The 60,915-nt window shown below is 35.9% G+C and overlaps 4 protein-coding genes across 6 annotated transcripts; 3 read left to right on the plus strand and 1 right to left on the minus strand.

Annotated features, from left to right (window-relative positions):
• Positions 1-1,701: 1,701 nt before the first annotated feature.
• On the minus strand, positions 1,702-34,228 carry LOC577780 (SH3 and PX domain-containing protein 2A). Of its 3 annotated transcripts, none has more exons than XM_011684867.2 (15): positions 34,041-34,228; positions 28,733-28,828; positions 28,201-28,281; positions 25,828-25,903; positions 19,499-19,575; positions 18,186-18,280; positions 16,767-16,795; positions 15,189-15,323; positions 14,452-14,562; positions 12,257-12,374; positions 11,220-11,440; positions 10,653-10,699; positions 6,189-6,263; positions 3,632-3,766; positions 1,702-2,432 (listed from the first exon to the last, which is right to left on the minus strand). In XM_011684867.2, exons 2-15 carry the CDS (start codon positions 28,802-28,804, stop codon positions 1,773-1,775), a joined length of 1,932 nt encoding a protein of 643 aa, XP_011683169.2. In that variant the 5' UTR covers positions 28,805-28,828; positions 34,041-34,228; the 3' UTR covers positions 1,702-1,772. The 3 variants fall into 3 exon arrangements, with proteins under 3 accessions (XP_011683169.2, XP_030842213.1, XP_030842214.1); XM_030986353.1 differs by lacking the exon at positions 6,189-6,263 and adding an exon at positions 9,485-9,517; XM_030986354.1 differs by lacking the exon at positions 6,189-6,263 and having other exon boundaries at positions 34,041-34,227.
• LOC592696 lies at positions 33,436-37,592 on the plus strand. Its single transcript, XM_030986355.1, has 4 exons — positions 33,436-33,476; positions 35,360-35,524; positions 36,285-36,417; positions 37,116-37,592. Exons 2-4 carry the CDS (start codon positions 35,375-35,377, stop codon positions 37,259-37,261), a joined length of 429 nt encoding a protein of 142 aa, XP_030842215.1. The 5' UTR covers positions 33,436-33,476; positions 35,360-35,374; the 3' UTR covers positions 37,262-37,592.
• A 5,397-nt stretch (positions 37,593-42,989) lies between these two features.
• LOC100890518 lies at positions 42,990-44,650 on the plus strand. Its single transcript, XM_030986097.1, has 3 exons — positions 42,990-43,185; positions 43,739-43,928; positions 44,415-44,650. Exons 1-3 carry the CDS (start codon positions 43,036-43,038, stop codon positions 44,648-44,650), a joined length of 576 nt encoding a protein of 191 aa, XP_030841957.1. The 5' UTR covers positions 42,990-43,035.
• A 4,273-nt stretch (positions 44,651-48,923) lies between these two features.
• On the plus strand, positions 48,924-60,107 carry LOC592659 (PIH1 domain-containing protein 1). The gene is made up of 8 exons (XM_030986356.1): positions 48,924-49,055; positions 52,300-52,452; positions 52,889-53,006; positions 54,332-54,475; positions 56,085-56,248; positions 58,161-58,307; positions 59,011-59,154; positions 59,712-60,107. Exons 1-8 carry the CDS (start codon positions 48,966-48,968, stop codon positions 59,748-59,750), a joined length of 999 nt encoding a protein of 332 aa, XP_030842216.1. The 5' UTR covers positions 48,924-48,965; the 3' UTR covers positions 59,751-60,107.
• Positions 60,108-60,915: the final 808 nt, after the last annotated feature.

Consider the following 60,915-nt stretch of genomic DNA (forward strand, 5'->3'; position numbering starts at 1 on the left):
TTATAATACAGCTAAATGAATGAATGTCTAAGGGGGTTTTATGTCATAATGTACAAGATGCAACGCTTCATGAAAATAACTTAATATATATAAATGATTTAAATGTACATATCCATACAACTATGTGACAACATTTTAAAAGTGATAACCCTCATAAATCTAACAATCTTGAAATAACTTCTTCTTTTTTATTCAGTCACAGTGATCTTAAATTACAATTATTTGAGAAAATGATTAAAGAACTCTGTGTTAGTACGAAGTACCTTTGGATGTGAGTTGAGTACTACAAATTACATTAATGAGTTACAGGTAATATTTAACTCTTACAAAAAAAAAAGTACATTATTTAGATTTTTCTCCTTTACTTCTTCACCCATCATGCATAGTGATACACATAAATCTTTATGAAGGAAACATTCATGCTAAATGTTATAACTGCTTAGTGTATCAAACATAACTTCGCATAATTTTTCTTCCTTTCAAAACTGAATGTGTAACATGATATATATAATCCATATCTACTTTTTGTATGACAATATGAAAACAAAACATTATTTACTTTTATCTTAACGACTGATTTTCCATCAGTTAAATCAATCCTATTTCTGACGCATATACACAAATTACACGAAAATGTTTAAACACTTCGGGATCTGTACAGTAGCAAATAACAATCCTCTCCCTAACAATAAAGCTTTTATTTTGAAAGACAGTTACATTAAATTCTCAAAATATCTGTGCATGTGATAGTTCAATATCCGGGACAGGATTATATGTACAAAGAATATGAAAGATTTACAAACTAGTATTTATACAGACTTCAGCTACACGGGTAACGCATGTACAGTGTATCAAAATTTCAATGACATACATGTAGAACAGTAAGCACATACAAAACAAACAAGTCCATCTGAAATGATGAGCAAAAAATTGCAATATAATATGAGATGCGCAGTGTAACAAAAACCAAAAAAATGCTTCCAACTATGAGCTTAAATTAAAGAAAAATGCAAAGTATTCAATTTTTAGTGAAAAAAGAAAGATTATATAAAACTAAATAAAATCCTACATTACATCGTAGAATATCAAAAGTGAGAAGGGATTAATTGAAGTGGTATTGGATACCGAGCACGATTGCAGAGACTTTCAAGAAATAAACTCACAGGTAGGCCCATTGTATATCCCATAGAAACCATGTTTGTATTATGTAATACCTCAATGTAACCTTTGTACATTCCTATAGATGCTGGACAGGCCTATTGAAGTTTCCTTTAATAGGTTGATTGGTCGAAGCATTGTATTACTTAAAATTTGAATTACACTAAGGTGGTATATTTACTATAACATTCACATGTACCTACATATCAGGATCTCCCATCGATCAGCTTGACTCGTAAGGAGCCACAGACTATTTTGGATGTCATGGGGAAAACAGTTTGTAAAATACTGCTCAAGATTTTTTAACAAAAATATAGATTTGAGAAAGCACCTTTTGGTATAGAATGTACAATAATAAATTGAAAAAGTACTGTTTCCGATGATGCATAAATTCTATAATTGTATAATAATTGTTTTCCATGAATTAAAACAATTGAGTGAATCACAAAACATAAACATGATGGCAAACAAAATATTTCAATATCTCATCTGAAACCACGGTGAAGAAATGAATCTATCTTTAGAATCTCGTATCATTGTTCATCACGCTTCTACTACACAACAAGACTGTGTATTATGTGTATATCTACAAAAGTTTCTAGTGTCTATTGATCTCATATTTTTTCTAAGAAAGTATTTGGTACCCATCCTTCCGTGTTTCCTATCCTGACCGACCACCATCCGCTATCATCTTTCTTGATCACCTCTACCCTCTGCCCTTCCTTGAAACTAAGTCCATCATTCTCATCGTTCACGTAACTACTGGTAGTGATGTAAGCCGCGTCTCTGTTGCAGTACGGTTGGGCCGTTGGCTTGGAGAGTTTGGGCGCGACGCCCGGCCTTGCTGGAATGGCAGGAGACGATGATTCTCCAACGGAAGACTTCTCAAGTTGTTTCTTCAAGGCAGCCATCATATTACCACCAGCACCCACACCTCCACTCCCTCTTCTCACCCCATCTCCTCCTCCTCGGCCATTGTTTGTGACTGCTTTGCGATTAGTAAACGAGGGGCTGTTGGAGCGGTCGACAGGTGGTGGTGTTGATTTCTTAGCGACAGGTTTGAAAGCACCGCTACCACCGCTACCAAAGGCCGGTCTCGCAGGGAGCACGGGAGGTACCTTATCCTCCCCTGTCTCTTCATCAAGGTTACCTAATGATGGCTTTCCATTGATCCTGCTGCTCACTTCACGCTTCTCAATGTAGTTAGAGGGCGCCCAGCCTTCCTGTCCATTCATCTTTACATACCACCATCCTCCATCATTCTCTTCCAGCACCTAGAAACATGAGAGAGACACAAAACAGATCAAGTCAGTGACACAAAGACGTAAATGATAGTCCCTTGCATCAGCTATGCCAGGATGATGATGTTGAGGGTTCAGTGACACAAAGACGTAACTCCATATTTTGCCACAATTAGTATTTCATATCAAAATGTTCAGAAAAATGTGGGCTTTCCAGGAAACACAAAGTCTTAACTCCACCCAACACCCCATTGAATTAAATGGCTAGTGAAACATAGCCTTAATAATAATAACAATATTTAGCTTTATATAGCGCTTTTATAATACAAATGTCTCTAAGCGCTTTACAAATATACTATTACCTCCCTATTACCTATATACTACTTAACTCCCTAAGGCCCAAGTGCTCAGTGACACATTAACCACTTTTTCTCAAAATGGCCAAAATGGAGTTACTTCTGTCACTGACCCCTCAAAGTGATGGTTAAACATTTGCACCAGCAACGTGTGCTCGGGGATACACTTTGTCAAAGCTTGCAGGTTAGTGTCACTATTTGGCTTTTCCGTTTTGTCTGGGATTAGAGTTAGGTAACGTTTTGTCAAGGGTTGAAGATAGGAATAAAATTTTGTTAAAACTATGATGATGAAACAATTATTGACAGAGGAAGGGTGGGAGAAAGATGGAGAGAGAGAAAGAAACAGGTGGAAAAGATAAACAAGAACAAAATTAAAGAAAGAATTAAATAGATAGAAATGGGAGATGAACAGAATGGGAATGTCAGATTTTCAAAGATGACCTTTATTTTATCTGGAGCACATGCACATCATTAGAAATAATTATGGATTAGTATAAAGCATATTATAAAGTATAAAGTATTTTATGGTGATACTCAATGATTTTTATTCATACTTTTAAAGCAAAGGAAGATCAGGCTTCTGTTATGCTTATTTTCATGTTTTCAATTAGCAAAAAGTATTTAATAACTTAATATATGTCTGAGAGGTATGCAATTTAAAAAAAAAAAGGGGGGGGGGGGGGGTTATCAAAAGAATTGCCTCTATCTTTTGCCTCTTTGTTACGATAAGCTTTCCTTTCCTGCGACACCTTAGAAGCTTGAGGTGGTCTAGTATATTCCATCAACTGCTCCAATAAGCAATCATTATTTACTAATCTGAAGTATGTCTGGGCATTATCAAAATTGGAAAAAGGAGAGTTCATCTCAAAGAATTACCTCTACTTTTTGTCCTGATTCAAACGATATGCTCCCCTCTCCTGCAGCACCTTGGAAGCTATCTGTGGTGTAGTGTTCCATCACCTTCTTGAGTTTGGGCTTCGTCTGGCGAACCCCACCCCTCCGAACTGATTTCTGAAAGAGAATAAAATGAAGATAACTGTAAATAAGGATAACTACTTCATACAGACTTGTATTTTACTTCAGTATCATACAGACAAGAGGTCACAAAATGCATGAAAGAAGTGACGATGAAAGATGACAAGTGAATGTGTCTAGATGAACACAGTGGGATCTGAAAACTCACGATGCAGCCTCATGCAAACAGGATGAAACAAACCAACAACAAAAAACAGGCACAGGATATGAGGTACCGGTATTAGGATAATGCACATCTCAAATCTGTACCGGTATATACTATTAACACACTGAGCAAACTATGGGTCTTACTGTCATGGAACTTTATCTTATTCATATCATACTAGTAACTCATTTACAGTTTTACACCATAGAATGTTTTTTATTTCGCAGCAGAATTTTTAAAAGGCATTTTACGAAGTTTGAACATGGCTTTACCACACAGATCTGTCATGAAATGGCTTTTTTATGACGATACCTCGGCTAATGTGAAGTCATTATTAGGCAGAACAATGTAAAAGTTTCCACACAATGTGGAAGTATGGAAAACATGCACACATACAATGTAACATACATACAGCTGTAGAGTATTGAGTAATAATTAAGTTCATTGAAAGAATATGTCTTCATATTGGTTCACAGGATCAAACCTTTCAAATCTTGTACAGGGCACATTTGTTTCACTACAAGGCTCTCTGGACATCATATGTTTCCGTCATTGTAACAAACTCGTCATTAACGAAGCAGAAGTACACGAGGCTAATAAACATTTCTCCTTTTAACTCTCTTTAAAATGCATCCATGTAAATAAACAAAATTTATATTTCTTATAGCCAGCACAGAGTGCTTTCTTCATTCAGTCTGGTCTTCTGGTGATACAATCTTTCATGAATAATCAAGCCCTAATTCCCAAAGAGTTGGGAGTAACATTTGTGAAATATGCCCATCATATCGTCAAAGCATCAGGTCTAGTTTACACGTTAATTTCTGAAAACCTACAGCATATCTACACAAACTTGTGTCTCGAGTGTCGACCTGACACTTTTAATATGAGATCAATAATCACAAGAGTTCATCAATAGGCCAGTGATTAACACTGCTTCATTTTCTGATTGTATGGACTGTTTTCATAAATGTACATGTAAAAAGATGAGCCTTATCTCAAAGACCATCAATGAAAAAATTGTGATTATTTGCATTCAGTTTACCCAACCTTTCATGTATGTGGAAGCGCATTTTCATGAAAATGGATGTAACCCAAGCTAAAACAAAGTGGTGATGGAATGAAGTAAGTTGTACAGAGGAAGCATTCATTTGGACTTTACAATTAGGTTTATCGCCGGGGTGGAATATCTTGAGCTCATAAATATGGACAAAATTGTAAATGCCTCTTTATAAAGCTAACTTACAATAATTACATTCAGCAGACTTGCAGATATGAAGGTACTCTATGACACGTAGTGAGGTATTGCGCCTCTGGCAATTACTTTTATACTCTTAATTATATTCATTATTTACAAAGATGATTAGTCTGTATATACTAAGGGCAAGGGCGATCAGCTGGCTTACTGCTTTGCTGGACCCTCCTATAGTTTTTTTCTTCATTTTTTCTTTAACTCATAAGCTATAGGAGGTTGGTGGATCGTGTATTAAACCTATGAGAGAGAAAGAATTCAGTAGTCAATGGTTTTACATTCATCCTCCTTCCATTCTAACCTCAATTTTGCTCAACTTGCCTCTTACAGTAATTGTATGTTTTATGCAAGGGTTGCGTAAGGGTTGCCTGTAGGTTGTTAGCAGGTTCTCAAGGTGCCAGAACCTTTTACTGGACTTAAAGGGGTATATCAAGTCAAAACCCTTTCTAATCTTTTTATACCCCATAAATGCACACTAAAATGGAATGCTTTGTGGAGTTTAAAAGGAATACAATTTTATTAATTTCAAAGTTTGGGATAGCACAATGGGGGTTAGACACAACCCCTACAGTGTTTGCTTTAATAGGAGCATTTTCGATGAATAACCTGTTTAGTTTTAAGATTCATTTGTTACTGATAAATTTTTAAGTCCCAGAGGATTTGATCAGTTGTGAAGATCTTAAGATTGAAATTGTTTCTGAAATGAAAACTCAGAGACACGTTGATTTGTCTGTTGATAAAGATTAAGAACAAACAAAACAAGAACAAAAATGAATTACTAAAGAATGAAGTGCCTCAAAATGGGAATAGCAAATTACCACTTTTAGAAGCTGCTATGCAACAAACTTGGCTACACGGAGGAGTGACTTCCATGCAATGAAGACATGCATGCTCCAAGAATGATAAAAACGATCCAGGTAAACAAACAAACAAACATGGAGACAAACAAACAAACAAGAAGACAAACAGGCCAACAAGCAAAAAGAGAAGGCATGCTGGTCTACCTCACTACCACAGCTTTTGGTTCTCCTGAGTCTCCTCAGAACGGACCTGATGGAGACTCCTTCTCTCTCATTATCCTGGAGAGAAAATGGTATCTTATCATCACCAAACCAACAACAAACATCAATGCAAAAAAAGAGGGATGCAACACAGTGGTCTACAAATCAGTGTGTCTGCTTACACCATTCATCGGTAAGGCATTAAAGCTCAATTATATGGGGTGTTATTCAACTAACAACTTATGGAAGAAGTAGAAGTATTTACTTGGTCTTGGGTTTACCAAAAATTTAAGTGCTCTTTCCTACTTTGTTGTTGTTTTTTTTATTAACTTTTTACAGTGAATTTTGATGATATCACTTTTCGAAATATGTTTGCAATAAAAAGATTTCTCGCTGTCTTTACTTCTTACAGTTAGAACTTGTCATTGCTGCAACTATCTTTCAATTATTCATGTAAGGAGGTCAACTTTATCAGCCCACAAATCATGTTTTGTAGATTTCAAATATTGACATCCCAAAGCTCTAAACTGATCTCTTTCAATTTGGCAATTAATAACTAAAGAACTCTCCCCAAAAGAGTGAGATTAGTTCAATTTCTAAACCCCTCTGGAATTAGAACAATGAATTAATCATTGTTTCTTCCAACCAGACATATCTGCCCTTTGAAAGAAAGGAGGACACTTCATCAAAAAATAATGTACAATAATTCCAGCTGAATAGCTCATGCGTCATAGAAAGTTTGAGTTTTGTATTAGAATTCATACCCTGTGTGATACCTTTATCTCCATTTTAAAACCACTCCTACCAATTAAAGATAAAGTTGAGTTCTGGTCATGCAATTGCATTGTGAAAGAAACGTTGTGGAATCGATCAGAAAAGGTTTAATATCTAGCATATAAGTATTAGTGTGTACAGCAAGTTTCTAGAATCATCAAAATGATAAGAAATTTGGCCCAGTCTTGGTAAAGTTACAAGCACTGTACACAGAAAGATGTACATGGGACTACGCGACACGTGCGTGATATCTATCTGGTCCAAATAGATATAATAATTTACCAAATATATCAATTAGTAGGCGGTTTCTCAGCAAAATTTGTATCATCACATATTATTCAAAACATATTCTTTCACATGATAGGTAATAAGAGCTTCTATTTCATTTTTTGAGAGGGGGGCGTTTCCAAAACTGGTCTTTACCTTTAAGTGCAGATCTTTCTCTTTCTTTTTTTTCTTCATTCTGTACATCTTTCAGAACTAGAAGCATACCTGACAAATAATTATTCATAGATATTGAATGCAAATCAGACACCTACTCTTCGCTCAAGGAACTGATCCTATCAAAGATGCCAGATTAGTGAACTGGCAGGTTCATTTCCACGGATATTGATTTGTCTTACTTTTCTTTTTAGTCACTATAAATCTCTCAAATCGGATATGCAAAAAGGCAATGCTTAGAGGAAATCTGGGATCAAGGAACTATCAAGGAGCTATTAAGTCCGATCTAATTAAATTTCTACAGAGCACCTGTGAAATCCCATTTCAGTACCATTCTAGCTTGCATGCATGCAGGTGACATGAACCGATTAAGGATAGGGCAGATAAATTAGAACTACGCTCACTTTTCAAAAGTTTATGTCACATATTAGACAGTATTGATTAATGGTAAATCAAAAGACTTTGCACATTTACACTTATTCAAATGTATAGGAAGTCAATCAACATTCCATTCGCAAGCAGAAACTTTGAGATTTTATAATGCGTCTTTCAACCTAGTCTCATGAATTATAAGGTAGAAATATTGAGCTCCAAAAAGCACTTTGATCTGAAGAATCGTCATTCTATGATTGTACCGTTACTTTGTTTGCTTGTTTGTCTTCTTTTTTTTTGACCGGGGTAAAAAAACTGAAGCAGCATCTTATATAGAAATATCCTTGATATTTTTTTCTCCATTTGTATTACCTCCCATGAATGATGTCCCTGTCATGTTTTGTCATGTATGTTTCTTTTTTAATTTTGTTTGTACATGTATAAAATCTCTTAACTACTGTTCGGGAACTATGCCTCCAAATAATTCCCCATTTTTATCTTCTTATATATTGCAAATGCTTATCATTGTATATATCTTTGTATTGTTTTTATTGAAAATGGAAATGAATAAAACAAATCAAATTGAATAGTATATCTGTAAAGCACTTAGAGACATCGTAGATGTATTAAGCGCTATATATTATTATTTTTTGGTCACACTTTCTGGTTAGTTGTATCACAGCAAAAGAAATTTGAAGATTATTCTACAGCAACGGAAAACAAAAAGAAGGGAAAGTAGCTTGACAAAACTTACATACATGTATATCGGGATTCACGTACAGACAAAGGAATGGGCAAATGGACAATCAAAGACTATTTTAAGACCATATGACCTGCACGCATGTCCATTGTTTAGATGCACAACCAAATATGGAAAAATATATGCTTTTTCTGAAACTGCATGGTGTGGTCAACTTTTACGAAAGCACAATCAACACAAATACAATGCAAATTCAAATAAAGGTTCTAAACCTCATCAAATTCTAATTCTGCTATAGTTGGAAACAAGGGAATACAAAAATGGTGTTTTGTTGTTGATGATGATGATGATGATGATGATGATGATGATGATGATGATGATGATGATGATAATGATAATGATAATAATTATGAAATTGATATTACATTGCATTTAGATGTTGCTATGGTTCACTAAAAACAATTTCAAAGGTGCAGATTTGTTAGAGTTATGGAAAGCAGACTTGAGACTTTTCATTTTTTATGATGATTTCTTTTACAGAAACTGGAAATTACATAATTAGATTCGACTTTGACATTAGCAGTAAGCCACAAAGTAAGAGAAAGTCATAGGGATAAACAATAAAAAAAAAAAAAAAACTATTCTCTACATCTTGAATATACCCACACAAACATGTTTAGTTTAAAGGTTGAACATATCCCCAAAGTATGCCCTAGAATGTCTACATTTTTAAAGAACTCAACGTCAGAGTGTTAAATTTTTATCACCAACTGCCATAATTGCAAAATTCTTGTATCATGGCTTCTAATATGTACACCATTGATAAAACTGCTTCATCATACAGAATTTGTAAATGTGAGGTATATTGATGCATCTAAGAAACTCGGAACGAAAAAAAAAAGACAATGGATGGTGGAGAGCGGGATAATCACAGGGCAAACTTGATCTAAAGAGACTTTCACAAACACTATGGATTACCTGACATTCACACATGTTAGTACATATTTTATACCTGCTGATGACTTGGGTTAGTTTTATCCGTAAGCTGGGTGTTAGGCATGTGGAAAAAGAATATTTGAAAGAATGTTTGAAAGAATTTAAAGCAATCTACAGAGGATATTCACAAAAAATATATCTTTTCTAATGCATGTGCAGCCTCAATTTTAAGGAATAGCCTTTCTGACCCTCTTAGAAACAATAACACTATAGATAAGTTTAAGTCTGATCTTAAAACACACTTATTTCAAATGTATAACAGATAAAAGGAACTCAGTGACCCGTTATCTCTTTGCTTCTCTTTACTTTTACTTCCAAACGCATCTATAGGGTCATACTTATGCACTGTGTTAAGGGTTATACACAGATAGTTTATTATAATTTTATAATTATTTATATTATTATTATATTTGCACCTTATCCTTATGAAAATCCTTCAACTTCCTCCCGTCATCTTCATCCAGTTGCTCTAATTTCTTTCCTTTATATCTCCCTCTTCATGATTTTTATCCTTCCCCCTGATTTTCCTCATTCTTCTTCTACTTCCTATTCTTTCCCTTCTTCAACTTAATACAAAAATTGAATCCACTATCTGAATCTATATCATTTCACAGCTTAGCTTCACTTTTCCTTTTACAATATGCAAAAGTCTATAAATTATGAAAGCTACTCATCATTGAACATAAGATGGCAGCAGATGTAAAATCTGTGCTAGCAACAAATTACATCTCTCTATTCATTTGCACCTACAGAATTATGCCATCTAACAGTAGCATGGAAATTTGCAAATAAAATGTGAAGTGAATAGATTTTACTTGAAAAAAGAAAAGTAGAATATTCAAAAAGTTAGAATAAGTGATTGAGTTATGTTAATTGAAGCATGGGTTACATTTATGAAAAAATATATATGACCTAATTTCTCAAATCTTATGTAATACTGCTATGTGATGTTAGCATTGTTATATTGCTATATTGCTTTTGTATTTTTATGTTTGCATTATAATATAACTATCTGATTACTTTTAAAAACAGAAAAAAGAAAACAGGGGAAAAAAATATATAACCATAGCTAACTGAGAGAAAATCGATTCACCAAAACTGGCTCGTGATTGGTCAGTCATTTTAATGGGAGTAATCGTGGGATCCCATTAAAAATGAAATAAAGTGATCATTCTGGTACTAACCTTGACTGTAGCTCTCCTTGGGGGTGTTGGCTTTACTTCTGCATCATCTGGTAAAAAAGAAAAACAAGAATGTTTTACAGGAAACAAAACTCGTTTTAAGAAATGACATAATGTTGACGGCAAAATATTTCCCAACACTAATCAAATTTCTACCTTCAACCCCGAACACATTGTGGTGGTGGTGGTGGTTATTTTACGTGCTAGCTAAGAAAGCATATATGCTTGTAAGTAAGCAACCAGACGGCTGACGGCTTTAGGTCCTCTCCAAGGGACCTGGTAATGAGGATTAATGCCTTACCAAAGGGAACTAGTGCATCGACTTGGTTTCGAACCCGGGTCACCGGGTTACGAGACCACTGCTCTACCAACTGAGCTATCGCGCCTCCTCACCCTAAGCCAAACCAGCTATCTTTGGTGAAATAAGGACTGGAGCAAAGGTCACATCATTACCTCACCAAAATATTCTTTGATGATTTTATGTGATAAGCACCAAATTGGTGTTAACTTTGATGAAATAATGCAGTGTTAAACGCCCCTCTGCATCTCAGCCGAGGCTAATATACTCACAATTTGAATAGAGTTGTCCTGGCTCATCTCTGGGTTGCACAGGAGGTTGAGGTCTACCGGAAGATCCTGGTCCTGGACCTGGTTTGGGTTTACTATCACTCCCACTCTTGAGCAGCATCACATTACCGATGCTCTGCGTAGGATGCTTGGGAGTGACCCCCGATGGTCCTTTGTAGATCTGTAGGAAGGTGGCTGGTGCCCACCCTTGCTTTCCCTGGTAGCTATCAAATAAAGCAAAGAATGCAAACAATTCGCATAATAATAATAAATAAATAATAATAACAAACAAAATACAATGATAAACAATTACATATTAAACAAACAAAAAAATTACCAATAAACCTACAAATTACAATACATATGAAATGTACATCAATGTGAACAGAGAAAGTTAATTATCAAAAGCAAATTTGAATAAATGTGTCTTAAGACAAGTTCTGAATTGGTTGACAGTCTGACAGTTTCTGACATGTGAAGGTAGTTTGTTCCAAAGTTCAGCAGAAGTTTTGCAAAAAGAGCGATGACCATTACAGAAAGAGTTGACACTGAAGTATAGCTAAGTTTAGCTCATGCTGCAATCATAATTATAAACCTTTTGGTCAGTCAGGAATCCCATGACTTTTACAAGCCGATCGCATGTCTGATTATCAAGATATTTATGTTCGGAATTAGAAATTACAAAAACCACTTTTACCAAAGGTTTTTACAACACTACAGTCTATTGAGGAAAATGAGTATGATAAAACCAGTCACTCAAAGGTTTTTACTTTTTTGAAGCACTTCATGATTCTTTTGAAGCGCAAGTTTTGTTGGCTTCAATATTACATTATATCACAGACACTGATAACACGTAGGGCCATGCATATCAGATTTTTAAAAGTGGAAACATTGTTAAACAATGCCTTTAATGACTTGTTGAAGGATGTACAAGTACTCATATGTGCTGTAGCAGGGGATTGAACCTCGACGCTTCACTCTTCTTATCGAGGTGAGGTCTTCCTTTTAGAAAAGAGAAAGTGAATCTTACGATGACATACCTGACTTTCCACCATCCATCCAAGCTTTTCTGGATAACGGTAACGACCACGCCCGTCTCAAACGATATTTCATCTTCAGCCTGTCCCTGGTAGGCGTTGTTCGTGATGTAACTCTCATCTGCTCAAGAAAAATAAACCAGGGGGGTATTTCATAAAGCTGTTCATAAAGTTATGCATGACTTTACGAACGACTTATATATGAAAAGCCAAATGGGATGCTAATCACATTCAACTGCACCAACACGTTTACCTGTTCAGATGTAGATTAACATTCTTATTATAACAAACCTTTCTTAATGCAAAGTATATTTTTGCCATAATTTAATTGAGGTTATTGGAAATAAAGTCACACTTTGTTAAAACATAAGGAAAACTTTGGGCATCCTATCTGGCACTTCATTTTCAAGTCGTTCGTAAAGTCATGCATAACTTTACGAACGGCTTCATGAAACACCCCCCAGATCAAATCAAATGAAGATACAGCACGTTTATTCACCAAAAGAAAAGGTGAAGTTGTGGTGAAGATGTACATACTTTTGTGAGCTTACTCATTCTTTGTACATTCAAACCTGTCTATAAAGGTCACCCAAGGGAAACAGAATAATGGCCACTGTAGAAAGGTGGTCTTTATAGAGAGGGGGTCGCTAAGACAGCTTTGACTGGATATCAGTTTGGAAGAATAACATAGCAGACATGTTCCCTGAGAAGGATTGGTCTTCAAATTCCATCATATTCAACATGTAATGCCACATATGTGTGTATGTGGCCCCATATACCTAATTCTGTGTGCAGTGCATGTCATTTTAGCACAATTTGATTCAATTGTGCCATACTGATCAATATGAAATAATGACCATCAATTAAGGAGCACTTCAAATACAGGTTTAATCTCTCACATAAGTCCTTGAAGGTATAGATCAGTTCTGGTCATGTGATTGCATTGAGAAAGAAACGGTGTGGGATCGATCAGAAAAGGTTGATCATAAAGCAAATAAGTACTGGTGTGGACTGCAAGATTCTGGAATCATCAAAATGATAAGAAATTTTGGCCCAGTCTTGGTAAAGTTACAAGCACTGTACACAGAAAGATGTATATGGGAATACGCGATTATCTATCCAGGCCGGATAGATATGATAATTTACCAAATATATTAATTAGTAGGCGGTTTCCCGGCAAAATTTGTATCATCACGTATTAGTCAAAACATATTCTTCCACATGATTGGTAATAAGAGCTTCCATTTCATTCTTTGAGAAGGGGCGTTTCCAAAACTGGTCTATACCTTTAAGACTTGAATACCATTTGAATATTAAGTATTAAATGGGTACATATTGATGACAGCATTTTACTCATAAAAGCCACTTGAAACTAGATTGAAACTGATTTAATAGATCGATCCACTAGGATTTGAGTGCTTTCCAAAATTTGATTGAAAGTAATAGGTTTGTTTCTTTATGATTGACAAGGGTAGATATATGACCAGGCATTTAATCTTCTTAATGCATAAAACAGTAATTAGTACTTTCTAATGACCAGTCAACCATTTTTTTGCATGGTCTGCTAGATATTTGTCTAGATCGAAATAAAACACTTTGAAAGCCAACTCTAGTTTCTAATGAAATTCAGGATGAGGGTAACTTCTCAAATAACAAGGATCGACACTACCACTTGATTATTCATACCACAAAATGATACCCTTCCTACATTCAGGCACTAGTACAATATCCATCCTTGGTACATACAAAACAGCCATAAAACAATTGGCTATAATTGCCTCGGTGTCCATCTGTTCAAAACGTACAGCTCGTGAGAATAGTTTGTACTACTGCCCTGACTGATGTTAAAGGGAGTCACTCGTCAGTTTCCATGTGCAGAAGCCATAATTCGCTGACACCAGACTTGGTGGACACAAATTATTAATGTGTGTGCAGGTATTAGGTCCGCACATAGCGAACCCGTAGGCCAATCGAGAAATACCCCCTCGTCTCTCGGAGATCCCCGGGTGTAGGAAAAGTCAGATAATGACTTTACCATGTGGGGGAATGGATGGAAAACGCAGTACGTTACATAAGGCCTGATGGTCATAAAACTGAAGGCTAATTCTGGTGATTGACAGCACTTCTTATTGGGCAAACATCTGAATGGTGTTGAATTCCCCATGAGAGCTAACTACTGAGTGTCTTTAAGGTCCTACCGTTTCCTGGTATGAGTGTCTCTTCATCCTCCTCCTCCTGCCCATCAGGATTCTGCAGGAAGGTCCCTGGAGCCCAGCCATGCTGATCATGAACAGTCACAAACCACCAACCTACACAAAATACAATGGAAACACAGAGATGGGAAATGAGATTCAGAAAGGAAGCCATCTCCAAAGAGGAGTAGGTATTTCATAAATAGATCATCTGGATCCTGTATATTTCTTCCCAATAGACAGAAAATCTTGTTCCTCAATCCTCTTCCAATAAGAGAGAAAATTTAGATAATTAATTCAGTATCCTAAGAAGAAAAAAATTTCTGTACCCTGTAGCACTTTTTTTCTCTCTCTGTATAATTATATCATTTAACGAATGCCTGTAACAAATACATAATGCATCGTTTCCTGATTCCCATGTTTAGTCTTTACCGGTATTTGAAATAAACTATTTGATTTGAGTCACATCATTCACAAGAAAGGGTATATATTTAATAAAATTATTTGTAATGAAAAAGTAACAAACATACCGGTACATGAATGCATTATTTACTGTTTTCTAATTAATTCTCAATCTTACATCTTTTGATTGAAACATGAATATTTATCACACTAGAAAGAGTGATAGATAAATGAATGAATCCTCATCAAGTTGGGTTTTAGGTTAGGGTCAGATTTCGGTCCCGGGTCGAAGTTAGAAATCCACCATTTGTCGCTAGAGCATGTATCATACAATAAATTACCATTATCATTCTTCTCAAAGACTTCTACCAGATCTCCTGCTGTCAATTCCACTTCATTCTTCTGTTGTTTCTTGTAGTCTGCTACCACTATATACTGCTCTGCTTGAATGGGCTCGGAGATGTTTCCAATGTCGGCTGAATGGAAAGGAAATGGTAATATTTCAATCAATTTCGATGCAGTCCTTATTTTGTGTAATGTCACATTCTTTTTTGCAGTTTACTTGTAATTCAATGTTTTTAACATGTTTCTTTATTATTTCTCACTTTTCCTTCCTTATCCTTTCTTCTTTCTCTTGTGCTTAGAAACATTGTATGAAGCGCATTATAAATGTAATGTATTATCATTTATTATTAATATATCACAATCATCATGGTCATCATCATCATCATAACAGCATTACCATAACAATAACAACATTGCGCAACAACTAAAACAACCACAAGCACCACCACCACCACCACCACCACCACCACCACCACCACCACAAAAATGGCCTCCTATTCAGTGTTCATATCTGTGATGTCTTGCTGTGATGCTCATGGCATTTCAACACAATTATAGTTATTACAGACAAAGCACAGCTTCTAAAGTTACAAGTAAATAAAGATATACAGTGAAACTTGATTTAGCGACCACCTGTTTAGAAAGACTACTGTCTAATAAAAATGATATGTTCCACCTTGACAATCGTTTTTCATAGAAACAAGTACTAAATGTACCTGTACATAAAGACCACCTGCTCTACTCATAGCGATCACTTTTTTTTCAACCATGGGTGGTCTTTATAAACAGGTTTCACTGTATAAGCAAATAAGGCATACGCATGTGCACCTACATGAAGGTGGAGAGTGGCAAATGCAATTTAATGCCTTGCCATAGGATGTTGGTGCTGAGCTGGGATTTGAACCCATAACCTTATGACTGAAAGTGAAGTTGACAAACCACTGTGATTATACCATGACGCCTCTCCACTAACAATATCAACCCAAAGTATAAATATCTAGTCTTCTAAAAAGCTACAAAGAGAGACCCTGATAAATCTTTATTGCAATAGACTACTTCCAAAGTTTATAAAAATAAATCCTATATTAATGTACTTAACATACAGGTAGAGTAAAAAACAACATTCATATCACAAAGGAAAATTATATTTAAAGGTATAGGCCAGTTCTGGTCATGCGATTGCATTGTGAAAGAAACGTTGTGGAATCGATCACAAAAGTTTGATCATCTAGCATATAAGTATTGGTGTGTACTGCAAGGTTCTGGAATCATCAAAATGATAAGAAATTTGGCCCAGTCATGGTAAAGTTACAAGCACTGTACACAGAAAGATGTATATGGGACTATCCTATACCTATCCAGTCCAGATATAGATATAATAATTTACCAAATATATGAATTAGTAGGCGGTCTCCCGGCAAAATATGTATCATCACGATCACATATTAGTCAAAACATATTCTTTCACATGATTGGTAATAAGAGCTTCCATTTCATTTTTTAAGAGGGGGGCGTTTCCAAAACTGGTCTTTACCTTTAAATCAGGAAAATTCAAAAAAATTGAAATATCTTACCTCTTCCTCTTGTTGACTCTCCTCCACCACTAGATTTAAAAAAAGTATAAACGAGAGATTCAAAGTTTTATTTACATTGTTTTTACATTACTGGTATCTGGGGTATTTTCTAGTTAAATGAATTAAATGACCTACTGTATAAAGTTCAACAATTCAGTGATCCATAACCAATTGTTAATGGCACACGACAGGTATATGTACAAGAGGAGTTTTACTGTCAAACCCAAATGTAAATTGTTCACAGTAATTCTAAATTGAATAGGAATACTATATATATACTACCCTGGAATAGCAGGGAATTTTATCAATACGGTATATTGAATTATCCATTACCCTGACTGTATTATTCATGAATGTCATTGTTTTGTGAATACTAAAGCCCTTAAAATTAGCATATCATGTAAGAACTTCCTCAAAGCCTCTTCCTTCAGTACATTCAACTTAACTTGTCTATTTCCTGTATCATATATAAATACATGTTGCATTTCATTTTTCATCTTGAAAATACTTCTTTTTTGCAATGAAGTGCATATTGAGAGAGATGGTTACCTTGCGCTGTAAATGTTCATTTCTAAATAACCATTCAAAGACATTAAAAATATGCTCTTTGTCTTCATATTTATGTCAAACCTTTTGAACATCCAAAGTAAACAGGATTTCTACAATCTTTTAAATTATTACCAAAATTACAAATGCTTGTCTTAATATTTCTTTTAATATGAAACAATCATTTGAATGATGTGTACTTGTATAGGTATAAGTCACTCTGCCAAGGACGGGCTAACATCCTCTAGCATAGGTGTAAAGAAATTCATTGTGGGGGTGTAGACAAATAATTGTTTTAATAATAATTCTAATTTAATAAGGTATGACACTAGGCAAATAATTGTTTTCATAATAACAATAATTTAATAAGGTATGACACTTGTGTTTAAAAGGAAGGAGACATAATCCCTGTCTCCCCCTTAAATCTGCAAGTACCTTAATGCATACCAGCCAACATTTGAAAATAAGAATTAAGAATTTTTAGCACGGTATGTCTTCGAAAATAAGAAATCGCACTTGCAGCGGCAGTGTAACTGGCAATACGCGGTAAATCTGTACCAAAAAGCGAATAAAAATTCGCTTCGCGATCATGCAGCCATTCAATGCACACAATACATGACCTCTCAAATCGCAGCACATTATAAAACAAGCTTAACTTGGCTTTAGCACAAAATAAATAAATAATTTTTTTTTTTTTTTTTAAATTACAAAAAATTATTTAAAACAAAAAAATTGAAATGTTGAAAATTCAGAATATTCCTGATTTTCAGGTCCTAGGAATCCCCAAAAACGGATTATTCCGAAGTGTTGGCAGGTATGTTAATGTTCCTCAGTTTTCTTGATATTAATCATCATAATGATTTGTAAACTCACTCTGGCGAGGGCGGGCTTACATCCTCAGGCGTAGGTGTGAAGAAATTGATGACTTCCTTACTGTCGGATATCTTTCCCGGTAGCTTTACCAACGCCTGAATAACAAACAAACAAATATTAGCAATATGTAAACATTCAAAACAAATAAAGGGACATGAGACATCCAGACATCAGGATGTACTTAATAATAATAATCAAAACTTAGAACTATTGACATTCTAAGTATTCATGGTGAACTGTGCATGAACCTCAAATATACAAATAAAGGGGTATAAATTAAACCACCAACTAAAACTAAAAGATCACAATTTAGTAACTACACAGTAAATAAAGGGCAATGGGATCTTTTGATTTTTAATATTCCGAATTCATTCACAAACAAATGAATGCCCACTAGTACTAATGAAATATGTATTTGTTTTTGTACAATTTCAGTCTATCAGTTTTTCTCAGCCTCTTCACTTTGTATTTCTTCCCCTTCCTATTAACCACCAGTCTCTCTATTATCTATCTTTCTATCCCCATCCCCCTCTTTTCCTCTTTCTCTCTCTCTCTCTCCCCTGTCTCTCTCTTTTTCTATCTCTCTCTCTCTCTCTCTCTCTCTCTCTCCCTCTCTCTCTCTCTCTCTCTCTCCCATCTCTCTCTCTCTCTCTCTCTACCCCCCTCAACACAAAGTCAGTTCAATCTCTCTCACACGTTTAACAGCACTGGCTCAACCAGGAAGTTTAATTTGAATGAATGCAAGGTAACGTGTAGAGAGGGCATAATTATATCCAGTCTGATTACATAACACATTGTGATTCATCAAAGACAAGACTGTTTCTTCAGGGTACATTCAGAGGATGAATATTCAGTCTACATCTACATGTACGTATGGTTTCCTGCAGTGTGCACAAAGTGCATGAACATAGGTACAGGAAACTACTCGAAACATTCATGTTAAAGAATTAGCACAATATTGCTCTCTAAACAGACTACCTGACAATTCTCATGTGGCTAATTTCCTAAAAGACATTTAAGCAAAGTGATTCTCCATACAGCGATTTAATATGGGGAAAATGCTTCACTAAAATGTGGCTTGCTTGTTTTGTGGTTGTTGTTGTTTTCTTATTTTTTGTGTGTTTGTGTTGTTTGATTTCTTTTTTTCCTTAGATTTGTAAAACCAGTTTATTTTGTTGTTTTTGTAGAATTGATGCCTGTTTTGGGAAAGTTTTTGCCTTACCTTAGTTACCATGGATCACAAAAATGAACATAATATTGTACTTTTAACAAACTTGATGGTAGAAAAGGGATTTATACCAAAAAAAACTTACTGTGCAGTATTCATCTATTGGGGAGAGTCTCTTCAGAGCAACTTCCCGTATATGACTTCTTCCAAACAGCTTCTTGCCTATAAAATGATCATATCAATCAACTAAATACAATCAGAAATATCAAATTAAGACATAAAGAAGCATAAAGAATATAACCTTACAACAAAATGTTAAAGATCAACAAGGTAAACTCTAACAGAATCTTCCCAAAGTTATTGTTTGAAGGAGGAAACATGTTCAAATTAGTTTACAGGTAATGAATATTGATATTAGAGCATGGGCATATTATCGCATTAAGTTAGTAACTTTAATGGTTGAATAAATTGGCTTAAGAAATATATGTACTTCAACAAAAACTTATGTCGACTAGTTTCTGTCTCAATAAAAGAAAATGAATTAAAAGGATAGAAACCGATCGTAGTTCTTAATGAGCAGGGGTAAGATGTGCACTTAGACTAATAGTTTCTGGTCAAGAAGATAGAAACTAATTGTAATTCTGAACAAGAAAGAGTAAGATGAGTGCTTGAATAAAACAGAATACAGTCTTCAAGAGTGCCTGGTTCCAATAATGGATATACATAATTGACGTTAATAAGTGGCATAAAAACAAAGATTACAATGATGAAAGGAACAATATATTAACTTGATGTAAATATCATTCCTATCACTTTTGCACATTCATTTTCAAAATGATTTGTACATATTTATGGAGATCAATTCAGAGCATGCAAAGTAAAAATGAGAATGAAAATGAGAATGAAAACAAAAAGATCCAGTAGAAAATGGAGTATACAAAATTCTCTCATTAATCAGCACTTTGGGTTCCCATGTGGTCCGGTTTCTATGGTAACCTCTCATCCTGTCAGAAATAAACATCAAGAGGGTATGAAAGTCATCTTATGACCTTTCAATCATAGATTCTCATCTATATAGGGTAAGTCAGCAGTGACAATGAAAAAAAGAACTTTTCCTCTTTATCTGCACCGGCATGTTTGCTTTTCCCATCATTATACAAGAATATGCATCCTATATATCCAGTAAAATCCACATGTGGTATTTACTTACAATTGTCTCTGCAGATTTAAGATACATGTACATGTTCTCTCTGATTCAGCTGATCAGATTATGTTTTAACTCTTACGCCAGGTTAAGTTAACCATGTGAAACAGGCCAATGTGTAGCAAGGGGAAAACAAATTTGCAGATGAGTACCCATTCACATTATAAGCATTTATAATGTCAAGTTGAACCCAATCAATGTCATTGTAAATAATGTACATTGTACATATTTGCTACAGAAAAGCAATATATACAAACATCCCTTCACCTTTGCATATCCAAAAAAAATTAAACCAGAAAAATTGGAAAATTGGGAAATTGCCTTGTTTTCATGTGTTGGTTACATTTACATCATAATGGACAATAACTAACTATAATTGGTTGATTTATCCTTGATTTCCAACCTACTGTATATGTAGATTAAAGTCCATAAACTGGCCACTCTCAGGTCATACAGTATGAATTGGGTAGGTAGATCTTTCGCTGACAGAGTGCCAAGATAGTGATATGCGCCAGATCGGCTCGTTCACGTTTGAAATTTCCTCTCTTCTAAGAAACTTAGTGGACCTTGAGCTTAGTCATGATGTATCAGCATTTCATCCTTAATTTTGTCACTTTAACATGTACTATACCTCTGGTCATGAAATATATTTATACAAGCATGTATGCGACACAGTACCAAGAAACCTTCAAAATTTCATTAAACAATTTCAAAATTTCAGGAATATGTAACTGCATGAATTTCCAAGATAAAACATTTATCATGTACAGTCTTTTTCAGGAGATGAAGTCTTGGCCAAGCGAATTATTTAATAAACTAATCAAATTTGATTGAGAATCATACTTTCTGAAAATTGTGCACATCTTTTTGCAATAAGTTGGGATATGTGCGATAGATACAGTAGCTCAATTTTACCTTTCTTTCCTTGTTCCCCAGCTCTGACAGTACTTGATAATTATAAATTTGACATAAATTAATTTTCAGTTTTCATTATGTTTGCTGTAAGACCATAATAAGGTATTACATGTACACAGTGATTGATAAAAAAAAATACATATTCCCTCACTTTGCAACATGACGCAATGCATTAATTTGAGCAACAGGAAAATCTTCAGTAGTGAATTAGGGACCATGAAGCCATTGTAACCATACTACATGTCCACAACACACAGGGCTGTCAACTTTGGGAAACTGCTTGAAGGGAGATTATTTTTGGAGAAGAATTTCGCAACGACTCAGCCAGTTTTTGAGGAAAATTTTGCAACCACTCAGCCAGCCACTGAATATTAAAGCGGAAGGGGAGGGGGGGGGGGGGGGTAAGAGCACATATTTGTTTTTTCATAAACTGGGAGATTCTACATCGTTGGCGGGAGAGCGGGAGGAAGGCATGGTGGCGGGAGTCTCTTGCTACGAGCTTTTGATGGGGCGGCGGGAGAATGAGCGTGGTGGTGTGAGACTCCCTCCAAATGCGGGAGGGTTGACAGCCCTGAATAAACATGCAGTATTATGCAAACACAATGACAATGCAATTGAATTCATTTCAGAAAGGCTAGAAATTAGACAGACAAAAAATTCATACATCTTAAGGCCCCCCAAACCACAAGATTAATATGATACACGTTTAACGATGAGCTTGAGTTCTGGTAATGATAGAAACTGAATTCTCACAGAATCCAACAAAACTTACACTGAATACTTAAGATTAATAATAAATAAATTGTGCCTAAAGATTTTGGTAGAAAATGTATAGGGGCTTAGTAATGAGCATAGAAAGATAAGGAAATCAAGGTAGGCCCGACACCATGTGTTTAACAGAGTTTTTATTGAAGATGATTTATCGCAAGGTTTTGTGAGGTTGTTTTTATTTTACAGGTTCAAACAATCCAGAATGAATTATAGCCATGTCCTCTCGACATACGATTCCCATACAAGAGTTTAAGATTAGCTTTAAGCTGCAGCAGGTACGAGTGTACATGTATAACACTTGTTCCTGTGACAATTGCTTGACACCATTTTCCTTCAGTAACCGATTTCTACTTTATAACCCTGGACCAAGCACAATTCCTAACCCTAACCCTAAATCTAGCCTAAACCAAGTTGAATCTCTAACATCCGAAACCCTAACCCTAACCCTAACCCTAGCCTCAAGCAACTATCGCAGGAACAAATGTCGGGGGAACCACTTTTATGATACAGTGAGCTGTAGCAGGCATACTTATGTACAAGATAGCTAGTATTTATTCAGGCACACATTACCTAGAGACCATCGGGGTGAACCTGATATAAAATATATATCAATCATATTTAATAATAACAGCATTCTTCATCCATATTTTCATATAAAGGAATAAAAAATACATGATCTAGAGTTTTACAGGGAGTTTTACAATGAACAACTTAAGCCATTTATTCACTTCTGAATTCTCTCATTCACATAGCTTTAACATACGGCCCATCTGGTTTCCACATGCAACATTTGGGTACCGTAATTAACGGTGTATAAACAGCACTTTTTTGCCGCCGATAATTTTTTAATGTCGGGGGTGCGTCTTATACACGGTACACACAAAAAAAAACCAAAAAAAAAAAATTCAAGTTTTGATTTATGCCCCTCCACCTGGCGCTTTGCCTGGCAATGTCTTCTAGCTCAGTAATCGGTGTGTTGACTCACCTCTCAAAAACTAGAACAACACCCAAATTTGTCTGTCATCTTGGTTTGAAAGTTATCTTTCTGATAGATCTCAATATGTAGATTATAATAATAATTCCTCCAATTTTTCTTCTGTTACACGGCGTACCACAAGGTTTTATCCTAGGACCTCTACTGTTTTTTAATTTACATTAATGATCTTACACATTCAGCTGCACCTCGCAGTTAAATGAAAGGCCTTCCCACGTGGGTTTTTTTTAACACGGACCTGGCTTGTGCCGACAGATGAGTGTTAACATACACATACACATACACGAGGGCGGTTTATACACCGTTAATTACGGTAATATGATTTTGGTCTTTTGTACTGTATAACTCAAAAGGTGTTTGTTTCGTTTCTAGACAGTGTACGCTTAAAAAATGACAAATGATGTCATGATTTATGATGTATTTTGATCCAATAATACCTGTTATCAGACATTCAATAATGGAAATTTATACATGTCTGTGAAAACAACGGTATACATTTCTTTGGACACACCCAAAAAAAAAGATGATGAAGGAAAATAGGTAGGAAAAAAATAAATCTGTATAAGTATGACAATTGACATTCCTCCACACCTCTACATGTATACATGGGAAAGGGAGATTACTTTCAAACATCAGCTAGGTGATGTACATGGGTACCTGGCAGGAATTGGTTCCTTGAAATGTTAGAGCGCCATAATGGCTGCCATGCTAAAGCCGGGGTAACAATTGCGGAGCGCCAGGAGTACCAAGTATAATGACAGATATGAGCGCTAAACAAGCACCCGATATTGTCACGAAACATACATCCCCTTTTTCTTTTATTTGTTCCTCTCTTTTGTAAGGAAACATACTTTATAATTGGATTTTAAGAAACTCATACCGTACTCTCAAATGGGAAAAAACCCTACTCTGTTGACACTAGAAATATAAATTAGGTACAGACAGAACAAGATAATCAAACAAAGACACATGTACAAGACACATCAATTATACGAAAAGCACACTACTGTAGATATATATTACGGTTGTTTAAAGTCCGACAAGATAAATTTCCAACATGAAATGATAAAACAGACTAATAATGAACATGGAAACACAATTGGAAATTGAATTAATTTCAATGGCTGTAGCAATTAAAGGTAAAGACCAGTATTGGAAACGCCCCAATTTCAAAAAAATGAAATGGAAGCTCTCATTAACAATCATGTGAAAGAATATGTTTTGACTAATACATGATGATAAAAAATTTGCCGGGAAACCGCCTACTAATTCATATATTTGGTAAATTTGTTTCTCTCATGGTCTGTGAGAGATATAGGGTAGTCCCATATACATCTTTCTGTGTATAGTGCTTGTAACTTTACGAAGAATGGGCCAAATTTCTTATCATTTTGATGATTCCAGAACCTTGCAGATGCTAGATGCTAGATGATCAACCTTTTCTGATCGATTCCACAATGTTTCTTTCACAATGCAATCGCATGACCATAACTGGTCTTTACCTTTAACTAGCAATTTAGAGCTTTTTATTCAAATAAACTTGCATTTTTGTATGTCCGGAAATTTTAAGTAGTGTATTTAAACTGGTTATCAATCAAGAAATTCCATGTCTGCTTCTATGCTGACTATTTTATCATTTCCTACAATAAGTAGCATACAACAACATGCTTTACACAGAACTGGATGCCAGTTAGAATTGATCAGAGAGCCTAAAACCACCTAGAATGAGCTATTCTGTACACAAAAAAAGCCTGAACTATGTATTGAAAATAACTTGCCAGGGCCTGAATTCAGGCTATTGCCTGAAAAATGGCATCCCTAATAATGTTGCTAATTTTTTTTTCTTTATTCCCTCAACATTCCCCCGTTTTGAGTAAGAAAATTGGGAAAAAAATTGGGAAAAACAAGAATTACTCATTATTCCTAAGTTTCATTTGAGGTGTTCACACTTGTACAAGCATTGCTTTTTAGTGGACCCCTCTGTTTCCAACATGTATTTCTTAAATTTGTTTTAAATGCTTATAATTGATTTGTAATGTTTTGTTGGAAACATGAATAAATTTGAATTTGAATTGAGAAATTATGGAAAAATCAGGATTTTTTTTTTTTTTTTAATGGAAAACCGATTTAAATCAGGTAATTATCAGGCCTGACATGTACCGGTACAGTTCATGTATAGTGTACTTAACAAAAACACTTGTGTGTTAGTATACAAATATTGACTGCAAATACTATGCAAATAGAACTATGCAAATTTTTCACTACATTGTCCAATAGTCAGTAACTAGTGCATTTCATGCCTGCCTGCAGTTTTGACTGAATCAGAAGTCACACATCTTGATAATGCAGTAATAAAAGAATATATGTATATGTATTATCTCCCCCCCCCCCCCCCTTTGTTTTTTTTTTGGGGGGGGGGGTTAAAGAAGAAGAAGAAATTATGTGGGTGTTTATACATAAATTTGAATTCAAAACAAATTTGTTATAGTATTCTGCAATATAAATGGTCATAAAATGAATGACTTGCCTAAATCAAACAACAACAAAAACAACAACAAGATAAGTTGTATTGAATGGGATGAAAGCTTACCTGGGAGGAAGGGTATGCATCTTGAAGATGGGTTGTTTGCACCAGCTTCCTCTGGAAACTTAGACAAAAGTTTGTTCTGAGAAGAAATCAAAATGAAACAAAGATTCTAGGTTTCAATTACTGTTTTCCTCAAATAGTTTGGTAATGAAAGTTCTGCAAACCACTTTTAGGTTTAACTTCCTATACGTGTGTAAAAGTATTACTGTTAGTACAGTATGTACAATGAATAATTCAATCTTTGGTATTTCCAAAGAGACAAACAGTTCCTTCCTTTCTCAGTGTTTTCATCCTGTTGCTTGAAAGCTTAAACACTGAAGAGAAATACCTCCTAACATAACCCAAAATTTTCTCTCTTCTTCGAAATGGCCACTCAGAAATAGATCATTTTAGCGTTTTTTTCTTCATGTTTTTTTCTTTAAAAAAAAAGAAATTATAAAAAATTTATTTAATAAAAGGAGGCGGCCCCCAAAAAGGATTTTTTTTTTTAAAGACCTAATTTTTTTAATTTTAATTCTTTTTTTACTCTTTCTCTCCAGATTGAACTCTTACAATAGATTTAAAACCACATAAATCAGGCCAAATTAAAAAAAAAAACATGTTTAGCATTCTTCCTCCAAAATGGCCTCTCGGCACATTTTCCAGGATCTCCGGCCGGCTGGGCTATTTTTCAAGATGGCCGCCAGCTTTTTTATGTTTTATTATATTTTTTATTTTTGTTAAAGGCGTCCTCAAAAAAGGAAGCATGCAGGGACGTTAAACATAATTTGTTTTAATTTTGCCTTATGAGGTTTACTGTGTGTTTCAAACAAACAGGATTCTCCTCTCATTTCAATAGTCAGTACTATAATTTTAAAGATTTATTTCCAATACACGCTAACCCACAGATACATGTAAATACAGATTGAACTGATTTAGGGTGTTATTTCTTATTTCTGAACCTTCCACTTTTCACGGGAAGGGGAATCCCTCTTCTGCCCTTTCTCTACCCCTAGGAGTGGCAGCAATAAGTCCCAACATGCATGAATTTCCTCTAGCGAGAAGGCAATTAATGATGTAGTCTTTAGAAAATATATTAAGTAAACTGTAACCAGTTAGATAATTGATTGTTTTACCCTCGTTGGTATAATAACCAGAGTTGGAATATCAACAAAATTAGTTTTCACTCTGCTATGAATATAATCACAAACCCCTAGGTTAGCATAAAAGTGTGATAACATATTTTTCCTTTGAGCAGTAGATGAGTAACAACGCAACTTCAAAAAGTCCCAGTAAAAATATTGCACATTAGCTTTAACTCTGTGCTAAAGAACATGAGTTATGTTTGTTGTGTTTATTGAGATGAGTTTTAGTTTCTGAAAATATTGTTGCAGAATCCTCTCATCTCTATTGTCATCACAGGTAATTTCAAGTTTTCAAATTGAAACTTGAAAGTGATAAAAACAATTAATAAGCAAAGCATGGGTGCATATCTAGACTGGTCTCACTTCCCAATATATTTATATAATGTATGAGAAACACATCAGTACAAGGACAACACAAATCAATTTTAGTTACCTTTTAAAGACATTAATGTATGTGTCGTAAATACACAATGATATACACAAGATCTTCATTTATGAATACTCTGGAGAAAAACACCATGATCCTTTTCTTTCCCCTTTTTACATCTTATTTCTATAAAATAAATGCTGCTAAGACTATGAAGTTATGGGGTGGTATTCTGATAGTGGATGCTAAGTTAAGCCTGGCTTAACTTACATGTAGTACACACTTTTATGGAGCACCTGTTGCCAACTCATTTACATTGTACAGATTATTTTAATCCTGCAATGAAAAGTGTCCAAAAAATTAATTTTGCAATGAAATGGGAAGAAAAAGATAATATGAGTATGAACTAAATTTCAATTAAGTCTTTGATAGATTATCTTTGTCATGAATATTGAAGGAGGAAGATGAAGCCTAGCATTCCATAGTGTGAGCTAAAATTGTTGTTTAATCTGGACTTAGTCCCAGCTTAACTTATGAGAATACCACCCATGAACTTCAAATCAAATTGAATTCCAAAAGCTTGTTGTACTAAGCTTTTGGAATTCTATTTTGGACTGCATAATAATTTGCTTATTTACATACTTCATATTTATTTCAATCTACCAGTAAATATTATGCGTACAGTGTATCTCACTATCAATACTAAAGAAGTAATATGAAATTTGGAAGCTTGTATAATAGCTTTGGAAATTTGTTCAAGTAGCAATTGAATTGACTTCTAGCTAGCAATTGGTTGCCTATGTCAGTAAGCATGTGTCATACAATCAAAATTTGAGGGCCTTACAAACACTGATTTGAGAGCAAAATGCAGGAAATTTGACTTACCTGAAAGTCAAAGAAAGTGCTGTACCTCCTGTAGACCACATTAACAGACCCATCTGACCAAGTCACATGAATGATGTAGACCTGTAATAAGCAGAAACAATAAGTAAATGTACAATCTAAAATTCAGACAAATGTATCCCTTTCATTTTCACTGTTTTGGTGTGCAGTGTAGCTTCATTTTCCACTATTTATTCTCACTCTTCTAAATCTTAATTTATTACCTACGAATGTTCAACAATTTTGACAAGAAACTCTATTCAAACGAATGACAAGCCTACTAGTTTAGTAGTACTGACTCAAGTACATGTATTCCTATGAAATATTAATCAATGCAAGTCATTTGAAATATAAAGTAGAATAACTGTAGATTCATTCATACTAGAATACAAGGTCCCTTTCTATGGTGTCTCTAAAAGGGTTTTCTGCCTTGAAAAGCCATGCACCAGTTCTGTGGCTTGTGTAGGTTTGAAGGATTCTCACTGAAAGGTTTCTCTCCCTAGTAGACTGCTGATCAATGAATAACTCTACTTACATAATGTTTTGTTGGTTCTCTCCTTTTCTCAATGTCTGTCACGTTGGCGTTCACCACAGTTCTCTTGCCCATTTTCTACTACTTTTTTTTCCTTTCCTGTTTGGAAGAAACAAATATGTAAATGTAACAACAAAGGAAAATGTTGCTACACAAAAATCATTCTTCTTCATTTTTTAAACCAAATTTAAAAAGACATGCTCTGCTTTGTCCATTAACTATAATTGAAACAATATTAAACTGCAATGAATTGGGTTTATAAAAATCAACATGACATGTACACGTACAGTGTAGCTCAAGGCTGATATTGTCTGTTTCATAATTTTAACAAATATAAGATGTATTAAGCATGAGGATTAAGTAACTAATCAATCAAAAATAATTTGGGTAATGTCAATAATATATCAACAAAATCTGTCTGATTTATAGCTCCAGATAATTTATATTAAAGCGAGACGCAGTGTCAGTGGAACGCATCCCTGAACAAAATTGTTCAGTCTGTGTCAATATGTTTTCAAGAGTATTTTAATACAATTGATTTCATTGAGCCACCTGCTTCACATAAAGTTATAAACACTTTCATGAACACTATAGCTGTGAAGCTGTCACATAAAAAGAAGAAAGACGGACTTTTCATCGGCTTTGCTGGGCCATGCTGAAGCAGTACAACTTTTTTGTGAATTTTAAGTTTGGGGTCTAGTAATAGTCTAAATCATTATCATTCACTGAAATTAATAACATAATTAATATTTAAAAAAATAACATGATATCTACAGGCAGTCTATCTATTACCACTCTTTAATGACTTTTGGCACTCTTGCCACTCCCTACAGGTACATTGTACATCACATCTCTACAGTCCCAAGTCTATCTGCCTTTACACGAGGCCCACTTTTTTTCCTTTCTTCTGACATGATTACATATTACATTAGAGCATGATTACGAAACATTTGAATCACATTGCAATCAAGTAGAGCTAAAGCAATAAGAGGTAAAAATCAATCTACACCTGACTGCATGCCTGGTTTAATAATCAAGCATGCAAGTCAAGCAGACTCCAAACAAAAGCTCTAAAGTTATTTCATTAGGTGATCTGTCGCATAGCGTAGCAGAGCACCTATTGATTTCGTCAAAATCTATCTTTTTTGTCCCTTTCTTTCTATATGGACTTTAGTCACTTCATATCTCATGAATGACATGGTTAATGACAAAGCAATTTCCATGCCATATATATGCATGATTATTGATCTTAACGAAGAGATTTTTTTTCTTACTGTTGTAAACTATTGGAAAATATTATTGATAGTAACCTCATGAGCCACCTTAGCGAACTCGATATTCTGGCAGAAAATCAACACGCATTTAGGAGACACAGATCATGTGAATCTCAACTTATTTTGACGATAAACGACCTGGCTAAGAACCTAGATGAAAAAGCCACCACAGATTTGATAACACTTGACTTTTCTAAAGCCTTTGATGTCATCCCCCACCAGAAGTTACTTCACAAGCTAGATTATTATGGAATCCGTTCAGATAACTTAAGATGGGTGACAAATTTCCTTACAAAACGACTTCAACGCGTATGTGTAAACGGAAAACATTCCGACTGGAAGCCAGTTCTAAGTGGAACCCCGCAAGGCACTGTGCTCGGTCCCCACTTGTTCTTGCTCTTCATAAATGACATTCACGACAAAGTCAAAAGCACCACCAAGCTATTTGCAGACGATTGCATGCTGTACCGTCCAGTGAAATCAGTGAACGACGTGGACATCCTGCAAAAAGACCTTGATGCAATGGTGGAGTGGTCTCAGAAATGGGGCATGAAATTCAACCCCAAAAAGTGTGAATCAATGCGTGTCACCAGGAAGAAGAAACCGGGTAAATCTTCATACAACCTCCTTGGTGTCACCCTGGAAGAATGTAAGCAGACAAAGTACCTTGGTGTTGTGATCCAGAACGACCTCCGATGGAATGGCCAAACTCACCTCGCAACAACAAAAGCTATTGGGGTTTTGAGTTTTCTGAGACGCAACTTTCATCACTGCTCAACTTCCATTAAGGAGAAACTCTATCTCACCCTCATTAGGCCACACTTAGATTATGCAGTTGCTGCTTGGGACCCATACACAGCTAAGAACATTTCTTCTATCGAACGAGTCCAGAGGCAGGCAGCCCGTTTTGTCACAAGCACTTATCAGAGAGAAGCAAGCGTCACCCACCTTCTAAATTCTCTTAAGTGGAACTCCCTCCAAGACAGACGCGAAGCTCACCGTCTAAGCTGTTTCCACAAAATGTTACATGGCCAGCTGGACATAGATCCCCGAACCCACATTAAACCTAAACCAGATCGTAGCAGACGCGGGCACTCAAGTCAGTTTGAAATACCATTAGCCAGATTGGATGTATACAAGAACTCATTTTTTCCTCGCACAACCGGAGCGTGGAATAATCTCAATCCGACCTTAGTATCCCTGACTGACTCAGCAAAGTTTAAAGTAGCACTCCTTCCGAAATAAGTCCACTCTCTGCCACCACGACCTCCAGTTTAAATTCCACCAGGAATCTTTTGGAGGAACAACAACCAAGTACCAAGTATGCACCATTTTGTTAATTTCTATTAGGCCAACTAAAAAAACAAAACATGTTTAACTTCCTGTTTTTTCAAAAAAATAGGAAGGAGGAGGCCCTTTTCTTTTTTCTTTCAAAATGGCCGCCTAAAATAGCCGCTCGGTACATTTTCCCTGACATTTGGGCTATTTTTCAAGATGGCCACCGACTTAAAAAAAAAAAAAAAAATTTAAATCAGAAATGGATCCATTTTAGCAGTGTTTTTCATGTTCTTTTTTTAAAATTAAAAAAGAAAATTTCAAAAAAATTCAAAATTAAAAAAATTTCAAAAAAAAAAATTTCAAAAAAAAAATAGGAGGCGGCCCCCCCAAAGGAAGCAGGTGGGGACGCTTAACATGTATATTTTTTTTAATGGCCTTATTGACCATATTTCTGTCATAAATTGTAATTTCTGAATGATATTTGATATATGCATAAACTTGACATCAAGGGTTAAACTTTTAATCCGCCTACAAAATAGTGCACGCATCATGGAGGACGCGTACGCGTGCGTCAATTTGTTTAAATTGATCAAAATGCTTATATACATGTATTTGACCAATTTACTACATGTTTCAGACCTTTTTGAACATTTAAATTTGCGCACGCGTTTTCACATGTGCCGTCCGTACTGAATATATTTATTCAATTTTTTCACTTTTATTGTGTTGCTGATACTATTCTTAGCAATTTGAAATCTGGGTCATAAATCTAAACATGCTGTCTAGCCTTTTGGTCTCATGATCAGATTCGATGAATGCCTCTCGGTCCTTACTATTCTCCATCGACATTTTATCTCTCTTACAATTCTCATCTGCACATTTTCTCCTCACAATTCTCGACCGTGAACATCACTATTCTTGCTGCTCTGTACGATCCGACATATTTGTATAATAAATATTCAGAACTTTAACTTTATGAACGACGTGTTATTTTGTTGTTTGTTCGCCTACTTGGCTACTCCTGTCATTAATTTAAATGGTAAACAGAGTTTTACCGAACAATAGTCAGCACAACCGTTTCTACTGTTTCAATCCTTGATTACTAAATGAGCTTGTATATACTGTAGGCATGCATGTTATGAGTGGAGGGTGGAATTTTTTTTGAAGACCAAATCTCCCACTTAGTTTTTACATCTGTTTAAAATTTTTTTTTTAAATACTCCAAAAAAGATAAGAAAATTGACACGAAACAGGCAACAAACTACCTACCGACTTTTAAATCACGACCATTAATTGGACATTTGATGAATATTTACTTCCTTTTGGGTATGTTTTAGTAGGGTCCCCTACTAAAAGACCGAATTTTTCTGTCTCTTTCGTTCATTAGCCTCCGATTTGGGTAGGGTCGGCTCTCTCTTTAGACTGAGAGCCGACCCTAGGCCCTACCCAAATCAGAGGCTAACGAACGAAAGAGACAGAAACATTCGGTCTAGATCTAGCTATCTCCAAGCCGGAGTTAGATCTACAGGTCAAATTTTGGCTAGACTTCTGAACTAGCGCCGACTTTTGAGTGCTTGGTAAATGTTAGACCGAATTTTCCGTCTCTTTCGTTCGTTAGCCTCTTATTGGGGTAGGGTCGGCTCTCTCTTTAGAGACGGAAACCGTCTATACACATTCCCTTGATAACTCCACGGCCATTTCAGGTCGTGGCGTTATGCCCCCAAAATCCCCCAAAATGTCATTTTACCTCATGCATTGATTATTTAAAATTAGGAGAAGGTTATACTACATCGGTTCCACTTACCAACTTGACTGAAATAATCCGTTTAATGGTCCCTTTTAAGGAAATTATGGGTCAAAATCGACATCCATGTTGAAAATCTTGCAAGCCGTGTTAAACTCTCGCTGCGCATGGAGTCATCTAAATCAATCTCATCCCTTCTAGTCTACGCCGAAGGCAAAACGATTATGAAGGAAAAACTGTGATAACGCCATTACGAACGTGTAGATGGCGCACAGTTTTTCCTTCATAATCGTTTTGCCTTCGGCGTAGACTAGAAGGGATGAGATTGATTTAGATGACTCCGTGCGCAGCGAGAGTTTAACACGGCTTGCAAGATTTTCAACATGGATGTCGATTTTGACCCATAATTTCCTTAAAAGGGACCATTAAACGGATTATTTCAGTCAAGTTGGTAAGTGGAACCGATGTAGTATAACCTTCTCCTAATTTTAAATAATCAATGCATGAGGTAAAATGACATTTTGGGGGATTTTGGGGGATTTTGGGGGATTTTGGGGGCATAACACCACGACCTGAAATGGCCGTGGAGTTATCAAGGGAATGTGTATAGACGGTTTCCATCTCTAAAGAGAGAGCCGACCCTACCCCAATAAGAGGCTAACGAACGAAAGAGACGGAAAATTCGGTCTAGGTAAATGTGTGTCACTATGTGCAGGTAAATACAGTCGGCTCGATAGTACGTCTGCACGAATGCTATGCCTATGCCTATGCCACTGCACTGCCCACCAACCTTGCCCAGCCGCGCTCAGCTCAGCAGCCTACTAGACCATACTACCAGTGACTACCGGTACCTCGAATGCGATAAACTCGCTGATCTCCGAAAAGCGGAGGGACAACAACAGAGAGAGCTCGCGCCGCGAACCCGACACTTCAACTAGCAGTACCACGAACTCTCAATCTCAGTCACCGCAAGTTTCTTCTATAAGTTAGGCTATAACTTAGTAGATTTACTTACCGCTTTCTCTATCAACTTGTAATCCTCCTGTATGAGACGTGTACTGTTCAATTCACAAGAAAACCAGGAAGTCGTCATACATTTGACAATTTGCTAGATTTTATTCAATGCTTTCGCCTCAAAACTAGACTCTGGAGCATCAGAAGTTGAAACTCACTGTGAATAATCTAGAAAGACGTACGGGACAAAAAATTAGCACCTTCGAGCTCTTCCTGGGTCACGAACTTTTACGAGGCTGATTTTAGTCTCTTACAACGCGTTTTTAAGCGCACACTTTCCCCTTTGCTTAGATACCTGTGGTATGACTTATTTAGAAAAAAATATTAAAACCACCTTGGAGAATGAATTGCCTTGGTAAAGGCTAATCATGCTGGTAATTGTGTAATTGTTATTATTGTTAATATTGTGATAGTTGTATTTTCACCTGTATTCACCTGTCTTTTCGGGCTCCTTAGTAGACAATGTCTTGTCAATCAATCATGTCAATTATGAATATTTGTGCTAATTTTCCTGCATCATAATCATAATTCATATAGTCTGTCGATCTGTACATCAAGCATCGCAAGATTGATGCAGATTACCTTTCCTTTTTTGTGTGAGTAATAAACTGAGTTAGTCTCTTAATAATAGTGTGAGTGCATGATTTGATTTGATTGATTTGAGTTAGAAAATTGAGTTGAGTTGGATTGGTGATTTGAATTGATTAGATTTATTGCCAGGCCATATACATTTTGTAAGTGGTAAGAAGTTGTAAATGGTAGTACTAGTACCAGTAGCTACTACATTTGGGTATTGGCCTCCCTCAAGTGTATAGGTAATTATAAATTGTGTGGTGGTGTAAGTTTATAGACTGCACGGTTTTACTCTTTATAAAGAGTAAAACTGCAACTATGAGTTCTGTGTAATGTTGGTTACACAGAAGTTCATATTGCTTAGGCTTTCTTCAAATCATCAGGTCATCGCATCTGTTGGGTGGTCATGTTTAATTCACAACTTTTTGTGATTTTACAAAGTTTCAGAAATTCAGGTAAATTCGACCAGATCCTTTGTAGATGAGACTTGAGAAGAGGTTTAATAAAAAGACATTACCTCTAACAAAAGGGGTATCATATGTTTTCACAAAAGGCCAGGTATAACTCGACCATCAAGCCTGACTCGACCTGATGACCTGATAATTTGAAGTAAGCCTTATACTATATAGAGAGTATTTAACTTGGCTCCTGGCTCAGCACATGATGTTCTTAACGATTCAAATCTGTCATAATTTCAAAAACTTTTTCTTTCTTTCTTTCTCAAAACTCTGTTTCAAATCTTTACAGAGTCTGGCCTCTGAAATGAATAACAGAGAGAAGTATTGTTTGCAGTCTGTGCAAGACCTGATTTTACGAGATGTACATGCTTGTGATGTGCAGGATTACCTCTTTGAGACGAGTGTACTCACCTTGGATGATCTGACTTCATTAGAAGAGGAGAAGAATCCAAAGGTACCAGAAAATGTTCCATAAAACATGTTACCTTTTTAAATATAGGTCAACCTCGCTATTCATAAGGACCGCTATTTATAAGGACCATTATTCATAGGGACTGCTATACATAATAAGTGACTAAATGAATCTTTTATAAATGACGGTCCTTATAGATAGCAAGCAGACCCCTTAAATACTCCCCATGTTGACCAAAGATGGGATCAATAGCATTCTGTTTTATTTGGGAAAGTCTTCCACTAATCCTACACCTGGTTTCACTGAATTCCTCTCTCTCACATTTCCTCAAAGGAGAGCATCAAAACTCAAAAAGGTGTTCAAAATTAAAACTCCTCCGAGCAGACTTTACTATCTACAATAGAGCATCAAAACTCAAAAAGGTGTTCAAAATTAAAACTCCTCCGAGCAGACTTTACTATCTACAATAGATGTTGCTTAATTGGTTGATCATGAAATGATGTAACTCGAGTTATATTCTGTAAGCTGTCATCTAAAGCTAGGATATTTGGCTGCTTTGGGAGAAGGTGCATTTGTAGGGGAAACACTGATATTACCCTCTGTGTGGTTGGACTATAGAAGGGCAACCTCTGCCCCTCTATCTTTTTGTCCTTTGGAGACCATGACAAAGCATACCATACTCAATAAATGGGAAACAAACTAATCATTGTACCTCTTTAAATCAAGTGATCTAGGACCTTTACATCCCTGTGTTCAAAATTTAATCTCGAGTATCATGCTCCTATAATTATTCTCATTGCAGAGACAGATCAGGATGGTGCTGCAGTGGGTGAATGAAAGGCCAGCTACATTTCAGCATTTTTCAGATGCACTGCGGGACAGACATCCTTACATCATACAAGAAATGGAAAAAGCAAGAGCATCAGCTTCTTCTGGTAACTATCTATCCTTAATCTATCTCTATTTTACATTATGTTACTGTTTAACATAGTAAAGGTAAACTTGAGTTCTGGTAAAAAAAAAGAAAATGAATTCTCACAGAATCAAAGAAAACTTACACTGAATGTTCAAGATTACAAATAAATGTCATTTGCCAAACAATTTTGGTAGAAAATGTATACTGGCTGAGTAATGGGCATAGAAAGATAAGGAAATCAAGGTAAGTATAGGCCCAACACCATTTGTGAAGACTCATATACATCTTTCTGTGTACAGTGCTTGTTACTTTACCAAGATTGGGCCAAATTTATTGTGATTTTGATGACTCCAGAACCTTGCAGTACACACAAATACTTACATGCTACATGATCAACTTTTTCTGATCCATTCCATGCCTTTTCTTTCACAATGCAATCGCATGACCAGAACTCAACTTTGTTTTTAAGGTACTTTGTGGCAGATCCAGGGGGGGGGGGGGGGGGGGGGGGGGGGGGGTAGGGTATGCCCATTCAATGTATCAAAAACAGCCAACACCAACCAAAACAAATTGGGGATCACCTGGGAGGGTGTGTGACCAAGTTTTTCACTGTACTCCACCCCTTTCTTATTCATGAGTTTTCTCATCTTACCTAATAATACATACATATGTACACTGTATTAGTCGTGTTCCTTATCTTCCTTTTTTTCATAACAGACTGCAGTTCTGCTAACCAGCAGCCAGTTACTCCTACCAAGCACTACGTGATTGAGGGCGATGGGAACTTTGTTGTCGCTGATTCAGAAAATACAAGAGTCCACATGAAACGCAGAGATGTTCCTGCTGGACCAGGGCCTAGTTGATGTCTGGAAGATTTTGCATTACGTACACCAACTCAACATCTCACTAGGAAACCTGATGGAGAAATTACTTTTCTAACCTTTGGATCAAAACTTTGGAACTGGCTACATACTATTGTGAAGACTGCTTTTTATCTGTTGACCAGTTTTAAAAATGTCTGCAGTCCCATTTATTTTGATGGAGGACATTGGATCGCATTGGCTCAACTAGTCTTTTTGAAGTGATATCTTATTGTATACAACAAAAGTGGCCCAAACATGTGGAGTAATGTGTGCAATGCTTTGTTACACCACTTTGGAGATAAATAATAATAATAAAAACGGTGCTTAGTAAGAAGTCTCGAAGTGCTAGATACAGGGTGTGTCCTTGCTGTGTGTGGGCATGTAAAGGCCATTTGTACAAAACTGTAAAACCCACCAAGATGAATACCTGATACAAGTACATGTTTATGAAATGTATTTAACCATTATTCATTTGTGCATTGCGAGTAAATTCTATGATACACGGGTGGGAGTATTCTTTCCAAAAGGGCAAACATAAAGTATTCATGAAGCATCTCCATCACTTTGGCAGTGATTATTCTAGAATGCACAAAGTGGGAATTTGTTCATGTTTAAAAGATTTGTGGATATTTGGGGTCATTTGTTTAAAACATTCCAAACTAGCCTATTAGAACAAACAATAGGCCTATCTACACTTCTGTCCAATCATCAACAAATTAATGTAAATGGTCCTAATGAGATATGTACTGACTGTAAACCCCAATTAATATTGAATACATTAATGTAATTACATGTAAAATGATCAATATAGCATTCAATTTCATGATACTCGTTTTATCTCGGGGGGTTTCCTGGAAATAATGCAACTTAAAATCAACCTTATCAGTGTTGTTTTACATAATGTGAATTACCGGTAAACGAAATAGAACAAACATGCTAACATTGCCTCTTTTTGTATGATTAATTTTTCGAATTCTATCACATTGATTGAGAAAGGTAGTTGCTCATTTCCTCTACTTTTAAAGACCATTATGAAATGAACTACCATTTTAGACCTAGGTATAACCCATGCACAAGCATAGCTTCCACCAGAAGCCCCTTCTTATTTCACTTAGTTCAGTCTTTTACTTCAATGCATTCAAACAGATTGATATGAGGTACTCACTTTCTGGGAGTGTCTTGTCTAATTGACTCTGTTAGTAAAATAAACGTTATTTGTATCATTTTCTGTGTGAAATCATTGCTTAATAATAAATGTATGTTAAGTATGAAACAATAAACTGAAATGAATCTACGTTTATGCTTTCTTTTACGCGTTGATCAGTCTTCATATACCATTTGAAAAAAGTATTACTAATTATTATTATTATCGTCATCGTTATTAAAACATTTATCATTATTTTCCTCATTATTATCATATGATTATCGTGTAAATACTCTAAAACAAGAAGTAAATCTTATAATCATTATCATCATCGTTGATATAGCATGTATCAGTAATACAATTTTATTTAAATTTCTATGACACATTATATTATCGTACTATTATTATCGTCGTCATTAATATTAAAATGGGACATAATTTCCCTTGAGCCTACTACACAAAATCATTCTAAATGGCCATCAAGGCACGTTCAAGATAGACATTGCCCCTTTCTTTCTCGTAATAGTGACAATTTTCTCCTTTTCTTTTACCCCTGTCTCTCCTGCCTCTGCTTCATTCTCTTTTCTGTGTTTGCCTTACACTGCTGCTGTGCCTAAAAACACTCGTTTTATATTTGACTGGGTGACTCCATGTAGTTATATGCAGTTGAATGAGGGGGTGGGGGGCATGTGCCCCTAAAAGAGGAAATACTTGGCATACTTCTGAACAAAATATTTCTACTTATTCTGTTCTTTCTTTGATTTTTCCTGATAGTCCAAGTTTTAGAGCCGTACGTCTATTAATTTACTCCAAACCATCTCTTTCTCAGGTTTGGTTTGAGCTTTTTTGCCATATATTGCAGCATCCTGATGTTTTAATTTGAGGATGCCTTCATAGCTCGTGTTAATTATCTCTCTCTTGTCAAATATATCTATAGGGATAAGCTATATAACATTATTTTAGAAAAGTAATCAGTCCCTTATCATGTCCCACCTCAGAGCAGCAAATTTAGACCCTAGAAACTGTACAATTATATTTTTATAATATTTTCCAAATCCCCTCCCCCCCCCCCCCCCCCCCTCAACTTGCGAGAGTCCCAGTTTTTCCAAAACACTGACTGGAAAGAAAAACAAAATTGACAAATACACATTCGGATTGTCATTAAGTCGAGAAGTAAATTGGCCATATCAATTTATCTTTAATTTTTGGCTGAGATTGATAACTTACAGACACTAGAAAAACATACTGTTCCTATTGCATTTCCGGGAATTGTCCAATTCCACCCGTCATCTATTAGACCATGTTGAGCAATCGTTTTGCTGAGCTGCTTAATTATTATGAAAACGGATGAGATTGATCACGCTGTTACCACTCTCAATCTGGTGATGCTATGTCAGGGACAAAGAATCACCATGCACACACACACACACACACACACACGCACACGTACCCTTCAATCCTCCCAACAAAACTTGACAAACGTTAGAAGCTGACATTTCATGCGTGATCTCATATTTCAAACATTCATAACTTTCTTATTTTATTGATCCGATTCATTTGAAACTTTAGCCATTCTGTTTATCTTATTTTTCTGCTTTCACACAAGTGAACTTATCAGGTTGGATTGTACTTTAATGTACAAGTGTAGTTTGCAGTTTGTTCACATCTGTGCCTAGCCTATTAAGATCGAGTTTGTGAATACCATCCAGGCCCCCCCCCCCCCCCCCCCCCCCCCCCCCCCACCACACCACCACCACCAACTCCGTGAACGGAGGGACGTACCGCATTCATGTTCCCAAAAGGGGTACTTTTAATGTAACAAAGTCCGGCTCGTAATACATTGGCCCGTATATTGACTTTACACACCAGACTTAGGGGTGCTTTTAAAGGGAGGGAACATGTATACGCGTACCCTTAATAACACTGAGTTGGGAGGGGGCGGGCATCCAGGTCTCATATGGAAAAAAAAACACCCAGAATCTGGCCCGCCGGACCTTATACAGTAAAACCAGATGATCAATGTTAAACCTTTGCATTTTCCCTCTATTTCATTGGATTTGTGTTCTATTAATCTCCTTTTCTATTAGAACCAGGGAGTTTAAAACAAATATATAAATATATGCAATCAGGTGTTAGATGTTAGGTGTTAGTTGTTAGGTGTTAGGTGTAATGTGTTAAGTGTTACAGGTTAAAATTCTGTATTACGTCGCAAGCGGGGACCAGCACCACATAAGACTCAATTGTTCTTTCTTGCTAGCTGGTTCCTCATTCTTATATATATTTGTATTTTATGTTTACATTTCGTTATATTATTTGTATGTTCTTTACTTATCTGTAAATATCAATGTTATAAGTATGTTTTTATATGACAAATGAAATAAAAATGAATTGAATTGAATTGACTCTAGTGGAATATAGAATCTAGTAGACCTTTTCCAATACGAGGTCCACATGCAGAAATTTCCCAGGTTCTTTCTTTTATGATCAGTCATTACATGGATTATAAGATTGGAGAAAAAGAGTATTTTTGATGAATAAAACATGTCTGAACATGTTATAGATTTGGCGGGAAAATATAAAATGCCCTGTGAAAAAAGTCTTTGTTTACATGCTAGAAGCGCACGTTGTTGAAAGGGGATTCCCCTAAGTCACATGATATCTTTCCTCCAATAAGAAAGCGTACTTGCGTGTACAACCCATCGATTGAGGATTCCGAGTACGGTGTACCCGAGGGCGAGGTTTCCATGTCTTTCTAGATCTATGATTTCCAGTTAATTAAAAAGTTCTTCAAAAGATTGTACTTCGTAAGTATTAAACAGGTTGTGTAGCGAACAAAAGATTTGGTAAAGTAGAGGTATAGCTTTATTTGTAATTTTTATATTACCGTTTATTTCGTGCTAGTGCTGCATCCTGCTGGCATGGCGCTGGCGTGGCCTGGCCCTGTGTCGATGTGTGCAGAGCTCAGCTCGGCTCAGCGGCGGCAGTTGCGTCGCTCGATCTCGCGATCTCGACAGCTAGATTTTTGTGAAAATAAGCAGGATTCGATTCGTAATTCTGAACATTACTCCCAAGGTTCGCCATGTTCGATAAATGTCTAAGACTAGTAATAGGGCAGGCATATATATTCCCAAAAACGAAACTGGGTTTATAGATCTAATTCTGAGGGTTTGTAATTGGCCAAGGCCAAGGAGGAAAGTGGAAACTTGATAGAACTAGAAGATAGAACGTACATTGCACAGCAGGTTCATCAACCAAGTTCCCACTTTTGTCCTTGCCATAAAAATAGATGATAGTCCAGACTCCACAGCTGGGACTGTTCTGTGTTGCTCACCCAATTCCAATCAGCTAAGAAAATGGTAAAAAAACAGACCCTCAAAGTGAACCGGAGACAGCGTCCTTGCCTCTCATTCTCTACCCTGACGGTTGAATCTGGACTGAATAGATACATGCCCCATTCTTTTGCCTTAAAACCCGATTGCAACACCAAGACTAGTTCTGGAATATCTTTGACAAAATAAAGCCTGAAGCTTTTGGCAAGTTGGCTCAGTCGGTAAAAGCGTCCGTCTGTCGAACCAAAGATCCCGGGTTCGACTCCCAACCAGGCGGATGACTGAAGCCTGCGTTGTGTGTTAACGTGCCCCTTCCCTTGTTCATAGATGCAGGTTATGTTAAGTGGAAAACACTCCGTCCCTCGGATAGGACGTTAAATGGAGGCCCCCGTGTAGAGAAGAGTCACTATCTTTGCACGTTAAGAACCCACTGCACTATTCGTATAAGAGTAGGGGGAAACCCCAGTGTAGTGGTCCACCTGCACACGCCCCCAGTATAGTACGATAATACTCTGTAAAGAGGTCTGTACTCAAAAGGAAGAAGAAGAAGAGGGATGGATCACCATTTAAATCAGTGAATACTGCAACAACTTCTAAGGCCAAAACAGCAAGTGCTGTCAGCAGGTCTAGTGTTGTAGCACCTTAAAGTTGCTCAAGCTTGGGTATATAGAGGGCAGCACACGGACGTGCAATACAGGTCCATCTTGCGAAATTTTAGAGCACAGGAGCGTAATACCCGTGGTCTCATTGTTATGTAGTGATCGCCAACTTGTCTACTTCACGAACGACCGAGTCTAGTCATTCACGCCTGATTTAGCCCAAGTTTTTATTGACTGTTTGTATTTTAGTTTTTAATTTAGCTATATGTTGTGATTAATTGAATACATTTAAAAATGCACATTATTATAGTTCTGTAAAATATGTTTATTTACAATTTAATCTTTTATTTGATATGTGATGGGAATTAGAAGTACATGATATTTCACTTTGTATGCACTGTACATACACTGCAAATGTTCATGCAGACTTCCTATGACTGCTCCGATGTACACACTGAGTTTCCTTCAGGAAATTATGGCGGTGTCTGTGTGCTGCCCTCCATATACCCAGGCTTGAACATCTTTAACCTCTTGAAAGTTGATACCGGTACTTAATTGCTATGGCAGTTTTGACCTGATCCATTTGCTGAGTTAACCAACTATACAAGCCAAGAAAATACCCTTCCTAATTTGAATACTCTTAATATTCACATGCATTGTTTTTATATTCTATTTTCCTTTCAGACAACTACAGAAAGTGCAATGGATGTGATGGATCGTATGGTACTGCAGAAGAATTGGACTTATCTCCTAGATTCCCTGAATAGTGAAGATGTCATCCCATATCTTATTCAGGATCTCATTCTAGATTTTGAGATGGTTGAAGAGATTGAAGCTGCAGAAACTAAAAAGGTTAGGATTGGAATAATGTTAACATACTTTGAATGTGAACAGGTGTTGATTTTGTGTAGATTACTGTTCACATAATGGATCTATAGTGATGTAAAACCCTCAGCTTACCTATCCAGAAAATCATACATTTGCCTGCTGGCAATAATCTTCCCCTTCTATTTCTCTCTCTCTCTCTCTCTCTCTTTCTTTCTTTCTAACTATATATCTCTGTTTCTTATTCTCCTCTGTTTACTCAGTCTCTTACTCTCTCTAGATTAATTAGTATTGGTATATATATCACTACATATAAGCTAAATTTTGTCTCCAGCTTTTTTTTCTTTTTTTCCTTCTTCTCTGTATCTAAAAGCAGTAACTCTGAGAGTATTTATTCATGTTAAATTCAGTATTGTCACAATAAATGTTATTTATATCTTGGTATTATTTGTATAGAAATTCTGTTTTTTATTCAGTCTTTACACATTGTATATATATATTATTTTATAAATATGCATTTAAAAGTTATTTGTTCATAAGTTAAAAAAATATAATGATGAATGATTGATCTTTCAAACAGAAAAGGACGAGACGTTTGATGACCAAACTGATGCAGAGAGGACCAACAGCCTACCAAGCCTTCAGGAAGTCACTTCTAGAAAAGGAAGTCTATGAACATCTGGTACAAAGACTAGATTCTACTGAGATTGATCCAGCCACACTCCCCGTACCTGCACCAAATAGCCCTCAATCAGGTAACATTCAAATTAGTAGTTCTTGCCTTTTCTCTATGAAATAATAATAATAATATAATAATCCGTGTCCGTGTCCTTTGAAATTGGCTATGTGTGGGTTCTCTTTACTTCGAATCAAGAAAAAAAAGTAAATGAATCCACCTCTTTTCTTCAAATGTGCTTCATTCATGAATCCCAAACTGCTTGAGTGAGGTTTGATAAAACTGAACTCTAGGAAAGGTGGTATGAATCATGATATTACACAAATGAATTATAAATAATGAGGCTTTTTATTTGTTCTCTAATAATGTTCTGTTCATTAATTCTAAGCTTCTCTTTATATAAAACTAATTTTTCTAGAAGGTAGTGTGTCGGTCTCAGATTTTGTACCATTTATATGGTCACATACAGCAAAGTTCTATTCATCAATGTGTTTCATCTTGGGTTTTTTATAGGAACTATGTAAAAGCATATTGTTATTATAGATCCCAAGCAATATTTGTTTCGGATTATTTTGTACAGAGCAACCAGATCTAGGAATCACTCAAATGGATGAAGACACGCCAAGCCAGCCTTCAACACTCAGCTCTCAGACATTCCAACCAAAATCACAATCAGTACAACAGACACCACCACAGCTACCACAACCATCACCATCATCATTACCACCAGCCACAGGTAGCAACAACTTCAGGATATCAGGCAACAACAATTTTGTCATCATGGGTAGCAATAATACACAGGTGTATTACCATTGACTGCTGGTACAGTCATTTATGGCGGAAATTGTGTAAGCCTATGGTGTTTATTGACTGTTAGTACCAGTAAGAACGATATGTATTAATCTTTTTAATTCAAGAATTATCCTTTTTATATATAAATTATGTTGGTAGATTTGTTATAGACGATATTCCCCTAGTTAGAATTAATGTAGAAATCTGGAGAGTAATGAAGTTTTTAATACAATTATTATCCATCAATTAGGGGGCAAGGCCTAAATATGACCCTGCAAAAATGTATCATTTTTTTATTGTGTTGATTTCTAAATTTACAAGAGGTGCTGATAACATAAAGTGTGTTGATTTTAAGACACATGCTCAGACAGGAATGGTTCTTTTGCCAATTTTTAACACTACTGTCAAAATAAATGAATTTCATAAATTCAGCAGGGGGTCCAACATTACACCTCTCTTTAGCATTAAATCCTTGTTCATATATAACTTGGTAAATAAACTGCTGTTTCGAGGGTTTGTTTTTGATGAAAGTGTAATAAGCTTTATATTCCTGTATCTTATAACACAGAGCTCAGTGAAATGAGTGAACTTCCATAGGACCTTAGTTGCACTCAGTTGCCATTCATTTACCTGTAGTAAACAAAAAGCTGTGGTTTATTACGTCATATTTGAATGATATTCATATCTTAATGTTGGATCGAAAATGTTATTGTTATGATGGCCTTATACAATCTAAATTTACTAAGAAGATAATTACCAATGGCCTTACTACTTGATCAATACTGTATTACTTGTAAATTTACAAATGAATGAAATTTCTTTTAGGACAGGGTAAAAATGGGTTGAAGCGTATGATGTTACCTTCTAGCATACTTGCCTTATATAGAGGTGTTGTGGTCTAGTGGATGAGTTGCCGGACTGTAGATCACAAGGTACGGGATTCAAATCTCAGCATGACTTTAAATTCTTTTGGCACGATGTTAATCAACATTTGCCACTCTCCACCTGGGTGATAAACGGGTACTCGGGTAGGATGCAATTGTTAATGTAGTATGCTCAGCATTGTGAGCTTCTGTCAAATGGCACCTCCCCAGGGAGTGGAGAATGTGCACATGTTGTGTGCAGGTGAGCTTGAATCCGATGAACGGGGTAATAAAATATTGGTAAAGCGCTTTCATACATCGTCTATGTATTAAGCGCTATATAAACGCAGAATATTAATAAACATGTATTATTATTCATTACTTGCATTATGTTACTTGTCGGCATTACCTATTTGATTTGATTTGATTGATTTATCTCATTTTATCTCTGTGTGTGCTTCCTTGGATATAATAAACCACTCCTTTTTTTTGGTCTTTATTCTTGAAATTTAGATATTAATGTTCATATAGTATGTATAGCACAGCATTTACGAGCTCTTGCAGCGCAATAGAATATATCCACATAGTTATTGCGCTTTACAAATGAATATTATTATTATTATTATTATAAGATAGTACAGGTGTAGTTCATGCCAAATTGACAAATTAAATTATTTGGAGTCTTCTAAGAAGTATGACATTTAGAAGCACAATTAAGTTCTACTTGTCTGTTGTCATCATGTGAATGTATTGTTTGATTCACCCTCAGGACTAGTATATGCTCTGCTCCACGTTTGTGGAATTCTCTTCCAGCCTCCATTTGTTGCATCCTGATATTACTTTGTTTAGATCAAAATTAAAAACCTACCTAATGGGAAATGCATATTCAACCTAGTTTTTAAGTTGTTACCTTACCTTGTTATCTTATGTTTGATAATTTCACTTTAAATTTGTTCTCTTATCATTACTCTGTTTAGTTTTACTTGTATCAATATTGTAAAGCGCTTTGATATAAATGTCTTAGGAAAAGCGCTATATATGGTAAGTAAAAGTTATTATTATTATTATTATTATTATTATTATTATTATTATTATTATTATTAAAGAAATGTAGAGTATTTTTATCACCCAGATACATGTATCTACCAGTACCGGTAAGTATATTATGCTTTCAGTCTTGTTTTGTGCGGAGGAAATTATAATGTAAGATAGGAAAAAGTGATATTATTTTGTAAATCATTTGGTCTCCATAGTGAATTGTAATAGAACAATCATAATCAGAAAAGTAAATAACAAAAATATGCACTGTTCATCAATTTCTATCATTAGGTACTTAATTATTGGCAACAATCATTACAAGAACAATCATTATCCCCTGTACTTTGATTGATGCGTTTTTATCTCCTGTACTTTGATTGATGCGTTTTTGTTATATGTTAAATAAATCTCGTAGTCGTAAAATTTTGCATGATTTTTTGCCACCTTACTTTTCCATGCATCAGTTTTATATGATGGTAAATTTTGCTGGTCTTAAATAGAATTAGGAAAGTAGATTTATGTTGTTGAATAGCAAGCATTATTGTAAGAATTGACGTTTTTACCTCTTTTCCCTCTCCATGACTATTTTACTCACTGCCACTTTGTTTTACATTATTATAACAACGTGCTTTACCCTGATGTTGTGTTTGTACCTTGTGCAATGTTGACTATTTGACTATGAGAGGAAGAGATGATACATGTATTTGCACTTTTTAAACATTGAGTTTTAGATTATTTTAAATGACACATTTGATTGTCAAGACAATACTTTCATTCCATGTGTTTTTTATATATAGGGAACAAGTTTTTGTTATAAAGTAGATATTTGTTTGTAAGCTTTCATGCAGAATTAGTAAGGGCATTTATTTCATTACAATAATTTTACATATAAAATAAAATTCAACAAGTATACAATTACTATCTTAAATATATGTACCGTATGTGTACATGTGTTTAACTTCTAGGAAAACAGAACACTTAGGAAAGTGTTTTCTAAAGTAAAGTACTGATACATACTTTTAATTAATCATGGTTGTATACGGTTAGTAAAAGTAAAATGGAAAACTGAAAGATTTTTGTATTTAAGTTAAATGTAAAATGATTTCATGTGTGAGTTGCATAATGTTTGAAATGTCATACATTTCATGTACACGTTGCTTTTGACATGGAATATTACAAATATTCTGAAATTTGGAATAAACCTTTTTTAAAATGCAATATTACCTTCTTTGCCATCACTGTGTTTGATATGTGGTTTTGTATTGTTTCTTTATCTTTTACCTGAGACTAGTGGCAGTAAATGAACTTCTGTCTTAAAACCTATATGTATCTCTGAGGATACTAGTGGGTTACTTACTATGCAATCGAAATTGATTAGATCGATAATTCTATATATATATATATAGTTTGTATAGCAAAGGTACTATTTTATTCATTCTGGAAAACTAAAATACTTGAATCATTCGGCAACAGATGATAGACATATTTTTTATAATTATGTGCATATATCTTAAACAAAAATTTCTCTTGACAATAAAGAAGTTTGCATGATATAGCAACAGCTAAGGGATAGAGCAACGTCGATCTGGCGCTGCTCAGTGGCTGCCGGGCTCACAATCAATTGGGCAAAAAGAATTTCCATTTTCGGTGGACTTTAAAAGATTATTATTATTATTATTAATTTTTCCACACTGGATGTCATTTATATTTAGATGCCATTATGCATAACAGGTGAAATAGCTATAGTTAGTAGCAGAGATTTGGAAAGAAACATGCATGTATTGAATAATTACTAAACAGCTCTATTCTAATTTGCTCATGTAGATCGATCCAGATCAAAAAGATTTTTCCATGTATGGAATCAAAATCATATTAAAACTACAATTACTTTTAATTTACGTTAATCGTTGCTGTGGTCTGGGGAAGTCGCATGCCCAGTTGAAGAAAAAAAATCAAGGGAGAGGGGAGAGGGAAATTAATATGTTGGTTCATGACATTTTTTAGGAGAGATCACTTCACAAAATAAAAACTTTGCCAGTAATAATCTCAGCTAAAAAAATATGTAAACAAATAATGAAAACCATCAGACTCATACATTGTACGTACACGTATAAATTATTTCTTTATTTTTCTTTTGTCTTTCATCTGTTGGAATAAAAGTTGAGGGTAGAATTCCCCTTTAAGAAAGAAATTAGGTAAGATGTACAAACTCTCGGGGTTTTTTTAACCATGATTTTTGTTAAATATTGGCCCATTAGTTATTCAATATCCTCCACATTCTGTGGATTTTTTTTGGAGGGGGGGGGGGGGGGGGGGGGGGGGCGGGGGAGAGGGAAATCTTTCCCCTTACAGTACACAAACACGAAACTGAAGATCTGTGAGAAAAAGTGGCCCGGCCCTCTATCGACAATGATTTTAGCAAGCTAGCTACTGACAAGATGGCAGCTCCCATGGCGACTGAAATGAAAGGTGATAAAAGTCTTCTGGACTTGGACGAAGAAAGTCTCTATAAACATTTGTTGTTACAGGTATGACATTCAATTTTCAAGGAGTATATTTTTTATCAATAGTCTACTGAAAGAAAGCAAAAATAAGAAGTAGACTAGGTCTAGACAGCTCTATCTTAACACTAGATCTAGGTGACTTAGGTCTAAATAAATATCCGTGATCCCACCTGTTGAATTGCTGGTGGTGTTTAGGCCCTACTGACCCTGAGTAGGGGTCTACTGGGCGCTTGTTCAGAAACCTATCCAAAGTTTGACCTGTTACTCTGGCGTGGAGATACCATACTAAAAACATACCCAAAATGAAGTAAATATTCATTAAATGTCCAAATAAAGATCATGAGTTAAAATTCGTTAGGCCTATGTTTATTACCTTTTAGTTTTGTGTCAATTTTCTTGTTATTTTTGGAGTATTTTTCGTAAAAACGTTGATATTAGCATACACTTTTTCACAGGTTTCAAAGCAAACCACTGCACAATACAAGTGCATACCGATGGCGGGTTGTGGGCGGGCGCACCGTGCACCTTTGTGAAGTTATCTACCGTAATGTCTCAGTAAAGAACAAAAAAAAAATCTAATGGAAAATATGAGTTTAAAGGTACTAGGGGTCTATGTCCCATTTGCAGGCCAAAAAATATAAAAGTTAAATTCCAACTGCATTTGAAAGATAATACTAATTTAGAACTTCCCTAAAACATGTGGGGCTTGAAAATGTCTTCAAGTGGGAAAATAACAACTATTAGTTGTCAAATCGACTTTAGGGCTATAGAGCCCAAAAGTAATAGTCTTGATTTTCAGACAATTGTACCAAATGGTCGTACGTTTATGCTGCGCAAAGATTCAATCAGTTTAATCTTGGCCATCACAAGAAGTGGGTTATTGATGTAGACAAATGCTCATGTACCCTTTCAGGGCTGTCGTTTAAAGCCGGTAACCGGTAAAACTTGCCGCCTATTCACTCGTTTCTTACCGGCTATAATTCCTATAGAATAAACCTTGCAAAAATCACAGAAAGTAGATCTAAATCAATGCTAATCCAAAATTTCCTTAATTTCGTCCAAGATATAATTAGTGCCGCACATACACGGCCGCAGTCGACGAAATCCCTTACGATCACGAACGCGACGTCGTCCGTACTTACCTAGACCTATCTATCTAACGTTCTCCCCCCACAGCGCGGCGGCCAAGCCCGCCCGTCCCTACCCCATTGCGATCCCGATGTGCACGCGACAAGACGATGCACTGCACAACAAAACTGAAGCTAGCTCGCTGTAACCAAACTATCCGTTGCCGATTTGATATTTGAAGATCACAGAAACCGGGGCCTATACACGTGCGTGCAATGTCTAGAGACAACGTACTTTAGATTCTGAGATGCGCAAATCGACAACAGAGTTTTGAACTCGGCTGAGTTTAGGCCGGCCACGGCCGTCCCCGGCGGACCCCCGCAGCTAGCTCGCATGATATATGCAGGCTCGCGCTCCGCGAATATTCAAAACTAACTTCCGATCCAAATAAAAGTCACAAGTAAAAAAAAAATCAAAATCTAGCCTATGCTGCCCATTATTTAAATACTGTACATGTATTCAACAAATCATGATGTAGAAAGATTGAGTATGGTGCATCATCTCAGTTTAATTAAAAATTACAAAGTAATGGTACAAAGTGATAAATAATTATCAACTTAGATCTAATAACTTTTCTTATGAGTTATGATTGTTCATGTAATATTAAACATGAACAATATGTGTGTTTATTACAATATATGTGTAATACAAGGTAGGAAAGATAACTACAAATATTCTTCTTAGGTATGCACCAGATTGCACGATTTCAAGTGGAAAATCCCAAAAGGTCCCTACCGTGGGAGGGGGACACCCCCCTCCTACACCCTCCCCCCTCGGTCGCTTCGCTCCCTCGCAGTGATGGTACCTCCTATAAAATTCAAATTACCTCCTTCAAAAATAATTAACAAGACCCCTGCCCTTTACAACTCTTTTCATGTATGTTATTACCAAAGAAGAAAAAAAGCCAGTCAGTCACTCAATAGTGTCTGACAGTGAAGTCTAGCAAGTTAACGGGTTTCCTTGCATAATATAAATATTAGGACACTGCTAATGTTTAAATTTCACAGATAGGACATACATGACATATTCATAATACCTGCAAAGTTCTACAGCATTTGAGGTTGGGTGCAAAAGGGACATAGTACCTTTAAGGGTCGGACACCCAACCCCCTGTCCTACTAAATTGTAATCTAGATCTAGACTATGTCCTTTGTTCATATTCATGTTAATGTTGCTGACGGTGGTGATTCTATTCCACTGCTGCCTTTTCCTATTTGTTATAATAATCTCCCTTATATTTGATATTCCTAGCTTCTAAATTCACAGTCTAGCATGTGTAAGACTCCAAAGTCAGAGTCAGAGTTTGTCCTAAAGTCTGATAAAGACAACGACAGTTTTCACTTTACTAGACTACTGCCCCAGCCCATTCTTTTTTTTTATTTGTTTTACTTTCTAAATCTTTGTCATTTGATTTGTTCCACCCATTCAATCCCTATTAAATTGACAAAGTGGAACTATTCTAGCAGGTTTATTTATCAAAATACAGAGATAGCCAGCAATCTTCCACATCTTCTTCTTAAGAAATAAGTTTGGGAGTGTGTCTTTTAGGATCTGGGCTAACTCGGACCCAGGGACAACTCAGCCCCAATGCAAAAAAAACGGTCATATTTTTTATTTATTTTTTTTAATTTTTAAATTTTTTTTTTGTTGTTGGTCATTTTACCCTAACCCTAACCCTAACTCTATCCCTAACCCTTATCCTAATCCTAACCTGCAAAAAATGACCGTTTTTGCATTAGAGCCGAGTTGTCCTCGGGTCTGAGTAAGCCTGACTCCATCTTTTTACGCTAGATCCATTTAGAAAGTCACCACGATTACGGAGTGTGCAATTATTTTGACTTGCTTTTGTGTGAATGTTTGTGTTTAGACCTGTTCCTCTCATGCTTCTCATTCACCTTATTCTTCATTTTCAATAAATACAGTCAATGTTCATCATGGTTTGAGTTTGATAAACATACCAATCGCTATTCTCTCTGCCGTGTTCATCATCGTCATTTTCAGGCGGCGCTGTAAAGCGCTGCTGTGGCCTTCAGCACGCCATGCAACTCTTTCACCTGCCATTTGTGTCGCACCTTTCATTCCTTGCCATGTTAAAAGTGCAAAAAGAATTATAATTCCTTGTCTATCGTTTGTGTGAAAGGCCAATGAGAATGCAGGAGGACTGTTTGGAAATGCTACTCCAGACCCGAGCCAATCAGAGGTCAATGTTGTGACCCCTGAACCTGGAGTCTGCATCAAGACTAAAGATAACTCCGGAAAGAAGGTCTTTATCAATCTGTGTAAAACAACAGAGGTAAGTTTGAATTCACCCTTAGCCTTTACAATGTTGAAGCCAGGTTAAAAAGCTTGTATGTTTCTTTTTTCTTCTTTTTAGGGCAATAACGTTAAATAAAGTGAAAACTTGGCCTGGATAACTATTCACAGCACAAATCGAAACTATGGAAGAACTATATAAATGTTCAAAAGATGTGTTGGAGACCCTTTCCATTTCATTTCACAGGCATTCCCTGTGGGTGTCATCTTAACAAATCGGGCTTACCGGTAATATCCAATGTTTCTTTAAAGTATTCCTTTGAAATATTGAATAATCATATTTAATGATATTACAATTTTAGAAATATAGAAATGTATGCATTTTGCTTTAACTTGAACTTTATATAAAAAAGTTACAAAGATGGTTTGCTTTATCATTGAACAGCAGTTTCCCTTTTTTCTCACTTCTCTTTTAGATGCCTGCACCTGCAGATATGAAAGAATCTGAGCTGATAAAACTTCTGGACTCAGATGAGTTGAGTGACTACAGAGTGCCTCTTAGTATTGGAGAACCGCATGCTGAAATAGATAATTGTGAGTTTTGGAAATTGTATTATAAGACAAGATAACAGATATACAGTAGGCTTGTGGGTGCACCATGTGAGACCCGCAAGCCTACTGTATATCTACATCACCATGCATGCTGACACTTACAAGCAGAAGATAACAAATGTATAAAGATAAAAGATTATCTCAGTCAGATCAGGGACGTGATAGAGAAGGACTGGAATCAAGCCGCTCTCCTTTGACCCCATGCTCCAAGCCGCCGAAAAGTTATGCGCTAATCTGCAACTGTTGACCAGGTGGTGAGATAAAAGAGCGCATGAAATTTCAGGAGTTAGAATTCCTACATCAGAAAATGGTATCACTGCAACTGTTCGCTGTCCCTTCCAATGATTTCTCATCCATTGTTGAATGTGTAAAGAGTAGAACAAGCGAACACAAACTTGTGTACTTTCACCCTTTTTTAAACTTGAAAAATACAAAAAACACGCGAAAACACGCATTAGCAAACTTAATGTTATTGAAGATTGTAAACCATGGATCAAATAACGGGACATTAAAGCATGCACAAATTAGCGCATCATCCTAAAATATTGAGTTTTTGACAGGATGTAATTTTTCTTTTACCAACTCTGGCACACAAATTAAAGGAAGGACGGAGTTTTAAATTTGAAAATTTGTTTGATGCACTATTCCCAATAAAATCCCCATATAAAGTTTTTGATTTACACTGAAATTTTGCTGGTAATTTAATATTTTGTAATAAATGTAAAACTGGTGCCTGGCTTCCGAAAGTCCCGGAAGCGCGGTTCGGAGCATGGAACTTCAAAGCCAAGTGGAATGTTACACATCCCATTGTTACGCTTTAGAACTCAAGAATGCGTTTGAATAAATTACAAGAGTTTCGCCTCCTTTTCTTTCACCTCCCTGGTCAGATTATCTCAGTATTCCAAAGTAATATGCATGTTTAAATTCTACTGGACTATTTCTCATTCAAATTAATGGGTAAACCCATGTAGTGGAAAACATGGTCTTTTATTATTCTGAATAAGTTTTTCAGTGAGGTCACAGGACTGTGGTTAGATTAAACAGCCTTTGATCTTCAAAATTCCTTGGCATATTTTACATTCAAAGGATTTTGACTCAAATCAGCTGTACTGTTCTTGTCGTCTGCCGAATAATGTTTTGATACGACCAAAGTCCACTTGTACATGCATTTGTGGTCAAGAGTCCTATCAATACATTTCACATGTATGCCTCCATTATACATGTGGGCATCATACCCTTCTGATTTTTTACATTGGTGTTAGCAACTAGACATTCTAATAGCATTTCATTGTTTTGTTTCTACACAGCTGGAAATGGGTGTACTGCATATGATGTCATGATCAACAATGAATTCTTTGAGAAGGTAGAAAAGAGCAATCTCTTCAAGGGATTCCTCATGTCTGTTGTCTTTGAAGGATTGGAGCAGAAATATAACATCCTACTTCAGAGAGGTCAGTCTCGAATTGAAGGAACTTTCAGCAATTGTTGTTTTTGAGATTCCATCTAAAAGAGTTGGACCTGTTAGTATTTTCAGGACTTGAAAGTTGAAGATATTAACTCTTATCGTGCCATAATGAATACAGCCATTGTGCCAAGCCACAAATTGAGATAATCTGATAATATGATGGTGCGATCTATAGCATGTGGGAAGCCCTGAGCACAGTACAAAGGGCATGAACAATAACTGCTGTTACGAATGCGAGCAAACATGCATGAAGCAGCAAAGCGATAGCTCGCCTGCGTGAACAAAGCAGCAAATCCATAGCGCTACAAAGCACTGTAGTGGTAGCGTGCATGCACCCTTATGGCAGGATATGAGTTTATGAAGTTATACTCTATTCAATTTCATTCGACAAATTTAAAAGCATAAATATTTATGTTTTAGATAGTTGTCACACTAGCCATACAATGTGAGGTATAGATGAAACGTTCGGCTTTCTGAACAGAATTAAGTAACAACATTTGCCTTTAGTTTTCTCTAAGAAGAGTGTATACAAAAACAGTTTTACATCAATGGTTATAAATGTCTTCATCTCCTTGTTGAATAATGATAGTGATATTCAATTCAAGTTAATGTTTTAATTTTTTTCAAATACTACAGTAGCATATGGTAAAGAAAAAATGAAGCTAAATGAAATCAAAGTATGTGCTGATTCTTACCTGGCCTATACGGGAAAAGTTGAAAAGATACTAAACCCATTTCCAAATAATAATAAATAATAATAATACATAACATTTATTAGGCGCTTAATACTGATGTTTCTAAGCGCACAGTGTTCTGATTAAGAGAAGACTATAACCCGTAGAATTAAATTAGAAGAAAAAGCAAAAATACAAAAGTAACATAGATAAGGTAAGAAAAACAGTGGCAATCAACAGTGGCAATCAAATAAATAAATGATGGTAAAACTCATGAAATATATCTCTAAAGATGTGTTTCTTTAAATAATAATAATAATAATAATAATAAAAACGGTGCTTATAAAGCGCTTACCACCGAAGTCTCTAAGCGCTAAAGAGTGAAAGCATAATTGTAATATTAAAGTTAATGCAAAGTTTGGGGAAATTTTGAAAATTGGATGGATAGTAATTCTTAAAAATTGTGATATAGTTGGATGTCCCTGTGGATATATTATAAGCACTAGAGAATTTAGCCCCTAAACCACTTCTGCTCTCAAGTAATTGAATAATAAATTTTTTACCGTGCTCCTGGTAAATTTCAAATATTACAAATAGCGCCTAAGGCCATTCCATAGTAGCTGCAACAATGAACATCTCAGAATATGCAGTTCTGATAAATAATTTCTTAACGGGAATAGCAAATTGGTCGCCGATTGAAGTCAGGAAACATTGTTTTAAAGCTAAAGTAATATCAGTCTTGAGAGGGAGCTATACAACATAAAGAGTTTATTATTTACAATTTCATCACTTTAGACTTGATTTCAACCAACAACGATTATTGGATATTGTGAAATCGTATAAGCTTCCAATATGTTCATTTGAACCAAATTCATGACCCCATACCAAAACTTTATATTACCTTTGATACTTCTATAACAGGTTGGTCTCAGATGAAGAAGAGGAAATGTCTTGGAACTCTCCATCAGCATCATCTCCGTACCAAGTCCAAACCTCGCATCTTAGACATGGGTTCCACACATGAAGATAGTCAACAATATAGTCCACAAGATAATCAACAGTCATCGAAGCCACTCATTACAGAGGTTAGTTAGGGATAAAGAAAACAAACAAAAGTTAACAAAAATAACCTACAAGATCCAAGTCCAAGATACTTCACAGAATCACATCACTCTAACAGAAATATATTCCAACATTTTAATGATTTTCATTTTATTATGCCTCCGCCACCGAAGGTGGTGCCGGAGGCATCATGTTTTCGGGTTGTCCGTCCGTACGTCCGTACGTCCGTCCGTCCGTACGTCCGTACGTCCGTCCGTACGTCCGTCCGTCCGTCCCGTTTGACCGTTATCACAATATCTCAAGAACCATTTAAGATTTAAACTTAAGACTCGGGAATAGTATTTATCACCATAGGAAGACGATCTGATTAGATTTTGGAGTACGTAGGTCAAAGGTCACAGGTCACAGAGGTCAACTTATGAAATTCCTTGTATTGAGTTTGTTAGCGCGATATCTCAAGAACCATTTGAGATTTAAACTTAAAACTTAAGGATAGTATGTATCACCATAGGAAGACGATCTGATTAGATTTTGGAGCACGTATGTCAAAGGTCAAGGGTCACAGAGGTCAACTTATGAAATTCCATACATTGAGATTGTTATCATGATATCTCAAGAACCACTGGAGATTTAAACTTCAAACTTAGTGATAGTGTGTATCACTATAGGAAAACAATCTGATTACATTTTGGAGCACGTAGGTCAAAGGTCAAAGGTCACAGGGCTCATTATGTATGCAAAAACAGCTTGTGATCGCGTTATCTGAACAACCGATTGATGGATTCCTGCCAAACTTTGGTCATGTATGTATCTTGCAGAGCTGATGAACTGATTAGATTTTGGGGTCACGAGGTCAAAGTTCAAAGGTCACAGGGCTCATTATGTATGCAAAAACAGCTTGTGATCGCGTTATCTGAAGAACCGATTGATGGATTCCTGCCAAACTTTGGTCATGTATGTATCTTGCAAAGCCAATGAACTGATTAGATTTTGGGGTCACGAGGTCAAAGGTCACAGCGCACATTATGTATGCAAAAACAGCTCGTGATCGCGTTATCTGAACAACCGATTGATGGATTCCTGCCAAACTTTGGTCATGTATGTTACTTGCAGAGCTGATGAACTGATTAGATTTTGGGGTCATGAGGTAAAGGTCAAGGTCATGCGGCTCATTATGTATGCAAAAATAGCTTGTGATCGTATTATCATTAGAACAGATTGATGGATTCCTGCCAAACTTAGATCATTTATGTATCTTGCAGAGCCAATGAATGGTTCATAAGATCAAAGGTCATGGGCTCATTATGTATGCAAAAATAGCTTGTGGACGCATTCTCATTAGAACTGACAGATGGATTACTATTTAACTCAGGAAATCTTGCAGAGCCAATGAACTGAGTAGATTTTAGGGTCATGAGGTCAAAGATCAAAGGGTCATATATGTTTATGAGAAATTGCTTGTAATCACGATATTCTGAGAACATGTTAATGGATTACAATTGAACTTGAATTTGAAAAATTTCTTCCGTTTCGGTTTGTAAAATTGCTCTATGACGGAGGCATCATTTTCGACTGCGCGCAGTCGAATTCCATCTAGTTTACTTATGCAGTATTGGTAGTACATTTTTACTTATTAGAATTTGATATCAGATAATCAATTTTGAAAACAAGACACATACACGGTTTCTTAATCAGTTAAACTTGGTGATTGCAATCTTGTTCAGAATAGTTTCAGACAGCTTCCACTGTATTCTCCAATATAATGATAATAATAATTGCTTCTTATTGAGCGCTATAACAGACAAAACTGATCAGAGCGCTATTACAACAGAAAAGAAAGATTCAAATCATAACAATTAAATAAGGAACAGTAATTAATAAATAATGAACAAAATGAAATTTGGATACTCAAAACATACATTATATGTACTATAGATCTCATCAGATGTCAAGAGTTCAAAGGTTACAGAGGTCATTGACACAAACAGTGAGAAGGCACCTGAACCAAAGTACATCATCATGAGAGAACCTATAGATGGACATCCTGAATTTCTAGTAGTGGATGTAGAGCTACCTGGAGTGGTGAGTAGATCGGCTGATTCTTCTTGTTAGGTCATACTTGCACATATCAGAAAACCTTTGTTCCTGACACCATCAGACTGTGGAACGTTTTCCCTGCAAGTGCAATCGCCTGTACCTCAGTAGCCAGCTTAAAGACTGAGGTGCAGAAAACACAGTTGCACTAGGATTGCGCCTGTTCTTTTTAACCGCACATAGATTAGATCTTCCACACTGTACATATATATCTGCACAACCCCAAAGTATGAAGATACACCAACAACATGGTGGCCTGTACTTCAACAAGTACAGAAGGTCACATACACGAGCCCTGTCCAGTGCAGGATACAGGATCTGGCCTTGGTGTTGAACCTGTATAGGCCTTTGAGGGCACAGGGTTCTGGTTTGGAGGGGGCAGACCAAAGGGTTTGTCAACATCTGTTCCTTGTCACAGTTGCACATACTGTAGTTCCTCCATCTTTCCTACAGCCACGTATATGGATGAGGATGTTGCAGTTCTTTTTTTTTTATCTGAAGGCATTTTGCACATGACCAGGTGGGCCGTGCCTCACTGATGTCTACTGATGAGAAATATTCTTACTTTATAAACAGCAATAGTTAGAAATAGCATTGATTCAGTATTTTATATTCTACTTCATAAGTACCCTGTTATCTATATATATCTGTCTTATTTACTCTCCTGTAATTATATTTCTCTCCCTTGTAGAAAACTGCAAACACATTGACTGTAGACTTAGGAGAAGATCGTATCTTACTACATGCTCACCCTAAGGCATATCATCTAGATATCTATCTTCCCTTTGATGTAGACCAAGACTTCAGTGGATCACAGTTCAACAGAGACACACAGGTACATGTAACTCCAGCTCTTTACTCTTAAAACTGGTGAACTATCCAATAGCATTGATCTTGATCTATTGTGCTAGGGAGGGGAAAAAATGTCAGAGGTTATAGAGAAATTCCACTCCAATGTTAGCTGCTAAGCAGTGTGTTGGGCATGCAAACAATGATGTTTGACGTCAAAATTTTGAACTTCAAAAGTAAAATGTGGTTTTGAGGTCATATTATTTCAGTAATTCCATTGAAATTGCATTTCAGAAAAGAATAGTTCAAATGTTATTTTTCACTAGTTCATCACTTAGGAAACAGATTTATTCTGTGAATTTGATAATGAGAGGTTTAGGTATTTTTAGATTTCTGGAATCTTAGATATAGAAAATTCTGGCAAATTTGTGAATCATTTACCATTATACAATGTATACAACTATAAATCCATGTAGTGAAATTATGTGATTAGTGACTCACATACGTTTACAGATGCTGTCTTCTGTGGAACAGGTGCTGGAACATTTTTTTTAGTTCATGCAGTGTAACTGTAATCTGTGATTGCTCTATGTGTGTTTACAGACGTTAACATTGACCCTTCCCGTCCAACCGCAAGGGTAGCTGACCATCCATCTTCAATGCTGGCTGATCATCCCTGAACCTCCAAGCTGACCGTTTCTCACACGGACATCCAAGTGACCAGTCTCCTGTGGACATATTCTAGTTTCACACTTTCTTGTCTCATGCTCCTAAACAGCTTTTGAAAGAAATCACCACCTATTTTCAAGATTTTCAAGAAAACTTGGGGTCACAAAGCAGTTTTTTAGTGGAGCCCTTCAACACATGGACCCATTTAACACAGTATAGTTTGAAAATGTCCAAGGCAACTTCTGCACAAAGAATAAATAGCCTTGACTATGTTAAAAACATTTAAATTATTTTAAAGTTATGTAAGAATTTAAATGTAATGTTAAATACTCGAAGAAAATGCTGTGAATTTGTTATTAAGTAGTGAATGATATTCATCACTCATGTTTTTATGGAATAGTTTGGATCTTTATTTCAAACCAAATTTACCCTAATAAGTTGAACATCGCATTCAAAAGTACCTCATTGATATGCACATACAGTTGTCTGGCGGGTGTTTCATAAAGCTGTGCGTAAAGTGACGAACGACTTAAAAAATGATTTGAATATGAAGAGCCAAATGGGATGCCCAAATTTTTCCTGACATTTTAACAAAGTGTGACTGTATTTGTCATAATCTCAATTAAATTGTAGCCAAAAATACACTTTGCATTGAAATGTTTTGTTAATAATGATAAGGTCAATCTACATCTGCATATTTTAACTTTAGCTTATGCAATTAAAAGGATTTGAGAATCCCATTTAGCTCTTCATATTCAAGTCATTCTTAAGTAACTCTACGCACAGCTTTATGAAACACCCCCCCCCCCCCCCCCCCCCCCCCCCCCCGATTGTCTGATTGTCTGGACAGGGTTTAACAAAATCAAATTATGTAGCATGCTAAGCTGTGTGTCCTCACTGCTGGTGATGTACAAGGTAAAGAGATTGAATGCCTTTGAAATTTTGAGAGCAAGGGTATCATTTCACGAAAACATCATAAGTACAGGATTACCGACATCGAAAGGCTTATCGATATATTACATTCAACACACATTTCAATGGGATGTCAGCATCACAACAGTACTGCGGCTTTATCAAATGTTTTTTGTTCCATATTTATTTGACAAAACTATTATGTGTAAATAAAAAAATTCATAGA

This window comes from Strongylocentrotus purpuratus, unplaced genomic scaffold (genome assembly GCF_000002235.5).
Source record: "Strongylocentrotus purpuratus isolate Spur 01 unplaced genomic scaffold, Spur_5.0 spur5_scaffold_15, whole genome shotgun sequence".
Taxonomy (NCBI): Eukaryota; Metazoa; Echinodermata; class Echinoidea; order Camarodonta; family Strongylocentrotidae; genus Strongylocentrotus; species Strongylocentrotus purpuratus.

Bases quoted from the DNA above. Each gene is read 5' to 3' on its own strand.
- LOC577780 (XM_011684867.2), bottom strand. From the start codon at position 28,804: ATGGGCAAGAGAACTGTGGTGAACGCCAACGTGACAGACATTGAGAAA. The intron at 28,282-28,732 runs GTAAGTAGAGTT...TGCTTATTACAG, and splicing joins GAGAACCAACAAAACATTAT to GTCTACATCATTCATGTGAC. The intron at 12,375-14,451 runs GTAGGACCTTAA...TTTCTTGAGCAG, and splicing joins GACACTCATACCAGGAAACG to ATGAGAGTTACATCACGAAC.
- LOC592696 (XM_030986355.1), top strand. From the start codon at position 35,375: ATGAATAACAGAGAGAAGTATTGTTTGCAGTCTGTGCAAGACCTGATT. The intron at 35,525-36,284 runs GTACCAGAAAAT...TTCTCATTGCAG, and splicing joins AAGAGGAGAAGAATCCAAAG to AGACAGATCAGGATGGTGCT. The intron at 36,418-37,115 runs GTAACTATCTAT...TTTTCATAACAG, and splicing joins AAGAGCATCAGCTTCTTCTG to ACTGCAGTTCTGCTAACCAG.
- LOC100890518 (XM_030986097.1), top strand. From the start codon at position 43,036: ATGGATGTGATGGATCGTATGGTACTGCAGAAGAATTGGACTTATCTC. The intron at 43,186-43,738 runs GTTAGGATTGGA...TCTTTCAAACAG, and splicing joins AAGCTGCAGAAACTAAAAAG to AAAAGGACGAGACGTTTGAT. The intron at 43,929-44,414 runs GTAGTTCTTGCC...TATTTTGTACAG, and splicing joins ATCAGGTAACATTCAAATTA to AGCAACCAGATCTAGGAATC.
- LOC592659 (XM_030986356.1), top strand. From the start codon at position 48,966: ATGGCAGCTCCCATGGCGACTGAAATGAAAGGTGATAAAAGTCTTCTG. The intron at 49,056-52,299 runs GTATGACATTCA...TTTGTGTGAAAG, and splicing joins ATAAACATTTGTTGTTACAG to GCCAATGAGAATGCAGGAGG. The intron at 59,155-59,711 runs GTACATGTAACT...GTGTGTTTACAG, and splicing joins AGTTCAACAGAGACACACAG to ACGTTAACATTGACCCTTCC.